This window comes from Cryptomeria japonica, chromosome 8 (genome assembly GCF_030272615.1).
Source record: "Cryptomeria japonica chromosome 8, Sugi_1.0, whole genome shotgun sequence".
Lineage (NCBI taxonomy): Eukaryota > Viridiplantae > Streptophyta > Pinopsida > Cupressales > Cupressaceae > Cryptomeria > Cryptomeria japonica.
The window spans coordinates 671,538,059-671,610,147 of NC_081412.1; positions in this window are offsets into that span (position 1 = coordinate 671,538,059).

The following is a 72,089-nucleotide window of genomic DNA, read 5'->3' on the forward strand; positions in this document are numbered from 1 at the left end:
TATTTGCAAGGAACAACAGAATATGGCTTATGGTATTCTAGACATGATAACTTCACTTTATGTGCATATATAGATTTGGATTGGGTAGGAGATACTGATGACAGGAAGAGCACTTTTGGCGGAGCTTTCTTTCTTGGAAAGAAATTGGTTTCATGGATCAGCAAAAAACAATCATGCATTTATTTATCTACTATAGAAGTTGAATATGTTGCAACAACTAATTGTATACAAGTCTTGTGGATGAAGCAAATGTTGAAGGATATCAAGGTAATTTGTAGTGAACGGTAGTTATCTACTGTGATAACTCTGTAGCTATTGACATGTCTAGGAATCTAGTATTTCACTCTAAGACTAAGCACATATCAATAAAATATAATTTTTTGAAGGACAAGGTGGAAGAAAAGGAAGTCAAATTGGTTTATGTGAACACTAAAGAACAGATTGCAGAAATATTCACTAAATCATTGTCTCAGGAATCATTTGATTATTTGAGAGATAGGTTAGGGGTATCTACCCCGCCGGTAGAAACTTAACTAATGGAGCAGTGCATCAGTTTGGTATGCATCATCAACATTATCCTTTGCTCTAGATTGATGTAGTGGTGCTACTACTCAGGGGGAGTAGTTAGCTTTGAGATTCACAAAATTTTGATATCTATGTCATATCTTTGGCATTGATGTCAAATGGGGAGAGTTATATGTGAAAAATAATAATGTTTATGGGAGACCTTCAGATCAAATTTAGATTGGACTGCACTCCTTAGGGGGATTTGCTAGTATTTTTCAGTTTTTCATTGTTATATCTTCTATGAGAAATGTTTGGCATTTCTTGGCACTTAGATGTTTTCTTTTTCACATCTAGTGTTGCCATCAATGCCAAATGGGGAGATTGTTGGCAATATGAAGGAATTGATTGTGTTGCATTGATGTCAACACTAGTTGTTATGATTGGTTTCCGGCATACAGGTTTTGGTTACGGGCAGAAGATCTAGTGTTACTGGCAGAAGGGACTCTCTGTTGGACACTACCGACATGTTTGGATCAATGGAATATGTTTGGTGTGATGTGTTACATGTTTCTGGAGCATGTTTTGGTCACTTTGTATTTACTTGGTGATCAGATGCTATCATACACTCTAGTAAGCCTATACAGATAAGGTTTTAAGGTTTTACTGACAGAGATTTTATTGAGAATCTTTGACAGGATGCATAAGTGGTGTTGGTGCGACTTCTAGATGGAATTTAGGATGCTGAAGAAGATCTTTATCTGTGCCTCGACTAATTGGAGACATCTCTTTGGCATTGTTAACCCATATTAGGTCTTATACCTATCTAGGTCATGGACCGGTATCATGTAACGTGTTCTCTATACATTACTGGGATGATTTATGGATTGGTTAATGTTCTTTTGGTCTAAAGATAACATGGCTTATCATTGTAATGTGGAAATATGTAATCTTATGAGGTAGCCAACCAAATTGGTTTAGGCCTTAGGGTTTGTATAAATTGATGTAAGATCTCATTGTAGATCATGGGAATGGTCAAGGAATAAAATGTGTGAATAATGTAAAGATCATATGCGAAGGAGATTTGGTTGATCACATGTGATCAAATTGGATTTATGTAAGAGGTTAAAGGCCTCTAGTATTGAGATTAACCGAGACTGTAATCAGGCATGGTAGATGCTATCTCTGGCAGTTCATTCTTCTACATTGTTGTCCAATTATATTGAGGTGGTTATAACCTCTTTGTAGTTAGTGAGACTCCTTTGTAATGAGCAGTACACTCTAGGCAGTGTCCCTTCCTACAAGTTCAGGCCCCTCATTGCATCACATACTTTCTACAGAAGTATTATCTGACTATGGGTAGGCTTCCCACCATGGTTTTTCCCTTTTCTAGATTTTCCACGTATAAATAATGGTGTTATGTGGTATGGTTGCATTGTGTTAATTATCTATTTCATTCTTAAATTTTATTGCTTACCAGTATCTATTTTTGCTATTCTAGTATTCAATGTTTATATGCTCCTTTAAAGGTTATAAAGTGGTTTGGTTAATATAATCTATTGACAACTGATTCACTCCCCCTCCTCTCAGTTGTCCATCGGTTATTTTAACAGTTCCAACTTATTATCCATATGTTTACTTCGAGATGGTCGATGGAAAAATCGCCAATTCTTATAGATAACACTATTTTCCTTGATAGGATATTTCTGTCAAACTTAATGCAACTTTCTATATTGCTGCAAAACTAACTACTTCAACTACTAATTGTTATCTACAAAAAATGTCTACATCTATTTCCTAGCAACTTGGAAGTGTTGAAGGTCCGCCACCCCTTGATCACACATATGTTTTATTGCGATTTTCCTTAACATGTTCTCATGAGCTAGAAAGAAAATTTACATCTACACTAACCCAACTATGGCTAACAAGTTGAAGGGAAGAGAATCCATATTACCCAAAGTAAGTAATAGAACATATACATTAATAATTTATTTTCTACAGTGAATGAAATATTTAAGGGCCATGATTATGTTGTGAAAAAGTCATCACCATTGAAAAGAGAGGCTATTTCCTAAGGTACACATCATTCCAATGATGCAAGGAGAATATAAAGAGAGGAAGGCTTGGATAAAAGGGAACACAAAGAATACTCTAAAAATCAAATTGTCATCATTATAAAAATTCAGAGTAAATCAATGTCTATGTTTGCATTTGTTGTTTCAAATTGATTCCAAATTTCAAAGCTTCAACAACACCTTTCAGGGATATCAATTCGTGACTTGACATTCTAATATTGCTTGATTGCAAATGTGATTTTAGGGTAAGACAGATGAAGGGAAATTACACATGTTAATGATGGAGAAATCTAAAGCTAATAATCATATTGTAAAACACACTTATTATCATCTGACTTAGTTAGCTATTCCTGATAAAATGCTCATAACACTTGGAAATGATTGTATTTGTTATGTCATTTTATTTTCTACTGCTATTGAAATCACTTTCATGATACTTCAACAATCCAAAAATAGTTTCCTCATACAAATCTATTAAACCCTATAATTTGAATTCAACAAACCCTAAAAACCTTATATATCTATCAAAAAAAATAAAAGCAATTATGTCAATTTCATACATACCAACTTCCTACTCCCCCTTGGGTCTCATACTGCTCCATAGAAGTCATGTTACGCAATATTTTTTCCAATTCATCGTGTTGCCTCTCCTGCTATTTCCTCACACCGCATTTACCCACCTTGCAAACAAAATTACATCCACAAATGTCAATTTTAACTTGATATATACTTAAAAAACTTACTAAAATCTGCAGTACTTCCCTCTTAAGCACTTGAAACCTACAAATCTAATAAACCATATGTAACTTGTAAACCACCAAAATAAATGCCAATTATCTCCAATTCATACACACCTACTTTTTTGGCCGCCTTTTCTATTTCCTACTCTATTTCAATAAACTGCAACATCTGCCTTTCCTATTCCCCTTGGGTCTTGTCCCGTTATTTCATGTTAACATGATGTGGTCGTTAGTTGACCACTACTTTACAGATATTGTATTATGCACTATTCCCATGCATCATGTTCTCTCTTGTATTGTTTTTTTAACTGCCTTGAACCACCCTGAAAAAAAAAAAAATTTCCATCCTCAAATCTGTCAATTTTAACCCCATATATATATATATATATAAACCCTATGTAACTTTCAAACCACCAGTGAAATGCTAACGATCTTAGTTCCATACACACTTGGTTGTTTGTCCGCCTTTTGTATCTCCTCCTCTGTTAGTTTTGGTCTGTTTCAGCTTACTGCGACCTCTGCCCTTGCTATAGCATACTTTAGTCTCCTCCTAGTAACACGTCGTTTTTCTTCTCTGAAGCGTCGTGTTATGCAATGTATGTATTTGGAGTTCGCTCTCTCCTCGCCTCTTATTTTCTCCCTTATTTTCCCACATTAGTGAAGGAAGAGGATTAAAACAGAAAAACAAAATAATTTTATTGATTGATTAAAAAACCGATTACATTGCATTCCTTTTATAAGGCATTTAATAGCACGAAGGCTAAACTCAAACTATTACAAAACTACAGTTGCATAGAGCGGATCTATCCACCGCTTTATTATCAAAAACTTAACTGCCTGCTAAACTTTAGAAAATCTGAAATATAAGCAACAGTTTAAACTTCTAAGACCAGTTTACTGCGCATGCGGTGGAGCTAACGTAGGATCAATCTAATTGCAAATCTCTTGATTGCTTGCATGGAGGATCTGATATTTGAATGCTTGCATGGAGGATCTAACTATTTGCATGGAGGATCTGATTGTGGAGATACGGTCGCAGACGGAGTTAAGCGTAGTTGGGATTACAATCTCCAACAATTAGTAAGCCTTCGCGCTCATGACACTCCCTTTTCGTCCAACAACTCCATCCGTATGCCATCTCCAGTATGTCAACCGCATGCAATTACCAATTTGCTGTCGACTTCACACAGTTACCAATTTGTTGTCGACTTCATGCTGTTAGTTCTCCAACTATTCCTGTCAACGTCCATGAGGCCACTTTTCCCTTTTTTGGCGACTTAACGCATGCATGTATGTTGAATGATGGTATGGCACTTTTCTACGATTCTATGTATTTAGGGAGTACGGGGCGCAATTTTTTGGCTAGATAGCCAGCTCCTATCAGATGAGCGGGCTACACTTTGATCATCCAACCGTGAAATAATTTTACATGATTGGTATTATCCAACGGTGAAATAATTGCTCAAGCTCTACAAGCACATTAAAATCTTGCCTTCCCCAGAAGAAACACAACTTCATGCATGCTCTGTTAATGGTGAGTGGGAAAATTCAAGCCGAAAATAAAAAGACTGAAATATCTGACAGCGTGCACACTCCAATCGTCTTTCATTGTATTCATTTAATCGTTGATGATCAAAGTGAGCCACTCATCTCATATAAATAATACGTTCGTGTAATAATGAGAGGCTTGTATTTAAATGAAGTGCAATGATTACATTGATAGTAATTTATATCATATTTATCAAAGCGATTTCCATCTATATTATCTTTTTGAAGAAAATATATATCTAGTTTGTATTATTTATATTTCCAGTCTTGTTTAATTCAAATTCAAATCTCTAAACAACTATATTGCCAGAAACAAGAAACCAAAAACAAAACGAAATATATTTATATATCATAATGTTTGCAATTACATAATAAAAATATCAAAATATATCATCAAAAGTTAGAATATTTCTAAAATAACTTACACTATATATAAAAATTATTTTATAATAATTCAGAAAAATAAAAAAATAGTAAACTTCTAAATTCCTTTCTAAATTAATTTAGAAAAAACGAAAAAATAATATAACAAATTTCTAAACTAAAATAATTTGCAGAGAATTTTTTTTCATAATCTATCATGTTAATTTAAAAAATATAAAAATCAAACTTCCACAGCTCACTCCCGTGAATATTAGAAACATCATCCTATAGAGTAACATTTAGAAAATTTTAAACAAATCTATTTAAAAAAAAGTTAAAAAATCATTCCAAATGCTGGCACCAGAAACCCATTTCTCTAGCGTTGAAACCAGTTTCCTTAGTTGAAAGGGAAACGGCAGGGTCCCGACTCCCGTCCCCTTTCATATTCATTGTTGTGAGCAGAAATTTAAAAGAATTTTAGAAAACACAATATAATAAATTCCCCCCTTTAGGAATATTGTTTCTAGTTTTGAGTCTGACAACTATATATAGATAAAGCAAGAATCTAATTAACCCCTCTGGACTTGTTTTATGTTTCAATGAATAAATGAAGGATTTGGATAATGTTGAGCAAGGGCTCTTAAATAGTAAGTCTGTTAATATTACAATTGCATTTACAACATCAGCAGTAGCTAGTATACATTCTATATTAATAAAATATTTTTTTCAGACAAATTGTTGTCAAACTGATAATTAATATCAATTTGACAAATATTGTTCTTAATTTTTTCTATATTATATGATTTGATATAGTTTGATTTGTTATTGTTTCAAGAATTTTTATCTTAGATTAGTTACAATTTTTAAAATAATGTTTCACTTGATATTTATATTGTTCTTATAAAATTTATATCAAGGGAGAACTGTGTGCTTATAAAATTAAAAAAAATAAACTCTAAAATAAATCATGAAGAACTAGTTCTAGTAAATTAAATTTGGGCATGATCTTTCAAAATTACAAAATAATTTGAATAAATATTTTCTCAAACTATTAGCTTTTAATCTTTTCCATTATATACTTTTGTCCAATAATATTTAATTTTTTAAATAAAAATTATAATCTTTTATAAAATTACTTTATTTTTTAATATTGCAATTAAATTAAATTAATCTTAGGAATTAATCTTTTTGAATTAGAACTATGGTTATTATTATTATATTAGGGTTATTATTAGGGTTAGGTTATATTTTATATATTTTTTTTAATATTAAATATCAAGAGACCAAAATAAGGTGAGTTTATACAAAAACGAGCATGGGAGGCAGAGCCTCAACCATCAACTAGAGGGATTGTCCGACTCAACAAAGACAACCTCCTGCCAACAAAAAGAGTTTCGAGAGATAGTATATACAGTGATCCATATACATCAACTAAAGAGCTACTAGACACCTATTGTAGAATCTCATCCTGGTTTTCCAACCATGTTGTCCATCCTTGTGGGCCTTCCATCCACACCACCTTCTTCTACTCCAGGACTTGGGTAAACGTTTCGAGCTTATCAAAGTAGGGACCTCTGTTGTTCCTGATTTCCTTGATCATTTTGTTTAGAGCCTCATCGAATTCAATCTGGTTCTCTGCAATTCTAGCCCATTCAAAGCCACCCTTCATCTCATATATGAACATGGTTGCCCGACCATCCCTAAGGAAATGCAGCAGCTTCTCCCTCTCAACATTCATCAAAAAGCATACCTACACAACAATTTTATAACGTGTGATTTTCTTAAAAAACCCAGTAAGAGTCCTATCAGTACCTTGAAATTTTTCCTCATTTTTAAGCTTCCAAATAAACCAAAGTATGAAAGAAGAAAGAATTTGCCAGAACAGGTTAGCATCCTTTTTGAGGCCATGAATGAATCCAGTAATAATATCAAGAGTACAAACATGTTCAGTAATGGAGATTCCAAACATCAACCAGACCTCTCTAGCAAAAATGCACTAAAAAAAAATATGCCGCATAGTCTCAGGCTTCCTACATATAGAGCATAGGTCGATGGCAACAATGTTATTCCTAATAGGCAGTCTATCCAACATTAGTTGGCACCTAAAGCATTTGATTTTAGGGGGGATGGGGACTTCCATAGTTTCTCAAATTTTTTCTACCAAGCAGATGTATTAAGGTCAACATACCAGAGGGAGTTAATATGATCTATCACCATGGTATCATGAGTGAGTAGTTTGTAAATAGACTTGGCTTTGACCTTGGAGAGGAGGGAGCCATCCTTCCATCGGAACGAGATGAATATGTGAGCATCTACATCAGTGTTCCTAGGGAGATCTAGGCAAGCATAGGTGTTTTTAATCATATTGTAGGTTCTTTTATGTGAGGCAAGGAGGCCAAACTTATTGCTAAGGTCCTCCTTGTTGATGAGATTATCATGTTCCAAGATGTCCATGAGGTATTTAATGCCCTTATTATACCAATACCTAGCAGAGCAGCCTTGGGTTAAAGCAAGGGGTTTAGAGTTATGGTAGAGATTCCACCATATTGACCTTTCCCCATGCAAAGTGTTATTATAGTCAATATTAGAGTTGGCAATAAGTTTACGCACATACTCCCAGGCTTTCTAGATGGATTTAAACACCCAAGTGCCTTGGATAGACACAAAGAATCCACCTACTACTAGATCACTAAAGGGGAGGGCTTTCTAAGATTTGGTAGACTTGGGGATGCCATTTTGTATGTTATTTCTAACAAGAATCTTCCAGGGTTCTTGTCCTTCCAAGGCATGAAATATCCACTTGGCAGCCAGGGAAACTCCTTGCATTCTGAGATCCTTAAGTCCTAGCACACTAGGTTTATTATCTATGTGGCACCAGACCCATTTGACCGCATGAACCTTTCTTTTACCCTTACCATCAGACCAAAGGAAGCGCCTGATAGATTTTTGGATCTCATAAATTTGGTAGTTACTGAACATCCAGACCGAGGATTAGTATAAACTATAGGAGGAGAGGATTTTCTGGCAGACTTGTATCCTACTAGCCAGGGATAGAACCCTATTTTCCCATTTGTTAAGTTTTTTATCAATCTTTTCTTTGATCGAAATCCACATGTCTTTGAGAGAGGGAAAGATAGAGAAAGGGATACCAAGGTATCTGACTATTTTATTGGGTCCTCCCCATGAGTATCCAAACTGCTGAAGCTAGTCTAAGGGTTCCTCATTCCACCCAAGCAAGATAGATTTGGAATTGGAGATACAAGCACCAGAGGCTCTACCAAAGATTGCAAGTTTTTGGTTGAGAGAATCAATGTTATGCCTAGAGAGCTCCATGAAGAGTGCGGTGTCATCAACAAATTGTATGTTGAGCAATTTAGAGTCATCTGGTATCTTAATGCCATAAACTTTAGGGGATAGGGTATCATCTCTTAGGAGGTAAAAGAGGGTGTCTGAGGCAATGAAAAATAGAGAAGGGGCAAGGGGGAAGCCTTGTCTAATGGATCTAGAAAGAGGAATAGACTGGGAAAGTGATCCATTAACTTCAACTAGGGCAGAGGCATCTTTGAGGAGAATTTGGACATATTTGCAGAACTCGCTAGGGAAACCAAAGGCTTTGAGCATCATGAGGATGAAGTCCCATTCCACTCTGTCATAGGCTTTCTCAAAGTCCACAAGGAACATAGTAGTATCTTGATTTGAAGTTTTGGCCCATTTCATAGATTCTTAGCTAGTGACAAGGTTCTCCAAGATATACCTACCTTTAATGAATCTTGTTTGGGTAGAGTAGATGAACTTGGGAAGGATTTTCTCAAGGCGAGAAGCTAGGGCTTTGGCCGAGATTTTATAGGAAACGTTAAGGAGGGTAATTGGCCTCCAATTTTTTATGAGGGCTTTGTCACCACCTTTTGGGATAAGTTTAACAATGCCCCTATTGATGGACTCCCCAAGGGTGCCATTATCAAATGCTTCAGTGTATATGTCATAAAGGTCTTTGGTGACCCACTCAATATTGGTTTTATAAAACTCAACAGGAATTCCATCAGGGCCTGGGGCCTTATTATCCTTGAGGGCTTTAATGGAATCACCAATTTCTATCATAGAGATTTTGGTCTTGAGAGGGAGAGCTTCAGTTTCAGAGATTCTTTTTGGGATAATGTTACTGCACCTATTTCTAGCATCTTTTGAGGCTTCACTATCCTCCGAGGTAAAGAGGGTTTTATAAAACATTTCAAAAGCATCTTTGATCTCATTGATGTTCAGGAGTTCCTTATCCTCAAATATTCTTCTGTCAATTTTTTCTATATTTTGTTTTTATTTAAGGAGATTAAAGAAGACTTTAGAGCCTTTGTCTCTAAATTTGAGCCAATGATTACATGCTCTGATGAAGGCACCCCTGATTTTGACCTGTTAATGTTTCCTAAGAATGTCTCTAGCCTGGGCTACCCATTCTACGAGGACAGAGGAGGAAGGATGTAATTGAATTTCATGCTCCAAGGAGTGGAACCGGTTAGTGAGAGTTTTTTCCACAAACCTGAAATCCTTGGCTTTCTTCTGTCCTAAAGTTTGGAATATTTTCTGCCAAGAGGAGACGTTTCTATTCCATCTGAGGGTGTGGGATTGGGGATGTTGAGAGTGCATGTTAAAGAGTAACTATTTTAATGGCAATTAGGGCATCCTTGTCGTTTAGCAGGGAGGTATTAATGATAAAAATTTTATTGAAAGGATTGTTGTTAGGGATGGAGTTCCTAGCATTGATGACAACAATGATAGGGAAATGGTCAGATAAGGTCACTGGCAAAATAGCCACCGAGTTCCCCAAGTGGTTAGGGGAGAAGGAAAAGAATTTTTTATTAACATAGAACCTGTCTAATCTGGAGTAGACATGGTTGGGGCCTTGCTGAAAGTTGCACCAAGTGTACCATAGGGTAGAGGATTTAGATTTGCTACCCTCAAGGGGGTCAAATAACTGCATGTGTTGTTTAAATCTATCACAGTGAGGTTTCTCTTAGCACTTTCATTCGAATGGGATACCCCCGGCCTTATCATCTTGGTTTTCAATCATGTTAAAGTCTCCAGCCATGACCCAGGGGATACTCTGAAGGGCTGCCAGCCAATTCCAGAGGGACACTCTTTCCCTATGATCATTAGGTGCATATATAGAGCATACCCCAAAATAGGAGCCTCTGATATCCAAGGAGGCTCAAGCTACTCTATTACATGGGGAGACACCCCTATCCCTAATGTGATTTGCCCACTTAGGGTTAATGAGGAGACCAACTCCATCCTTTCCCTTAGGATGATTGGTGCATATTTTGACCGCATCTCTCCAAATAAAATCAAGTGCAGTGTCAAGGGAGAATTCAATGGATTTAAGCTCTTGAAGCATCAAAAAGTCTAGATGTTTATGATAATTCAGAAGCCTTTTAATAACAAACTTTCTATCAGGCGACTCCAAGGCTCTAATAGTCCATGAGATGTATTTCATGAGAAGAGGGGATTAAGAGGGACTGTTTGGGAGACCATTTTGATCTCCAGACTTTTCCTTATTCTTGGAGCCAACAAGCCTACCTTTCTTTTTAGCCATGGAGGAGCCTTTCATGAGGTCATCATCTTCCTCACTAAGCTCAGTTAGCTCATTTTTACCATTTGCAGTTTCTACAATGTTCGACCAAGTACTTGGGAGCTTGGAAAGCGAAGGAGTATTGAGCTAGACCTAATGTCTTCTAGACCCTTATTAGCATAGATAAATTCAATAATATGGTAGTCCTCTATTTTGTTTAGTAGAGATGCAGTCATAGGGTTGGAGGTGTTAACATCAGGGCTAGCCTCTACAACTAATGTGAATTCAGATCGTTTGGGGGTCCCAAACCTGAGCATCATTTTCGTAGGGTTATCACTCATGCTAGCATCACCAGCACTGCGATCAGACTTCTTTAAAATTTTAACCATATTTTTAACCAAGGAGGTGGTCGGAGTTTGTGAAGCATTTATTATGTCATCATTCATCATGATGGGGTATTTGCTATTGGTTGTCAACTGATTAGCAGTTTGATCACCAGCTCAGATTTAATTCAAGGTGAGTTGCTGGGCATTCTTTCGTCTCCTCTTTCTTGATGTGACTGTTTGAAAATAGTCAGAAGGCAAATCCTCATAAATTTTGGAGGGAACGGAAGTAGGTTTGAGGGGTTCAGTAGTGGTGTCAACATTCATTGAATTTAGTTCACCACGGACGAGGCCAGGAGTCGAGCTTAAGGTGGGATCATCTCTAGGGTTAGTATTGTTTCCTGCAGGTAGAATGAAGGTTTCTTGGGTTAGGCATCGAATCCTTATCAGAGCTATGGTTTTCAGATGTTCTTGCTAGGTTAGTGTTATTCTTTTGCTTCCTACAATTGATGATTGGGCAGGTTTTTTGAAGATGCCTGGCATTTAGTCCTCCAAGTATTTCAACAGGGCAAACAAATGTTTCATCACCGATGTTAAGGTTTAGCAGAGGAGGGATGTTGACCCCAGGTTTAATGCAGATAAGTATTCTTGCATCAAGGTTAGGGACTAAATGCATTGTTTCATCAACCCAAATTATTCTCCCAAATGTTTCCAATACCTAGGGAAGAAATGTAAAGATGTAAATCGAGCTAACTTCAATAATGAGCCGAAATACTCTTTATTCTTAAATAAACTCATAAATTAGTTGATAAGTCTATTTCATTCCATTTTTTTCCATTCATAGCTTCAATTGATCATTCCATATAGATTGTAAATAACACAAAATTTCTATAATAGATAACAATTCCTTATTCAATAAATCGATATAAGTAGTTTTTCAATCATACGATACTTACGCATTTCAAGTTGTCGTAAGTTCAATAACAAAATAATACAAAGTAAAGGGTGAGATGCATCCGTTGATCTGCAACCCAAGTTGTTGCGAATGCAATCTTAAGCATGAGGATGAGAACAAGATTCAGGCGCTTTTTCTGCCCAACCTTGAAGCTTACGCTTGCCCGGAATTATTGGTCAATCAAGAATACCCGACCCTGCACGAATTGCTTAGCAAAAGCATTTGAAAGGCAAGAAGGAATCTGGTGCGTGCCTAGATGATACATGCATTTTCAATTTTCTACTTCTATTAAGAAACAAGCATTCACTATCAATCTAGGATATGGTAGAGAGGATAAAATAAAAGAATTCCATTATTTCAATGGTTAATTCAATTTGATTACTCGGTCGAGTATAATGCCATGCACAACAAAAATAGATAGTTGGAAAAGCAACTATACTCTCTATAATCCACATTCGGCACTTGTCCTGGAAGGTAACTTTCCACAAACACAAGCCTATCTAGCTTTGTTCACATAAATTCATACAGAAGACAATCTTTCACCTTTTATTTCTAGCTTCCTATTTCTTGCAAGATAAAAATACTATGCTAAGAAGACAATCTTTTGTTTGAATAGAAATTGATAAAATAAATCTTCAATTAAAACCAATCCTATCTGACAGGAAACAATCTTTTATGGATAATCAAATATACATCTAAAAGAAGACAATCTTTCCCTTCTATCTTTCAAGCAATTTAAAGACAAGATTAAAAATATTAAGAAGGTGTAACACATGTATGTATCTTACATATAAATTGAATAAAATGAGTACACATTCTTTTATTCAATTATTAAAACATTTAAATAGCATAATCATTAACATGCATTCCATTCTTATGGTTTAGAATTATAAGTTTATCTCATCTAAACTCTCTCTCCATCTTTCCAAGTGTCGTGGTTCATTTACCTCTTTTCTCAAAACATCATATTTAGTTTAAATAATAATATGTGACTTTTCATGATTTAAAACTTAACACACCGACTTCACTACTTTACCATAATGACAATCTAATATGATACAAGTTCATAAAACACCTATCTATAAGGCTTTTCAAATGAGACACTTGATAACCATCATTATTTTTCTTTGCAAAATTTGAAAGTCTAAGTCTTTTCTTGTGATATCAAAATAACTTCATTATTTAATAAATCGTTATCCTATTATTTCATCTTCTTCGTGGTTCAATCTCAAAGTTTCTCTCTCTATCCTCTTACTTAATTTCTAGAAGATTGGATAATCTCATTTATGAGAGTTTTACTAAGTTTATCTACAACTTTTGAGAAATTATTTCACTATTGTATCTCTATTTACATGAACGGAATTTTTGAACAATTAACAATGATTCCTTTTTTTACTCTAACTCTTCCATTAGTATATTGCATAGGTCTAAAACTAGATCATCCTTTAGAGAATATGTAAAGCAACCTATAATGCAATTCCTAATACTCTTTAACATCTTCCATGCATGTTCTTAGTTATTTTATAATATATACCTCATAATACATTTCTCTATAAGACTATTCAAAAACGAGTTCAAACAATTTTGTTCTAATCATGGCCTGACTCAATCAAACTTCATTCTAATAAACATTATATAACTTCATGACTCACTCACTATCCTTGCATGATGACTAAAGAATTAAGGTAGATCCTACCTCCTTATGCTCTTGTTACTGGCTTGAGGTGATGGATTTGCTTCCCTCTTCACATTTGCCTTCTTTCTTTCAAGATGGTACACAACCTCTTTGACACTCTCCATCTGTCGATTCCTCCATTAACTCTATCCTTCCCTCTTCACATTTTCCTTCTTTCTTTCAAGATGGTACACAACCTCTTGGAACTTAGAGTGGATTGTAAGCTTTTGGCCTTGTCGTTCTTCATCAAATGATTCCAGGCCTTGATCGCATGTCTCTCTTTCCCTCCAACTATTCTTATCTCTATCCAACTATCTCTCTATCGCTCAATCTCCACGATATTTTCCAACTACATCCAACTATACTTCCTCTATCTCAAACTATTCTTCCTCTCTATCAAACTATTCTTCCTTTCTATCAAACTATTCTACCTCTCTATAAAACTATTCTTCCTTTCTATCAAACTATTCTACCTCTCTATCGAACTATTCTTACTCTCCCTTCAAGAAATTATCGCTCTTCTAATCTCATGTGAGAAAGAATGAATGAATGAGTGTGTGCATACGTCTATTTATTCTAATCTTGGATATGTTTGTTGCTATCCTCTAGGTCTTATTTATTGTTTCATTATTTCTATAGTCATGTGGTTGTAACTTTAATCTCCACTACTAATAGGCTCGATGATGGTGGATATTGGTGGGTTTTTCATGGGCTGGTAAACCACGTCTCTAATAATTCATGCCACATTAAATGGAAGTATCAACGCGGATGTATTTAATAGCAAGGAGTGGTTGTTAATATTCTTTAAATTCTGCAAACCATTTTCTAACTGCACGTGGAGTATCTTTTAATAGGAGTGGTCGTGGTTTGCAATATATTTAAAAGGGAGGAGGTGGTCATCGATGTGTATCCTTTAAAACAACTCACATTAACTTACCTCCCACCGCATTTGGCCTACAACGTGGAGTTTGTTTTACCATTGGCGAGGAGGGTTCTTTGCAATGTGCTGTTTGGTTTATAAATAGGAAGGAGGGTTGGTCGGTGGTAATACCGACCACTCCCTTTTATTAAGGGGGGTGGTTGATAGTAATATCGACCACCCTCTTTATTATTATATTTTTTTTTAATAACCCGCCACCATGTTATTATTTGTTATTATTTTTTTTAATTTTTTAAAAAGTTTTTAATTTATTTATATTTATATATATAATTAATGACTTTTCATTAATATATATTAAACATTAAACTTGTTAATCAAATTCTTTAATAAACTTTTTCGATAATTAAATTCATATATTAATATATATTTCGGATTTTCATAAAATAGTTTAATTCCACAAATATATTTGCATATTCGATAATTAAATATGCATTTACCATAACAAGATCAAATTATTTAAGAATTCATATATACATATATATTATATAATGCGCATATATTTTTAATCTCAAATGATTACTAATATGTATAAACAAAATTCCTGATGAAGTCAAACTTCACTATAATTGGATATTGATATATGTATATGATTGAATAAATCTCTCATATATATAATACTATTATTCAATTTACAAAAGTAAACGCATAAGTACAATTTTCATACATTTATACATATCTAAAAAGAACATTAAACCTAGGGTCGATATTCATTTTTGAGTCGTTTATACGTTTCATCTCTTTTAACAATAAAGCATAATATTTCACCATTACTCATGTAACTTAAATTCAATTCAATCGCCACTCACATCATGCAATCAATGCACATCTATAATTATTTAAATCAATCTACAACTCATACTAAATTTATCATTTCAATTTGAACAAACACTCAAATAAGGTCATTTAAATCATCCATATTTTCAAGATGCAAATTATAAATCCTAATGTGGTGTGTGAGAGATTCCATCTATCCTAACAAAATACAAGAGCTAAGACAACTCTACCTGAACCATGTTCTCGCCTTCATCATTGTTCACCTGTTCCTGCATTCACTTTGCACTCAATCGCTCATTAGCAATGATGATCCCAATTTACAATAAAAACTATTACTGACCATTCAATTGTACATAATTCATATCAGTATATTCGATATCCTTTCTTATTTCATTATCAGTTCTATTTTCATTTCACATTATTTTGCTAATTAAATAATTATGGAAAAATAGGGTTCGTGACAAGAAAACGCCAGAGGAAGGGAGGGACATCCTTAAGGATGACCCATCTAGGGCTTGATAGTGCAAGAACTTCCTCATTGACGGCCTCTAAAGACCAGGCTAGGGAATGAAAGGAGGTGTTCCTGACACTCCAATATTGTCATTTAACGATTTCAACCTAGGATTCATGATTATTAAAAAAGATAACATAAAGACCTTTCTGGACTTGCCTACAGAATGAAATCTTAAGCTCTAACTTCAAATTCTAGAGATTATGAAACCAATCATCTAGGGATTTCCTTGCCGGGCATTTCTCAATATTAACACAAGCAAAGAAAATGGTAGTATCACTTAACCTAGGTTTTTTGGAAATAATTTCTTTCAATATCTCATCGTTGAGCGAAATGCAGAAGGAATTTGAGGGCATGGTAGGGCTCTTACTTTCCTCATCAGGTCGTTCACCTCCAGGAGTCTTAAAAAATCTTGCACTAGGGTGGACTCCATGGATAGATGGAGCAACGGTCTCTGCAAACGTTTTCTTTTGGCTTGAGTGAGCCTGCTCAGTGGGTTTAGCGGTCTCGGCAAATGTTTTCGTTTGGCTTGAATGAGCCTGGTCAGTAGGGTTAGGAGAATTAATGGCACCACCATCAGACTCAGGCTCCATTGGGAGCCATAGAGGATTCACATGAGCGACCAGGGAGGTGTGATTAATGGTTAGGTTAAAGTGTAGAGAGAATACATCAAGCACCAAGTAAAGAGTAAATGCAAAACAGTAAATGAGAGCATGGAGAGAAGAGAGAAAACCACATGGAGGAGATTAACTCCTCCACATCCTCGTAGAGGTGGCCATGTCAGACAACGCCGACGATTTGCATCTGCAGTTGCCTTTGGTCCCAGTCCAAAAAACGCTCAATCGGAAAGTTCCATATTTTATATTTTGCCTTTTATATATTAAATTATATCTTGTTGTAGTTTAATATTACAATATATCTTACTATTTCTAATACTCAATTTTCATTTCTTAAAATCAAAATTAAAATCTTAGATATTTTTCTTATTACATTTAATACTAAAGTACTAGCCACTACGTGGCACTTGTTTATTTTACAATGATTTATATTAAAAAAATATTTGAATATTAGAATAAAAAGATTCTTATTTATTTCACAATGATTTACAAATTTTTAAATTGACATCTTTATAAAAGAAATTTCAAATACTTAGATAAATACTACAAACATTTAACTTAATTATTGACTATCAAAATAATAGTTCATTATATAGACAAATAAAAATACCAATCTTTATATTCAAATGTATATATAAACATAAAAAAACATTCACATAAAAATAATTAAAACAAATAAAATATTCATATGTTAATAAATACATATAATTTATTTTCTTCATCAAAATTAAATTGCATTCTATTCTTGAAATAAAATATAGTATCCTAATTTCCCAATCATATAAATATATCATATAGAAAACCAAACATTGATGTAAATTTGAAGTGTTTTTTTTAGGAAAATCCACACTAATTTATAATAGCCCTAAAACAGTACTATAAGCTGACAAAAATTCCAGTTTTTGGCAGATTCTTCCCAACCTTGAAAAAATAATGGTGTTTAGCTTTCCTCTCGGGTCCTCTTGTGAATGTTAAAATCGAACAAGAAATGGCAGTGGAAAGAATAGATAAATGCACATTAATAGACCTAACATCATTCGGAAAAAATACGGAAAACATTAGGTTGGATTAGTAGAAACGATTTTATGTGGAGCCCTTAAACATCTAGTCTTCCTCGAGCAGATTGTGCGTGAAAACAAAGTGTATAGAATTCCACCAACACGAAAATAAAGTATACAAAATTTAATAAGGAATTCCGGCAAGGCAGAAAAAAACTGATAATTTCCTGCGTGAGACAAATTTCCGTCGTGGGGTTCCCCACAGGGGATAGCCTATCGGCTAACTATCCGCTAAATATCTAATATTAAATGATAATAATATATTTTAATGTTTAATTTTTTAATTTAATTTTTAAAAATATTATATTTTAATATTTTATAATTTAAGATATTTTAATATTTAATATGAAAATCGTTGAGGATGGCAGAACGGGCTGTCAAGGAAAAATATCATATCGTGGGTTGAAGATAAGTGGGGCGATCGGATTGTCAACAAATTTATTCCGAAAGGATTCTTTGTAGTGCTTTTGAAAAATGATCAGAAAGAGATCGTATCCTTAACCAGGAGAATTGGTTTGCAGATAAGCACATGATGTATTTGCAACCCTAGACACTGAATTTTGATCCCATCCCATTGGCAGTCTATTCACGCTCGATTTGGATATGCCTTTACAATTTGCCGATTGAATACTGGGGAGAGGTCTTCTTGGAGAAGATTGGCATAATGCTTGGGACAGTGTTAGAGATAGATGTTGATGATGAGGAGGATTTGTGTAAGTATGTAAGATTGAGGATGACAGTAGTTAGGCATATCCCAGAGCATATTACATTATATACGTCGAAAGGTGTGTGGAGGTAGCAGATAGAAGTTGAAAAAGAAATTCGTCATTGCCCCAGATGCGGTAGTAAATTTCATGGTGTAGAGGATTGTAGAATGTACGTTAGAAAGGCTAGGACTCCTTTCAGGAGACCACTACAAAATTGGAGGCTAAAGTTGGAACAACCGTCGAAAACAGTTTTGGTTTCTGTAGAAAAGATTCAAAAGACAAAATCTCCTCCACGGCAACAAAAGAAGGATTCATCGTTATAGTTAAAAGTCGGGGATGATCTTAATTCAAAGATTAGGGATGCAGCTGGCAATAGGTGTCTTGATGATGGAGGGGAAACTCCTAGGCAGGAAGTATTTGAAACCAAGGAGGGGGGTGAAGATCCTTCAACCCCCAAAATCAATAATTCAGGTAAAGGGTTATTTGATATAGTATTTGAATTTGATAAGGACTTTGAGGAGGAAATATTTCAAGAGGATGCTTTGGAGAATGTAGATCCGAGATGTATCAATTAGTTGGCTAACATTTTACTTGGTAAAGCCAAAGGATTCAAAGGCAGGCGGAGCAACCCTCAAAAGAGGGAAGACAGTGCAAAAGAGAAGGGAATTTTTAGTGTATTCGATTTTATGAGGAAAGCTAAGGGAGAAGGTCTCTCCCTTGGCAAGAGATGAAGATTACTACGTGGAATGTCAGGGGTCTCTCGGCCCCTAACAAAAGACGCTTGGTGAAATGAGCATTTTGTAGATGTAGTTGTGATATCATTGCCATCCAGGAAACAAAGCTTAGTTCAGAGAATGCGAATTGTTTCATTAAGTCTTGTAAAGTTTGGGAGGGTGTTTTTCAAGAAGCCAATGGAGCCGCTGGTGGACTTGGCATTATATGGAATCCTTCTTTGGTCAAAGTCACGTTAGTAGAGAAAGTTGAGCATTGGATGATTTGTATTGTCTATAATTTGAAGGAGAATTTGGAATTTCCATTAATAAATGTTTATGGGCCTACAAAACTTTAGATAAGTCCCATATTTGGTATGTTCTTTCAAAAAAAAATTATGATCTGAGGAGTGATAGGGTAGTTGTGGTAGGTGATTTTAATGCATTGCCTGATTTAGATGAGAAGAAGGGAGGATTGAGAATGTCAAATAAGGTCATGGAAGATTTTCGTGATTTTGTTGCACAGAATCATTTGATGGATGTTGTCCCGAAGAACGGTCTATTCACATGGACTAACCGAAGGGCCAACTTTGTACACATTTTAGAAAGATTGGACAGACATCTCATTGGAGAATTCTGGATGGAGTCATCTTTTTCAGGTAGAGGCATCCATTCTTCCAATATCTTTATCAGATCATTTTCCTGTGGAGCTTAAGTTGAGTGAGGCTCCATCTTAAGGAAGTAGCAGCTTCAAAATTTTTGAGCATGTGGTGGAGAGATGGTGAATTCATTTCACATCTCAAGCAATGATGGAAAGAGAGTAATATATTTAGGGGAACCTTGAGTTATAGCTTTGTGAAAAGACTGAAATTCTTAAAGGAGAAGATTAAAGTTTGGAACAAAGACACTTTTAAAAACATATTTGCAGAAAGAGATCTAGTTGAGGAAGAACAGTCTCTATTAAATTTTGTCACTATCACTTCCAGGATGTCTAACAATGCGTATCACAAAGAAATATCTCTCAAAATGGAATTGGCAGAGATTCTTCTCAGAGAAGAAATATATTGGCGCGACAAATCCATAGAAGTATGGATTAAAGAAGGCGATGCGAACACTAGATTCTTCCATGCCTCGGTAAAGATGAAAAGGAGTAGGAACATAATAGACTCGATCTTGGATCAGGAAGGCAAGTGACATTCTTCTCGTCAAGCTATTGAGGAGGTAGCGGTGAAATTTTTCAAGGATTTACTTGGCGATGCTAATGGGTGCACTGCACCTCAACCTTATCTGATGATGGATATTATCTACAAGGAGATTTCAGATGAAGACAACAAATTATTGTGTTATCCATTCATCATAGAGGAAGTTAAAAAGGTTGTTTTTGAATTGCATCCAAACAAAGCTCCTGGCCTAGACAGGGTCACCATGGATTTTTTTCAAAAATGTTGGGGGTTTTTCGGTAATGACATTCTTAGAATCATGGAAGATTTTAGAAAATAGGGGAGATTTGTGAAGGAAATTAATCACACCAACATTTCTCTAATTCCTAAGAAGCAGGATTGTTCATCTATTGTGGATTTTAGGCCCATTTCTTTATGTAACTCTATTTACAAAATTCTATCCAAGGCTATGGTGAACAGGTTAAAACCTATTCTGATGAAGATCATTTTGCCTGAACAACATGGATTCACCCCGGGCCATGAAATCATGGATAGCATAATGATGGTAGCAAAAACTATTCATTCTATGCATACTTCAGAATTCCAAGGTATGATTATTAAACTAGATGTGTCCAAGGCTTATGATCGGGTTACATGGAGCTTTCCTATTGAGGTAGTTAATAAATTTGGTTTTGATAAAAGATGGCTGAAATGTATTGAACATTGTATTTCATCTGTAAATTTTTCCATTATTGTTAATGGTTCTTTGAGTGGTTTTTTCCAAGCTACTAACGAGCTTCGGCAAGGAGACCCTCTGTCATGCTTTTTGTTTGTACTTATGGTAGAAGTGCTTGGTAGGCACATAAAAAGCAAGGTTGGATGAGGCTATTGGAAATGTTTTTCAATTCATGAAAGTTTGCATCCGATTTCTAATTCACATTTCGCGGACAATACTATTCTGTTTGGTGAAGCTACGGAGAGAGAAGATTGCATTAGTAAGCACGTGTTAGAAGATTATGAAAAGGATTCTGGCAACTGCATGAACAAGAAAAAATCGAGGATATACTTCCTCAACACTAATAAGAGGTTGCAGTCGAAGATAGTGGGATTATTGCAATTTGGTCAAGGCAGTTTTCCTATTAAATATCTTGGGGTTCCTTGTTTGTAGGAAAATTGGACAACAAAATCTAGGAAGAGGTTGTCAATAAGTGCAAAGCCAAATCTACGTCATGGAAAAAAAAATGGCTTTCGCAGGCAAAGCAGATACAAATGATCAAATTTGTTTTATTTGCAGTTCCTGTCTATTACATGTCTTGCTATAGTTTGTCTTGAAAGGCTTCACCGACATTAGATGGAATGCTCAAAAATTTTATTTGGGAAGGTTTGAAAGAGGAAAAAAAGATCCCTTTAATCAATTGGGAAATTGCGTTCATGCTTAAGGAGGAAGGTGGGGCAGGTCTTAGGAAAATGAATTTCCAGAATCTAGCATTTGGTGCCAAACTTGCTTGGCAAATGTATAGTTTACCCCATAAAGGCTAGTGCAAGTTGATGGCTACCAAATATCTGGACTCGAATGAGCCAGAGAGAATATTGAAAGTGGCCAACTCGGTTGGAGGGTCACCGATATGGAAATTCATTCGGGAAAGCAGGAACAAATCATCTTACATGGAGGATTGGTAATGGGCGCAAAGCAAAATTTTGGAGGGATTCATGGAATGGAGAGGTAGCATTGGTAGATGTGTTTGAGGATCAAGATTGGATCAATCAAATTGAGGCAGTAATGGGAGTTTATGTTGATGTGAATTGTTCTGCAAATTTCCCTATCTCGTGGAAGCGGGTTGGAGATTGGCAGAGCGATAACAGTTTGAAGTTGGTTGATATACTTAATAGCAGGAAGACTTTCATTTTGAATGAAAATGATTCTCTTGTTTGGAATGCTGCCAAATAAGGTAAATATAAGGTGAGTTTGGGATATGAACTGCAAAGAAAGAGGCAGAAGGATTGCAAATGGCTTGCCATTCTATGTTGGGACAAAAGGGTGTTCCCTAAAATTGGTGCCTTCCTATGGATTGTATTGCATGGAAGGATTCTTACGGGAGACAGACTTAAAACAATAGGTATAGTGGGGCCCAACAAATGTTGCCTCTATAAACAAGAGGAAGAATCCGCAGAACATTTATTTTATGGTTGTATTTATACAAAGCAGTGTTGGGATTGGCTTTTGTTGAAGCTTCAGAACCAGATGGTGCATGATGCTCTACAAAAAGGATTAAAAATTCCGTTTGATGGCAACACACACAAGAGCACAAGAAACAAACGTTAGTGTTAGCAACAAAAGATTATCCTAAACATGCATATCAAGAGAGATATTAAGAATGAAATAGAAAGCATACAAACATAGAATAGATAAATTATACTCCTCCAAATGCTAATCAAGATGCTCATAGTTTCTCCTCCCTTGTTCCTCTCCTCTCCAAGTTCCACATTAGTGTAACTCTCAGCTTTTAACACTAGACATGGATGCCATATTTAGATTCAAGATAGTTGAATATGATAAGCAAATGCTATGCAAGTGTAGCTAGTGATGCTATGAAAAATCTCTATGCTAATACAAGTATAACAATAATAATCTAATGCTTCCTCCTTTGCTTGAGTTGAAGGGTTCTATTTATAGAATAAATGAGGAAATGAATGGTTAAGATTGAGCAATCTTAACAAAGGTTAGGATTCAAAGATATTTAATCCATGTGAAACTTTCAACCCAATCCTATGTTGACAATTGTCACCATGAGGAGGATTGAGAGGAGAGATAAGGAGAATTAAATGCTTGAGGGGACATGATTGTTACCCTAGGGGGTTGCGTTAGGGTTAGGTTAGTGGATATTCCTTTTATCCAAGGGATAAATGAATGTGCAAGGGTTAAATGATTACCTTAGACAAAGAAATAAATGCTTTGAAGAGACCCATGAGTCAAAAGGATGGTTAAGTTAGAGGAAAGTCTCTAACCAAAGGTAAAAGGTGAGTTAACCGTAAATGGTTATGTAAGAGTCTTTACTGGTTTGGAAGACTTTAGAGGTTAACCATTTGAAGACATAAAGCCTTTAATGGTTATTGAAGACTTTGGAGGTTTTTGAGAAGTGACTTCCTTTTATTTAAGAATGTGACAATGATTAGGATAGGATTAGGCTAATTAGAAGGAGTAAGAAGAATCTAGAAGGGGTTTAGGCATGCAAGTCGATTTTGTAGGAGAATGCAAGTGGGAGGAATTTTGGGATTTTTAATTAAAATAAAATTATTTATTTCAATTAAATGGTGTAATTTTCATTTGGATAGATATTTAAATAAATATTAATTTATTTAAATGTGAATTTTGAATTTTGAATTTTATTCATATAAATCTTAATTTATTTACATGAGAAAAAGGAAGATAAAGCATTAAATGCTTGAAGACTTTGAGGGAAACCATTAAAGGCTTAAGAAGACTCTAGAAAGAAGCCATTAAGTTTGAAGATTTTAAGGGAAACCATTAAAGACTTAAGAAGACTCTAGAAGGAAGCCATTGAGTTTGAAGACTTTAAGGGAAACCATTAAAGGCTTGAGAAGACTCTAGAAGGAAGCCATTAAGTCTGAAGACTTTAAGGGAAGCCATTAAAGGTTTCAAGTGGGTGAGGATAAATAGGATTTTAAATAAATAATTTATTTATTTAAAATAGTTGTGCAACTTGCATTTGTAGGAAAATACAAGTGGGTGGAGGATAAAGGTGATTTAAATAAATGTAAATGTTAATTTATTTAAATGTGAGAGATGGGTTATGGGGGATTTAAATAAATATTAATTTATTTAAATGTGAGAGAAGATTTAATTCAACAAATATGATTTATTTATTTAATTAATGGTTTGAATTTGGTTAAGTGAATTAAATAAAATAAATTGAATAATTTATTTAATTAATAGGAGAAGAGGGTTAAGATGAATTAATTTAATTAATTATTGATTGATGGTTAAATAATCAAATAAATACTAAATATTCATTTAATTAAGTGGACAAATTTATTTGACTACATTTGCCCCTCTTTGAGACGGTATGGTTTTATCGCGTTGTTTCAAAGAAAGAAAAATAGGTGAGAAGAAATATGCCCAATAAATGTTAATTTAATGGGTGGTATGCCCCCTCGAGAAATGGGTCAAAAATTTTGAAAAATCGAGCGATCTCTTGAAAAAGAATGAGAAGTGGAGGGGAGGTAGAATAGAAGAAATTAGCAATAACAGTGAAAGAATGGAAGAAAACAAAGTGAATATGGAGAAATTGCAAGCCAGTGAGTACCCGTAGGTTATGCAGGAGATATGGTGCAAATGTTGTGTTGTACTTTTGATTGATTCTATATAATTGATCAAAATGGTTGGACAATCTGGTGCAATTGATTAAACTGCCCCGGTTGAGTCAAAGCGTGACAGTTGATGTCAGTTGTTCATTTGGACAGGATAAAGTCTGGGTAAGTGAATTAAAGTGATCTGATGTGACTTAGACAATTGATGTAATTGCCTGATGAAGTCAAGGTATTTGAAGAAAAATACTCATTGAGACTTAGACAATTGATGTAATTGTCCATTGGATTGTGTTTGAATAGTTGATCAATTGATAGTGTGTGATGTTGGCATTACAATAAGTTTGTTGGTATGAGGATATTGAGAAGGTTGTTGGAGATTGATGATATAATTGATAAAGGATGATTACTGTCTTAATAATATTATTTTGTCATTGATGTCAAGCAATTGATTTTCCGATTCAGTATGATGTTGCCATATCTTAAAGAGTATGTTTTGATGAGTATAAAGATGTTGGTAAGTGACACAAAAAGAATGTGCAAAATGAAGAGGAGTAATAAGTTATTCAATGGGCAACTATTATCGAGTTAGATAGTGATGAGATTATGTTATTTTGATTGTTTTGATATCCTATATATGTGTGTTCAAAGACTAAATAAGAAGGAGAAAACATTTCATGCAATAGAATGAGCAAAGGTTTGATACTATTCTATTTTATCAAGCAAGGAGCTAGTCAGTAAACTCCAAGGTTATCATTGTCAGTTAAAGAGGAAAGAAGCTACTGAGATAGTAACCGAGATGAATACATAATTTCTAGTGAGTAATGTTCAAAATTAACCGAGTATCAACCAAGCAGTAATAGAATGCATTGGATGAATAAATACATTATTAAATAAAGGATGCCAATGAGTTGGAGATTTATAGAGTATTGGAATGTCATGAAACAAGTTTGTTAAGGATCAACGGTAACGAAAATTTAAGAGTTAGATCTACAGCATAGATTGAACAACCGAGCACAAGTACCAAGGAAGGAATACAAGTTCCAAGGCAAGATAAAATGTTTTTCAGTTCGAAGGATTCAATGAACCTAGTCAAGTTTGAAGATCTTATGGCTAAGATTAATCATGGGAAATGTGATTAAGGAGATTAAGTGGTTAGGAATTGCTTATAAATAAGGTAAAAATGATGAACAAGAATGCGGGCAAAGAGAAGAACAATGATGTTGCTGAAGTGATTACCGAGTATAGAAGATTGAAGATCTGATTGAAGAACATATTGAGAAGCCCAGCAAGGAGGAAGACAAGTCTTATGACAAGATTATTTTGAGCACATAGAGTCCGCTTTAACATTTTAGATGTGAAGTTGCAGATATATTTTATTACTGTTATTTATTTTTGTAAGTGACAGGAAATCTCTTAACCAAGTGGACCTAACAGTCTTATTTGTAAATCCTCTAGCAAGGTAACATTCTGAATGAGTGTTTGAAATCCTTTGAAAAGGTCACTTCTAACAAAGTACAAGATTCTGATAGATCTGAGGGAAATCCCTTGACCAGGTCACATCTAGCAATGTGCTTATGGGTCCGAAATCCCACAATGGTTTTTCCCTATTTGGGTTTCCACGTTAAATCTGGTGTTAAATGTGTTTTGATGTTTGAAGTTTATCAGTTTATAAGTTTGAATGATTTACAGTCATAGTTGCATATCAAGTAAGTTCTACCGAGGTTGAATCTGGAAAATATATTGTATGGTGAGTTTATCTGATTCACCCCCTCTCTCATTAAACTAACAATTAGTATCAGACCTTGAACTCCAAAAGAAAAGTTTAAAGGAACTTGAGGCAAGATCCAAAGATGTATAAATGGGATGCACCAAAGTTGAACAAGTCAAGTTTCTCCACATGGCAGAAAGGGATGAAGCTGCACTTATTAGGAATTGGAGAATATGCAACATATTATCTGGAGAATGATTACACTGCACCTAGCACCTACCCTATGACAATGGAAGAAATAAAGGCAAAGCAAGAACACATTCAAGCAATGATTGAAATAACATCAGCATTGACCGACTCAGAGTTTAATGATCTAGAAGGTTGTAATGATGCCAAAGCTATGTGGAATAAGCTTATATCTGTGTATGGTGGTGATGAACATGTTCAAAGAGAAAAAGTAGACAGTCTAAGAGGACCACTTGAATCCATGAGAATGAATGAAGGTGAGAACATAATCCAATACAGTACAAGGTTAAAGGAAACTGTTAATCAAATCAAAGGAGCCAGAGGAACTATTGAAGAAAAGGATGTAACAAGTAAGTTGTTGAGAACACTTCTACTTACTTATGCCATTCAAGTCTCTGCAATTAATGAATTAAGGTCTGTACCAAACATGCCAGTCTCTTTGGATGCTACTATCGGTAAGCTACATGCTTTTGAGTTAAGTAATTTTGATAACAGTGGGTCTTCAGTAAACAAAGTTGAATCTCATTAAGTTCTTTTCATCTTGGTGAATCTAATGATTACAATGATAGAATGTATAAGTATGCTGAAGGAAATCACAGTGAAGCAAGTGAGAGATTTCACAAAAACATGGAAGAAGTACACAAACTATATGAGGAAATCAGAAAGCAAGAAGAGTTTAAAGCACTATTGGCCAGAAGGTTATTGAGAGGCAAAGGTAAGTATAAAGGAAAGCTACCTTTAAAATGTTTTAACTATGATAAAATTGGACACATGGCTTCTAATTGTCCTGACAAAGAATCTAGTGAAAAGAGAGAACACCGAGATGACAGACATAAAGACAACCAATACAGAGGACACTGAGACTTTAGAAGGCGAGATAGAAAGACATGCCTAATAGCTGATGAGGAATCCAATGATGATAAATCTGACGGGACTAAGATAGAGGAATTTGTATATGTGGCTATCAAAGATGGATCAGATGAAGAAAGGTATGAAGAAAAAGCCTTAATATCACATATAAATAATAATGATTCTTGGATGATAGATAGTGGATGCTCATATCACATGACAGGTGATAAATACAAGTTTTTTAAATTAGAAGATTATGATGGAGGTTATGTAACATTTGGTAATGATGCACCATGTCCAATGAAAGGTAAAGGATCTATCACACTTCTTAACAATGCTAAATGTGATGATGTATATTGGGTTGAAGGTCTGAAATACAATTTATTGAGTGTAGCATAGCTAAACAATACAGGATACTGAATAGAATTTCAGAAATGAATTGTCCAAGTTCATGACAAACATGGAAAGTTCGCTACTACCGGGACTCAAACAAGAGGTAATACATTTCATCTTGACTCAACTCTAAACAATTGTCTATATGCAAAAATAGAAGATACCTGGTTATGGCATAAAAGGTTTTGTCATGTAAATTCTGATAATCTGATTAAAATAAGTAAGAAGCACCGAGTAAGAGGTCTACCGAGCTTGGAAAAACCTGAGAATGCAATATGCCGAGGATGCCAGATGGGTAAGATGACAAAATCAAGCTTTACAAGTAAGTCTTACACTTCTAAAGGAATTTTAGATCTTGTAAACACTGATCTTTGTGGTCTTATGAAAGTTCAAAGTTATTATGGTGATAAATACTTCATATTATATGTGGATGATTACTCAAGGATGATGCCAGTTATGTTTTTAAAAGAGAAATCAGAAGCCTTTCAAATGTTCAAATGGTATAAGGCAAGAGTTGAAAATGAAACAAGAAGACACTTGAAATGTCTAAGATCTGATAGAGGAGGTGAGTTCATTTCAAATGACTTTAACTTATTTTGCAATGATCATGGTATAAAGAGACAAGTGTCTACACCAAGAACACCACAACAAAACGGGATAGCTGAAAGAAGCAACATATCAATTGTAGATTGTGCTAGAACATTGATGATAGAAAAGAGAGTACCTCAAACATTTTGGAGAGAAGCAATAAGCACTGCAGTTTATACCCTAAACCGAGTACAACTGAAGAAAGGAACTATGAAGACACCATATGAAATCTAGTATGATAAGAAACCAAATGTAAGTTATTTTAAAATATTTGGAAGTAGATGTTATGTTCACAAGGATGACAGAAATGGAAAATTTGATCAGAAAAGTGAGGAAGGAACATTTCTTGGTTATTCCTCTAAGAGTAAAGCATTTAAATGTTTGATCAAATCATCTAACAAAATAGTGGAAAGTGCAAATGTGAAAATTGATGAATTTGCAGAAAGGAATGATGAAGGAAATTCCAAAGAACCAAATGATTATGAAGAATTTGTATATGTACAACTGAGAAGTCTTACCAAGAAAGCCGATGAAGAAGATGAAGAAAATACTCAATTACCGAGTGATGAAGAAGACCATACAGAGCCTACCGAGCCTATATTAGCAAAATATGTCAGAAGAAATCATGGATCAAGTCAGATTATAGGAGATATGGATGCTCCAGTGATGACAAGGAACAAACTGAGATAGAACACATGTATGATATCCAAGTTTGAACCAAGGATAGTAAAAGAGGCATTAAGCAATAAAGATTGGGTGAATGCTATGACAAAAGAGATTGAACAAATCAAGAAAAATGAAACATGGACACTGGTCCCAAGACCAAAAGAGAAAAATGTGATTGGTACAAAGTGGATTTTAAGAAATAAGCTAAATGAAAAAGGTGAGGTCATTCAGAATAAAGCAAGGCTAGTTTGCAAAGGTTATGCTCAAGAAGAATGAATAGACTATGGTGAGATTTTTGCACCTATGGCAAGACTTGAGGGAGTGAGAACATTGTTGGCATATGCTACTTACAAAAATTTCAAGGTATATCAAATGGATGTTAAATCTGCATTTTTGAATGGTATCCTAGAAGAAGAAGTCTATATTGAACAGCCTGAAGGATTTATTGAAGAGAAGAATAAAGATCAGGTATGTAAGTTGAACAAAGCGTTATATGGCCTAAAGCAAGCACCTAGAGCATGGTATGAAAGATTACACTCTTACTTAATGAAGATTGTATTTATGAGGACTAGTGAAAACAACAACATGTATATGAAGAATGATGAGGAGAATGGAATACTGATTTGAGCTAATATTATTTTTTATGGAAATGATTCTCTATGTAAGAAATTTAGAAATGAAATATGCAAAGAATTTGAGATGTCATTAATTGGTGAAATTAAGTATTTTATAGGTTTACAAATACTGCAAATAGAAAATGGGATTTTCATTACTCAATCCAAGTATATAAAGGAAATCTTGAAGAAATTTGGAATGGAGGATTCTAAACCTATAAGTACTCCTATGACTACTAATTGTAAACTATCAAAGAATGATGAATCTGTATCTGTTGATGAGACACTTTACTGATCTATGATTGGAAAGTTGTAATATGTAGTTCACAGTAGGCTTGATATAGCACATGTAGTAGGTATAGCTACAAGATTCTCTGCAGATCCCAAAGAAACCCATATGACAGCAATCAAGAGAATTTTTCAGATACTTGAGAGGCACTAAAGATTATGGTTTACTATATAAAAAGAGGAATGATTTTTGACTTAAAAGTCTATACTGATGTTGATTGGGTAGGAAATATTGATGACAGGAAAAGCACAAGCGGTGGAGCTTTCTTTTTAGGAGAAAGACTAGTGAAATGGCTTAGCAAGAAACAAGGATGCATTTCACAGTCAACAGCTGAAGTTGAATATGTCGCTGTAGCATTGAATTGTACCAATATAACATGGATCAAACAACTGTTGGAAGGTATGAATGAGACAGCTACCGAGCTAGTAACTATATTTTGTGATAATAATAGTGTTATTAATATTTCAAAGAATCCAGTAATGCATTCTAAGACAAAGCATATCTCTATAAAGTATCATTATCTAAGAGAAGAAGTTCAAGAAAAGAAAGTTGTGCTGGAATATGTTAGCACAAAGGAACAAATAGTAGACATCTTCACAAAGCCATTGCCAAGGGACACTTTTGAGTATCTCAGAAGTAAGTTAGGGGTCCTACCCCTATCTAGTACTCACTGATAGAGTTCGGTGAAAGAATCAATTCTATGACTCTATAGAATACTATTTGTGAGTTGATGTTGATTTACACACTTTAGAAGGTTTCCTAAAGTTGTGCAGGAAATAGTGAATGAAGACAAGATGCTCTAACCGAGACTAAGATGATACATTTGTATATGTTTTAACAGCAAGGAAATTACTTCACAGGGAAAGTAATCATGGATTAGTTTTACTTTTGGCATTGTTGTCAAAGGGGGAGAAGACTAATGATAGGGGGAGAAAATTATAGGAGAAGTTTACAGCTCAAGGATAACAAGAGAAGAATTACAACAATTTGAATCAATTGGAATAAATCAAAGTTGGTATTGCCATCAATGCCAAAGAGGGAGATTGTTGGCATTACAATAAGTTTGTTGGTATGAGGATATTGAGAAGGTTGTTGGAGATTGATGATATAATTGATAAAGGATGATTACTGTCTTAATAATATTATTTTGTCATTGATGTCAAGCAATTGATTTTCTGATTCAGTATGATGTTGCCATATATTAAAGAGTATGTTTTGATGAGTGGGTAAATGCACAAAGTTGGGTCCCAATCCCGCAGAAGTCCGCGGGTTGGAAAATGAACCCGCTAGAAACAGGTGCCCAATTTTTTAAAATTGGGCACCCATTTAGCTTTGGGTGCCCGAGCCATAAAGAAACAGCCACCCGTTTAGCAATGGGTGCCTGACGCTAAACGAGAGCCCGTTTATTTCAAATCGGGCGCTCAATTTGAAAAAAATGGGCGCCCATTTTTTAAATGTATATTTTTTTTTAAAACCATTTTCTATACTTTTACTATTAGAAAAATGGGTAGGCATTTTTGAGGAGCACGGGTACCCATTTTTTTCACCCCAGCTGACCCCCTAGACCATTTTTACCTCCTTCCAAGTATTTAGTTTTATTTTTTATATTCTATTTTACTTATTTTTATTGTTTTTCATAAAAAAATGTTAATGTATTGTTATTTTTTAATTTTTATGTTTTAAAGTTCGAAAATCATCTTTTATTTTGTTTTATTGCATGTTTAAAATAGTTTTTAGTTTTCAAATATTGCAAAAAACATGAATAGTAAAAACCGTAGGAAAAAAACAAAAAACAAAAACGTAAATGAACAATAAACATTAGACACAAAAAACAGACAATAAACCCTGAATAGAAAAACGAACACTAAACCCTAAATAGAAAAAGACGAACAAGTCCCAGGAGAAATTTGACTATCTTGGTTGATTAACCCTAAACCCTAAACCCTAAATTATAATCTTTAATTATAATCTTTAATTAAAACCCTAAACATTTATGTTATTAACCACCTTAAGCATTCATAATGGTGGCTATATTTAGTGTCAGAAATTTTAACATTTTCATGTCCTAAGCAATTGAGTTGGACACCATGGATTAATGTTCCTTTTATAATTGCTTCACATCAAAAAACCCATCCTTATCCTTCTGCCCCACACCTAGATTGGTCACCCAATCAACCTCTATTGTTGGCCTACCATGCCACCTTAAATTCAGCCAAGCATCCACCCAAGCCATCTCTTCCTTTTTACTTCCTAATCATCTTAATATGAATGCTACCAAGTTCGACCAAAGAGACCTCTCCACTACATCCCATATTGTACTAACTACTCTTTCCTTATCCTTGAAAACTTGCATGTTCCTTTGTAGCTAGATACGCCAAATGATGATGATAGGAGTTTAATTCCAAATGAACCACAAGATAGGACTAGACATATTAAATTTCAAATAGTCCAAAATACTAGGGAGATTGTGTGGCATCGTCCATTCAATCCCCCATCTTTGCAAAAATGAATTCCATATTATTTTTGCAAATTCACATTGCACAAAAGGATGATCATAATCTCACTAATTTCCTTACATAAAACAAACTTGAAAGAACCCCAATGCCCCATAAGTTTTTGTAAGTATTATTGGCCATTACATTTAATTTTCAAACTAAAAATTGTGAGATATGCATTATAAGTGTTGTAGACAAGGTTGACATGGAAATATCCATAACTAAAATGGTTTTATTATTTTCATTAATAACAAAAGGAAAAATATGCCGAGCTAGATGCATACCAAACTATTTAAGTGAATTGGATTTTCAAATTTTGAAGTGATTAATTTGTCCTATCAACCCTATTAGATTTGATATGTTTGAGTAAATTCAAATCGCAATACCTAATTATAGGCTTGTCAATTACCCTCATCACTCAGTAGTTTTCTTTTATATCTAATTAGATTCTTGGAAAAGAATTAGTTTTAATCATTTAAGTATGCATTCATTAGTTTTAATTATTATTAATTTATTATATATAAAACAACATTAATAATATACATAATAATAATATATTTCTAATAATAATACTAATTAAATATTTACAAATTATATTATATAGTATTTTTTATTAATGATCTAATATTTAGATTAATAATTGCGACCAAATAATCAATAGAGAGACCATTTTACAAAAGAATAATAGTTATCCCAAATAATCTAATTTAGATGAGTTATGTATTCTAATATATGACAAATTTTCTTGGATAGGTTTCATTATAAACCCCACTAAATTACTTAAAAATCTACACGTCTATATAAATTTATTTTGCCAGGTATATATTAAATTAAAAAATTGATTATATATTTATATGTGTATGTATCATTTTACATTTAGAATGAATTGATTCTAATTTTTTTATGATAATTGCTTGTATTTCATTACCAAATGTTTATTCTAATTGATATAATTGATGTACATAATTAAAATATATTTTGAAAATGATTTAATATGTAAATAAAAGTTGATCTTAAGTGAATAAATTATTTAATATGATATAATAAATTTCCTCTTAAGTATCACCATTGAAGGGTATGTGATCTTCATCTACAAAGGGAATGAAACAATCTACAATAGGATCCTCTAGGAATGGAGAGATATGAGGGTCTCCATGGATCTCCTAAAGTTTATTCCAAAGTGTGTGGGGGAAATCAATATCCAATGCAATACACATAGAATCATGATCTTGATAAGTTAGATCAAATCACTCCTACATGGTCAATGATGTTACACCAAGATTATATAATTTCTAGTGTTTCTAGTTTAGGTATGACTCCATACATAAAAGGAAAATGATTACACCACCTTAAAACTTATCATGATACCATTTTACAAAATAATCATATTTATCCCTTTCTAATTTTACCACAAAAGGATGAATAGAGAAACCTATGATACCTCCTCAAATAAAACCTTAAAAGATCAATAAAATCAATACATATAAAACATATCAGAAAAATTCATCTCGTGTAAGATGGTCATTTTCAAGTGCCAAGATGTCCGAGTAAATGACTAGAATGTGAAATCACAAAAAATGGTCATTTATTCAAGCTTCAACTTAGTGTAGTACTACTAGTTGCGATCACTAAATCATCCTATGATTCTAGAAAAGAACACAACAAAGTAGTACATGTATTGAAAAGTTCATAGATATAACTTATGACCTTAACTTATGATTGTTTTTATGATTTTGATGGAACTTATAAGTTAATTCATCTTTAGATGTTAAAAATTATTGTTTGAGTTGCATGGGCATTATGATGTTTTATTTTGTAGAATTATTCTTATACTTTGATTTAAGTGGATAATATTTCTTAAATGATGCTTATTATTACCCACCTATTAATAATATTATAGATCTATATGTGAGTTTCCTTTTTTTATATTTAACTTGCTAAATTGTATTTAATTATAAGTTTTTTTTGGAAGGTGAAATGTAAATTAAATAGTTTGTAATTGTAAATTTTCATGTTTGTATATATATGTAGATTATTTTCACATGATGGATGAGTTTGAGATAGATGAGCTATTAGGTCTAGTACCACCTCCACCTCCACCCGATCAGTTGAGACAAACAATTAAGACAAATATTGATGCTTTGATTAGAGATATTCATACTATTAAGTGCGAGCCTCATCCACCTCCTCAGTTGTTACACCTTGTAGATAGTATGCAAGGCATTATACAGTCTGTGCAGGCATTAGATAGCGAGCTAGATAGCTATCGTAGTTGGCGTGAGGGATTGCGTGCATTTTACGCTGATGGCCTCACATATAAACAAGTTAATGGCTTAAAAATAACAAAAATAGATTTGAACAAATATTTTGTGAACCCTAAGATGGGTGAAGAGATAGATCCGAAGAAGCCACAGATCTCTATTCGATGGTGTAGGCACCCGGGCATTGCTAGCCACTTTTGGGAGCAGTGCACTCCAATCATGAGGTCCCGATGTATTTTTTGAAGAAATTATGAGCCGTATTTGAATTGGGCAAAAAGCCCAATTACTTTGATATTAGATCGTTTCAAGGGGTTGGGAGAGGCATGCCCCAGGATAGGCTAGAAGCAAAATTGAGCGATAGGGTTAGAAACTGTGTGCGCAATGATCCATTGGTTCCTCTTCCATCACCAGTTGTTCCAGAACCTACCCATCATCGAGTAGTGGATTTTGCTCTAGGTTCATTGAGTGTCCTATTGGGCAATTTGGTATAGTAGTTGCGGGAGGTGAGGGCTACCCCCTGCTTAGTACATGTTTGCACAAGCTGTGGGGATGTATGTAGGGGTCCATAGAGTGAGACTGCCCCTGGAGGAGATGGTGATTTTGATGATGCTGATGCTGCCCATGGTGGTTATGATGATGCCAAGGAGGCTACACATGCTAATGTCATCTCTTCATATGTTGATCTCCTATGGGCAGATGATGATCAGCCTACAGAGGTACAAATTTATTTGTATAATTTACAGTACAATATTAAATTCCTTATATATACACATATGAACCATAACATGAGTCAATTTTTTCTGAACAGAGGATGGATCATACCACATCATTGAGGAACCGATAGCATGTTACCTCAATACCTAGAGATGTTGATGCCCCATTTACGATATGCACTTTCATCTAGATACATTGTATTGATATGTACATTTAAAATAAACAATATATTTTTTAATGTAATGATTTACATATGATATGTTTTTTCAATTTTGTAGGGTGCTTCATGTAGTACTGAGGTGGGTAGTTCTTCACGTGACCCGTGGACCACTAAGGCTCAACCTCATATACCACTAGTATGTTTTTCATCCATTAATTTGAAGTGTTTACATGCTTACTAATTTATGTACAACTTTGATTCATGTTCGTTATTTTTTGCAATTGTAGGCTTCTGGATTGTTTGATGGCACATCACATGTATGCCTTCGACCATCAATTACTTTGCCTACATCACATGTATGCTTTTATGTGCTAATCTTGTAGTCTATATATATATACTTTATAATTTATGTATATATACAAGTTTGATTCATGCTTTATATATGTTGTTCAGGTCCACACAACTACCAATATTGGTACGGCTATGGGATTGAGCCAGATGCAACCATTGACATTATCATTTGAGGCATGATGATTACAAAAATAATTTCTAATTTGTTTATACTATGTACCTAGCTTTTATAGGGATTATCAAAATTGATGTACAATGTTTTTTTTGCAGGACTTGACTACGACCACTTTTCTTGTTCATGATAGTGGACCTCCACATACCAGTGAGGGCATTGTAGAGCATAGTCGTATGGTAATTTGTTTTAAATTTTATAGTATTTAATTACTTTATAAGTGAATTATGCAAGTAACTTCTTCTCATGTTAAATCTTCTTCTCGTGTAAAATCTTTTAATAATGTACAGGAGGGTGTAGACACTGATACTGTACAGGAGGGTGGAGTCACTAATACTACATAGGAGGGTGGAGACACTGATATTGCACAGACACAGGATGGTGCATCTCAAGACCATGTGCAGTAGGATGATTCATCTCAGCCACCTTCATGTGGAGTGAAGAGGACTGCAGATGAGATGCACACGAGGTCTTAGATTGTATATTTTAGATCATGTCATGTTATTGTATTGTGGACTTTTTATGATGACACTTGTTATGTTATCCTAGGACTTGTTATTATGTGATTATATATAGGACTTGTTGTTATGTGTTATGTGATTATATATAGGACTTTTTATTATATCATTTCCTTGCTATTATGATATCAGGTCGTGTTATGTGAGTTGGTACACTCTAGTGATTATATATGTGATACATTGTTTTGTTATTATGTTATTTGGACTTGTTTTAATGTCATTTCCTTATTAAATTATTATTTCAAGACTTGTTATTATGTCATCGGGAATTGTTATGTGATTGTATATAGGACTTTTTATTTATGACTTGTTATGTGATCTATTTATGACTTTATATATTAACATTGTGATTGATCATCTTATAGCGCAACCATTTATAATTCAATGTGCACAAAATAACATTAAGAATAAGATAACTAATACAATGTTGTTTATGAAACCAAAATTGTATCAAATGTAGACAAATACAATGTTAAAGGGACAAAGAAAAACAATTATCATGATTAAATATTTAAAAGAGTTCACACAAGTAACACAAACTTACATGCATATAAATTTGATGCATGAAAATTATAAAAGGATTATTAATTATAAATAAATCTCATAGAGGAATCCAATAGATTGATGGAACTAAGGCTAACCAAATTATTAGGAAGCTACAAACATAGTATCAACTTTCCTCTTAAGTTGACCACACTACTTTACTAGAGTATTGATGATTTATTAGTGTAGATAGTAGTGGTATGAAAAGCATGGACTTCATGGTACTAAAATAAAAAAGCACACTATAAATATAGATTTGTCATACAATGATAAATATAGAGTCAGGTCATATTTAAGACATAATTCTATCTTTGAACTTACAATTAATCTATGAAGAGATTACGATAAAATAAATATATCATAAAAAATTAGAATTCAATTGTAACACAATTACAATGTGCACAAAATAACATTAAGAAGAAGATAACTAATACAATGTTGTTTATGAAACCAAAATTGTATCAAATGTTGACAAATACAATGTTAAAGGGACAAAGAAAAACAATTATCATGATTAAATATAAAAGAGTTCACACAAGTAACACAAACTTACATGCATATAAATTTGATTCAACCTAATGTACCATCTGCATCCTCTCTCTTCTGCAATGCATCTATGATTGCCTCATTCTCTTCTACTGAAAGTGTCCACAATACCTTATTAGCAGGTCTACATCTGTATCTTTCTAATTTGATGTTTGTTGCCACCACCAAATGAGAATAGTGTATAATCTTCTTTTCTGATTGGTAGTCTTCATAAGCTGGTAATCCATTCCTTCTTGTTAAGTATTTGGATAGCCATGTACCAACTACCACAATAGACCCAACTGGATACTGAAAACCATCATCATCTACTTGATCACATATCAACTTTTTCTTAGGTTCTACACATCTAGCTAGCCAATACTCAACCTGCTCATAATTATCCTCAGGCGCAACAACAGCATACACATGTCCTAGAAAACAAATTTAAGTACAATGTGTAGAAATAAAATTTGTTAGAATTTATAATTAAAATATGTAATCATAAATTATATGACAATACATAAAAATATATAATTTAAAGTTATAAACAATAAATTAAATTAAATTACTAGGTTGTATGAGGTCTGAAACATGATCATAATCTTCTGATGCAAATGCATGATCGGGGTCTTCATATCTTCTAATATCTTCATATTGTGTCTCAGTAGGTGTTAAGGATTTGTGTTGCCATTCTTCAACCCATTCCGTATTCTTGTATTCTTCCCATTCACCTGCAACACAAAATTGACAAAAATATGCAAGCTCTCTAGTCCATATAGTCCAAGTGTTAGAATTAGAACTCCTAAATGAATGCCATCTAGCTGACCCATTTATTGTATCACAACCATATCTTGGAAGGATATTCTCCTCTTTAACTAGCCAGAAGAAATGTCTAATTGTAGATTTCTGACTTGATCCTGTGGATAAATTTGCACTACACCAATCCACAATTGCACTTGCATTTTTAAATTTAGCCTTTTCCTCGAATTTGAGTTGCTCTCTGCAGAGGGCTCTCTTAACACATGCACCAGCACCGTCATGTTCTCCTTTCCTATGTCTAGCCTCAAAAAAACTCCAAATGTGTTCGATATTAGTTTTCTTATGAATCCTACTCAACCAATAAAACATTTTAGCATTCTTGAATTGCCCTGTGTAATTATCAGACCATATTAGATGTTGTGTCATCTAAATTTCTCTCCCTCAAATTCTGAAAAAAGGTCTTGAAGTAAAATTGGACAAACTCAGATGAGTGTAATTTATTATCACTCATATAGAAATGGTACTCTCTCAAAATTTTGCGATCCTCTTGTGTACTATCTGGTGCATGCCTATAGACAAGATGGACAAAAATTGATACCTGCACTGAATTGTAGTATTGTGATTATACCTCATCTTATGGTGCAAGTGTGTAGTTCTCTACAAAGTCAACAACCGAAAGTATACTACCAATAGGAAATGTATCCTTACATATTCAAAGCTAACCATTGAGCCATCTAGAATTTTGAGTGTGTTTAACATATTTAGGTATGATGTTACTCTTGAATTCATTCATAAATGCATGAACACTAACTTTTTTAGTGATTAGATCACATCGATTTCCACAATGCAAGATTGCCACATATATCACATACACCAGAAACACGTGCATTGAAAAGAAAATTTTGTTCTTTTAGTGGGTTGCAAAACAAACTTGAAATAAACTCCTTTATAGTTTCAGGTGGTATATTTATACCACATTCTTGGAACATTCCATTACTATGCATGGTAACACGTATATATCAAAATACATCATAATGGTAGCGAAATTGAACATGAGTTTTGCAACAACGTGTGACTCTTTCCTTGTTAATTAGAACATACCAAGGTTTACACTTTTCAAAAGACCTTTGACAAATGCTAATAGTCAACACCTTATCATCCAAAAAAATTTTATACAATTCAGTTTGAGTCATGTCCAATAGGTGTTTTGGATGTGGATAACGAATTTTTGACCCAACTCTTAATTTAAGAACATCTCTAACATTAGGTGATACTCTTGTATTATCGTGCTAATATTTTGATCAAATTTTTGACTTCACTAGTAAGTTTCATATCAGACCTTGGTAGTCTACCACTAAAAGTCCACAATTTGTTTGCCGAATCACTTTCAAAATTAACTCTTCTTTTTACAGCTCTTGACAAAGTTTTGCGATGAATATTAAGATATCCACTTATGTTACTCATCATTCTTTTATTAGAAGTTGTTTGGCTTACTAAAGCTATTGTTATTGCCCATCGTGCCGCATTTTTATCTTTAGAATGACTTTTCTTTCCAATTGTATCAAAGGCGCTAGCAACAGTCAATACAACTTGTTTTAAAGAGTCCTCCTTCTTCTTGGGTTTGACATAAAAGCCTAACTTCTTCATCACTTTTTGCATTTTAGTCATTTTAATTAGTTGTACTATTAATTGACATTGAAACCCAAATTTCTTATTATAAAAAAAATGTCTAAACAATCTATTTGCATGTGTCCTAATCTGTCTCCATGAAACCAAACCAGGAAAGTTGTCTAGTACATCACTTTTAATTTCAAAATTTTCATTCATTTGATTATCATTCAAACATGTTTCATTTTCAATTGGCGTTTCCATGTCTACATACACATTATTGGTTTTAGTTGCAAGTGGATTTTCAATTTCATTTGGAGTTTCAAATTTGGTTTCAATTTCAGTTTCAAGTTGAGATCTAGTTTCATTTGGTGTTTCAATTTGGATTTCAATTTCACTTTCAACTTGACTTCTAATTTCATTTGGGGTTTGATTTTAAATTAAAATTTCATTTAATAAGTAACCTGCTTCTACTAAATCACCAATTTCTTCATGAGTAAAAACATAGGGTTGTGAAGACATACATGTATTAAATGGTTCTATTATGTTTCCTTCGTCAGCATTTATGGTCTCATTGATGTTCTCCTCTTCTAAAATGATTGTGGAACTTGAAGCTCCTTGTCTCATTCTTGATCTTCTCTCTCGTTGATGCATTGCCTCCTTCTCCCTATTTACTGTAGTCTCCTCAGTTGTCAGAACCTTCCTTTGCCTCTTCCTGCATTGATTTGATCCCATGGCTACACCAAAATTTGAATTCGAATCAATCTCCTTACCAAATCGACAATAAGACAAACAAAGAGAATGATTAATCAAAACATTCTCTTTGCAAATAGTATCGGTTAGCCAATGATTGAAAAATCATTCAATCATTGGGATTTGTGCTTGTGGGCCAGATTCTGGCCCAACGGATCTTTTCAGAAATGGGCGCCCGTTATTGAATAAAACGGGTTCCCATTTCGCTTTTAACGGTACAAAGTGAAACGTGCACCCATTTTTAAAAATTAGTGGCGGGAAACAACCCTTAGATTTTTTTTTGCTTCGGGATAGTCTTGGTCTCACCAAGCCTATGCTTGGACCTCCAAAAAAATGACTAAGGTAAAACGACATCAGATTTCTACCTTGGCCTAAATTTTTGTGGGCCTTTCTGATTGAATTTTTTGACGAAATGAAAACCCATTAGAGTTTTCAGTATCCTGATTTCTGAAATGTAAATTTCATAGTGATAAGATTACTTTTACTATTTTTGTATTATTTATTAATCAAAAGTGGAACCTAAACCTAAAATACCAAGGTTCACTAAAACTTTAATAACTTTTTGGTTTTTAGGATTTTAGAAAAATAAATTATGACATCAATCTACATACAATTCTTTTGAATATTAAAAAAAATTAAATTGCAAAATATGAAAATTTCATCAAATTATGGTGGTCGTACATTCGATGTTTTGAAAATATACTTTATTGTCAGTTAAAAATTAATAAAAAAATATATATTCAATAAAAAAATAAGCAAAAATATTCTCATCAATATTTGGTGTCTTAGATATCATTTCCCAGAAGTATTTGCAAAAATTCATTTATTTGCATCAAAAAGGGGTGGTCGTACACATGCATGGTATGGTCCTAAAATAAGCATTTTGAAAAACTGGTTTTTAAACATGCCTACTAAAAAAGGATTTCTACCATGTGGGTATTAAAATAAATTACATATTTGAAAAGTAGACTCTGAGCACTACATTTTCTATTACTGAAGTTTTTTGAGATTCAATCTCTAACTGCATCAAATTTTGACATCAATCGATAGAAAATTTGAAAAATAGAGAAAACACTTCCACTTTTTGCCCAAAAGTGGGACTCAACTTCTTGTAGCCACCCGAGTATAAAGATGTCAGTAAGTGACATAGAAAGAATGTGAAAATGAAGAGGAGTAATAAGTTATTCAATGGGCAACTATTACCGAGTTAGACAGTGATAAGATTATGTTATTTTGATTGTTTTGATATCCTATATATGTGTGTTCGAAGACTAAACAAGAAGGAGAAAAGATTTCATGCAATAGAATGAGTAAAGGTTTGATACTATTCTATTTTACCGAGCAAGGAGCTAGTCGGTAAACTCCAAGGTTATCATTGTCGGTTAAAGAGGAAAGAAGCTACCGAGACAGTAACCGAGTCGAATACAGAATGTCTACCAAGTAAAGTTTTGAATTAACTGAATATCAACAGAGTAGTAACAGAATGCATTGGATGAATAAATACATTATTAAATGAAAGATGCCAATGAGCTAGAGATTTTTAGAAGATTGGAATGTCATGAAAGAAGTTTGTTAATGATCAACGACAATGAAAATTCAAGAGTTAGATCTATAGCAGAGATTGAATGGTCATAACCGAGCACAAGTACCAAGGAAGGAATACAAGTTCCAAGGCAAGATAAAACGTTTTTTAGTTCAAAGGATTCAATGAACCTAGTCAATTTTGAAGATCTAATGGCTAAGATTAATCATGGGAAATGTTATTAAGGAGATTAAGTGGTTAGGAATTGCTTATAAATAAGGTAAAAATGATGAACAAGAATGCAGGCAAATAGAAGAACAGTGATGTTGTTGAAGTGATTACCGAGTACAGAAGATTGAAGAACAGATTGAGAAGCAACAGATTGAGAAGCCCAGCAAGGAGGAAGATAAGTCTTATGAAAAGATTATTTTGAGCACATAGAGTCTTCTTTAACATTTTAGATGTGAAGTTGCACATATATTTTATTACTGTTATTTATTTTTGTAAGTGACAGGAAATCTCTAAAGCGAGTGGACCTAACAGTCTTATTTGTAAATCCTCTAGCAAGGTAACATTCTGAATGAGTGTTTGAAATCCTTTGACAAGGTCACTTCTAACAAAGTGCAAGATTCTGATAGATCTGAGGGAAATCCCCTGACCGGGTCACATCTAGCAATGTGTTTATGTAATCTTTAACACAATTGGCTTTTAACCGAGCATACTCTAGAAGAGTATATTTTCTTTGTGGGTCCGAAATCCCACAGTGGTTTTTTCCTATTTGGGTTTCCACGTTAAATCTGGTGTTAAATGTGTTTTGATGTTTCAAGTTTATCAGTTTATAAGTTTGAATGATTTATAGTCTTAGTTGCATATCAAGTAAGTTCTACCGAGGTTGAATCTGGAGAATATATAGTATTGTGAGTTTATCTGATTCACCCCCCCCCTCTCTCATTAAACTAACATGTGCATGTGATCGATGGTTGTGGTTAATCATAGCAGCCTAGTTGAGACTAGTTCATTATGATAAATGCCTGATTTAGTCTAGGATTATCATGATCGATTACTTGTTGAGACCCAAAGATACTTGATCAGAGTATCTCTTCATAGTCTAGGTGTGTGGGAGTTGATGTACCTATGCAGATAGAGTAACTTGCTTGATTTATAGGATGACTTACGATGGGAAACGCAGTCCCTCCTATTTAGAGATGGATGGTGATGAACATGGCTTGATTGGATTGATTGGGACACGATGTAGGGTATGTGATGGTGATTATCGAGATGGGGAGGGTGGGGGGGTGTAGCGTCATAAAATTGTGACACTTGGAATTTTGACTCCATTTGGGTCTTCACGATGACGGCGCAACATTGAACCTGAATGGAGACCCCGAAACCTATTTGCGACATCAAAAACTGCATCTTTCTACACCTTGGCCTGATCCTCCTTGCACCCTGCTGTCCCAGGAGGTGGGACCATGGCACCTAGTGCCCTGGTCCTTTAGGACCATGGCGCCTAGTGCCCTGGTCCCTTAGGACCATGGCGCCCAGCGCCCTGGTCCCTGGCCCTATTTTGGGCCCGGTCTCTTGTTGGGCATCGGGTCTTCAAGTTTGCAATTTGGAAAATAATGTTCCTAGGTCGTCCTAAGGTCGGAAAAATCAGTCTCCTAACCCTAATTGACAAGTATATAAATTACATTTCCTCTCCCATTTTGAGGAGGAAAATAACATATGTGCGCAAGAGGCGGAAGCGATAGACAAACATTCAAACATTCAAGCATTCAAGCATTCCTTCAAGCAATTGAGCATTCTAGGTCTCCATTCAAGGCTAGGTGTTGCATTCAAGACAAGGATTCAACCATTGAAGAGGAGATCACTTACAACATACAACCTATGACATACAACATCATTACACCTTCGCATGTAAGAATACAAACATTCTTACAACAAGGTATCAATATTTGATTACATTACAAACATTTACATTTACAACATTCTCATTTCTTGGTTAATTCCAAAACTAGGGTTTGACCTGAAGGCAAACCCCTAATCACTAACCCCCCAATTGTCCTCTCTTTTCTATGTGTAGGTTGCAGGTACGCGGCTGTAATTGAAGATCTGGAATCCTTGTGTAGAGATGAACAAATCCCCCTTCGTTTTGCGGATTTTTCGGAGGACCGTGTGCACTCCAGGTGCCATCGTCCCATCAACTTTTGCTCATACTTGCAAGACAGCATCATCTCGACATTTTACTACTAATTTCAGGTCCACAGCTTCATCCCGTGTCTCTATCTCCGTCTACAAGCGAATCTTTCCTACTTTTACATACACTCCTAGTTCAATCCTTCTATCTACATTCTTTACAAAAGAGGGTATCCTTGCTGTCTCAACCCTTGAAACTCATTTAGAATTCAATCTTGCATTGTGTGGGATTGGATCTTGTGAGTTTCAACCCCTCTTTTGAATGTAAAGTCTCTCCTAAGTGAAAACCGTCAATCCTAGTGACCTTTCTCTCTCCTTGGAGTGGGGGGAACACCTAGGGTTCGATTTTCCGCTTTACATTTTGGTGAACCCAACGTGAATCATCCTAATTCTGATTATTCATGGTTAGATCTGAAAAAAATTTTGCTTCCTTAATTACATTTCCATGTTTGATCTTTTGCAAATTTTAGAGGTTAATTGCATAAAAACCCTAAATTTTCTTTTTAGTAATTGAGCTTGTGAAATGTTTAATTGTTAATGCTTGTTTCAGATCTACCCTTCTATTGCAAATTGTCAATTCATATTTGTGCTTTAATTCTAAAAATTAGGTGGTTAAGTGTCAAAACCCTCTTGATTCAACCTTTGACCGATGATTTCACTGATCAGAACACCTCCAAATCGGCTGTAACTTTGGATTTCGCAACAAAATCATAATATCTCTCATCCCTGAAAATTTTGAAAAAAGTTGCGAGGACCGTGTGCACCCCGAGCACCATTGTCCCCGACATTTTTTCCGAAATTTCAGGAGCTAGATCTTACTATATTTTTTTGCTAGAATCCGGAATCTTGGCTGATTTCATCAATTCTAACACTTTCAAAATTAAAGTCAAAGTTGGTCTAGTGATTGCTTGGATTAAGGCTTCTAGTCATTCAAAAATTGTTGAAATTGAAATTTTGTGTCAAAATTGTGTTTCTTACTGTCCTAAATCTGAAAAGTGTGTTGGCATTCATTCAAAGTTTTAGTGCTTTATTCAAATTTTTGCAATTTGTGACTTTTGAAATTAAATGTTTAATTGCAACAAATTTGATTTCCACTTTCAAAATTGAATTTTGCATGAAATTGAGCCAACTTTTGAATTTCAAAGCTTGCATTGCTTTTAGTATTCCCTCTAAAATCATAAAATTCAAAATTTCAGTTTCCCTCTCTTTTTCAAAATTCAAATTTTGCATTTTTAAACAATCTTGGTAGGATTCAATTTTGAGATTGCAACTTTAATTTGGCCTATCTACAGATCGTAAAATCACTCGATTTTTTCAGATTAGCTTTAAAATCATCATAACTTTCATCCCTGAAAATTTTGAAAAAAGTTGCGAGGACCGTGTGCACTCCGTTCACCACGGTCCCTGACATTTTTTCCGAAATTTTGGGAGATTGTCATGATTGAATTTAACAGCTTAAATCTAGGAGATTGGTTGATTTTATTGAAATTTGCTACCTCTAAATTCGAAAATAAATTCAAAATTTAAGATTTGAATTTTCAAGATAACAATTAAAATTAAGAGCTACCCCCCTTGGCCCTAATTTTCAATTGTGCCTACCTTTCTTGGAAGTTGTGTTTCCCTCTTCTTTCACAAAGTTCAAATTGGATGATCATTATCTCATTGTTCAATTTTGCCAACTTTATTTTCAAAATTCAAAATCTTCTCTCTCTCTCTAGTGCATGAGTTTTACAACAATAAGCCCTACTTACACTATTCTTGTTAGACAAAGCCTTAGAATTAAGTCTTTCCAAGGTTTAAGTATCGAGGAGATGGAACCTAATTTGAATGGCCTTTTTAACGAGGACATGGGTAATTCCTCTAATCCTCTTAATGATGAAGAAGCTCTCCATGAGGTTTTTGTAGAACAACTTTTGAAATTGGATAACCAATTTGATGATTTTCAGCAATGGATGTCTCAAGAATACCCCGATAGTCAAGCTCTTTCATTAATTGAGGGTCTAAAACGTATGGTTCAAAGTGATAAGAATGGAATTGATATTTTGCATAGTATTGCACACATCGTGGATTCGAATGTGATGCCTATGAAGAGTTGTGCCAAAACTTTAGGTTATACACAACCTCCTACTCAAGTCAATCATTTTATTCCTTTGACAACTTCTATTGCTAGTATACCTACTTTTACATCAAACATAATGACTACTTCAATAAAAAACATTCCACCTATGATCACCAGTCATGGGGGCAATCCTTCTTCTTCAATCAACCCTCTTCCTTCATTTAATCTGACTTCTTCATTCATTCCTTCAATGAGTGTCCCTATTACATCTCCACAAATGAACATGACGCAAGGGTGCAATTCATTCAACCATTCCATTCCTCCTTGTAGTGTTCCTTCTTTCCAATCATCTCCTATGACTAACCATCATAGTGTCCTGCCACCTTACTCTCAATCAATACCTTCTTTCAATAACATAATACCTCCATCACAATCTAACATGTCTAATATGAACTCTTCGACTGAAGTGACCATTAACAATCTTGCACAAACTGTTTCTTCTTTACAGCAACAAATTGCCTCTATGAATCAGTCTAAGTTTAGTGTGCCCACATTTGATGTTGCGAGCCCACTTTCTCTTGACATTGTTTGAGCTATCCCCCCTAAGCATGTTGAAATCCCACAGTTGGAGCTTTATAATGGTAAAGGTGATCCTCTAACACATGTTAAGACCTTTCAAACAATATGTACTGATTTTGCTCATGACCAAAGGTTGCTTGCAAAACTGTTTACTAGAACATTAAGAGATAAGGCTCTACAATGGTATTGTTCATTGCCTTCCTATTCTATTACTTCTTTCCAACAACTTGCAAATGCTTTTATTCAACAATTTCAAAACAATATAAGTCCTAAAGTTACTTTGATTGATTTAATGCATTGTAAACAAGGTGTTAAAGAAAAAGTGACTGATTTCATTGGTAGATATAAGCATTTGTGTGCTCAAATTTCTTTTCCAGTACCTGACAATGATATTCAAAGAATCTTTATTTCTAATTTACAAAAAGATATTAGAGAAAAGCTTCTATTTTCTGAGTTTACTTCTTTCCAACAGTTGTGTGCAACTCTTCACAATTATCAACTGACTGTGAGTCAAATGGAACAAGCAAATCCTATGGCTCCGAGTGATAAGGGTGATAGTAGTCAACAACCATTTGGGAAGTTTAAACCGAATAGAGGGTTCGTTAAGTTCAATGAAAACATCACCGACAACAATGTGAATACAGCATTAGGTGTGCCTCCTATTTCTAAGTTTTTCAAGAAAGAAAGAGAGTTTACTCCTTTGAATGAATCATTGCATAGTATTATGAATAAGTTATTGGAACAAAATGTGCTTACTCTCCCTCCTATAAAGCAAATAGATCCTGCAAAGATTAATTCACCCTATTTTGATAACAAATCTTTTTATCAATTTCATCGTCAACCTGGGCATGATACTAAAAAATGTTTTGCTTTAAAGGGTAAAATTCAAGATTTGATTGATAATAATACTATCTCTGTTTCAGGTGTGAATGATAAAGGCAACACATTTGTAGCTCTTCCTAACCAAAATCTTAAGATTTTTACTGATCCATTACCTTCTCATACCTCTAATGTGATTGAGACTAATGATTCCTCTTTCTCACCTAATGGTCTTATGTCTATGACTCCGAATGTGATTAACTTTGTAGAGCAGCAGAAAATCCCTAAAGAACCTTCCATCACATTTGATTCCAGTGAAACTATCAGGGCACCTGATGGTCCTTTATATATAGTTGCAAAAGTCAAGAATACACCTTGTCGTTGAGTGCTTATTGATCCTTCTTGCATGGTTAATGTTATTACTGAAGAATTTCTTTTTACTTTGCAATTGAATCAAGTGATCTATGACAAAACAAATGTGGTTGTGAAATTATTTCATGCATTTTCTTCTCCTGCAACTGGTTCTATTACATTACCTATTGAGGTCCATAACAAATCCCTTGATGTGAGCTTTGCTATTATTCCATCGTCCGAACAATTTCGTGTGAAGCTAGGCTATCCTTGGCTATCTTCCATGAAAGCTATTGCTTCTCCTATTCACAAGTTTTTGAAATTTCCCCATAATGGTGAAATTGTTACTGTCAATCATAGTCTCTTTAAACCAGCTGAAAGAACTTCTAACATTCCTATTGATTATTTTTGGCCTAAACAATTCCAATCTCTTCCACCGTGAAGTGATCATCTTTTCAAATCTTATCAAAAGTGGAAAAAAGATATGATCCTATCTCTAAGTGAACCTCGAACACCCAAACTTGATATTCCTATCGTTCTTGAGAAGGAAGTTCTTCCTTTGAAAGATAAAACTAATGTCTTTCCTCAAGAAGATTCCCAACCCATTCCTATGGATGTGACTATGTCTATGTCTAATAAACTTTCTAAAAGTAGACCTATACCTCCTCGTCATGATGGACTTGGTCTCCTTCCTAAACCAAATATTCCTCCTTTATATGGAGCAGTTCCTCCTCCTTCCTCTTATAAAGAGAAGAGACCTTCCTCTTCTCCTATTATCCAACCTAAGAGACCACAACCTAAACACCCAAGTGATAAGGATGAGAACATTCCTCCTCCTCAATCTTCTCAACTTCCTACTAAGACTAGATGAAATCGTTTTGTGCATGAACGCTAATGAAAGCATCATCTAAGAGCTCGTGCAGCTGCTTCTCAAACATTGCAATCCCCGAACAGACCTTCAGCTCGTATTATTCCATTTTCTCCTCAGCCGAAAATTGAGCCAAAATCTCCTAATCATAAGATGCATGATGGTTTTGATCCTGTGCGAGTTAAAGATCCTATTTTTATAAATCTTGATGATGATATAGATGAAAATGTTACTCCTCTTTCTTCTGATAGTGAATATGAACATGTTGATATTAGTAACCATTTATCTAACGAATTTTCTAAAGCACTTATCCTAGCTCCTAGACAAGAACAATGTGGCTTGGAACATGAACATAGCCCTTGTTTGGATCTTGTGATAGCTCCATCTGCTGTGTTGGATGTTCCTCCTCTAGCATGTTTCCTGCCTTCTCGAAATATTGATCAGCAAGATCGGGCAGTGGATGGTGTGCTAGACTAGTTCACTAGCATAGCAGACTCTCTCCTCCTCTCTTGATATCTTTTGTTACTTCCTCTATGTGTTATTCTCATTCTTCTATTTGTTGTCCTTAGTGTTGTCTACTTGAGGATGATGCAAAGCATTGAGATCTCTTTTGGTCTCTCTCATGTTGACTCAAAAGACACATGTGTTCCCTTCTTCTAGGTGACCTTCCTTGATTGGGGAATGAAGAACAATTATGCATACATACATATGATATACATGAATTATCATACAGCATACTGACCCCAAGGAAACCGAAGTCACCTTGTGATTTATGTTTTGTGTCTATCATCCTTGGGTTTATCTCACACTTGGGGGCTAAATCTTTGTGATAACATGCTCCTTTCCCTTCTCATTTCTTATGTGTATCACTACCTTAAAGAAATCACCCCCGATGAGGCGTGTGTGATCACTTTAATGTAGGGAGCATACACTTCATCCATATCTCTTCAAGATTCTTGAAAATTTCTTGGTGAACTTAGCTTTGCCTTGAAAATTTTTGGTATTTTTCTTGCATGACTCATAGTGAGGGAACCTTACTATTGATAGTCATGGTTCTCCCTCATGATCTTCCCTTTTACTTTGTCAATCGAAGTCATAAGATCCTTAGTCCACTGGGGGCTTGGTGTATCTTGCCTCCTTGACGTGGTGAAAGTCTTTCAATGTTCTTTTCTTGTACTTTACCAGAAGTATGGGCGTACGCTTATACTCCCGCTAAAGTGGGGGCTAAATGTAGCATCATAAAATTGCGACACTTGCAATTTTGACTGCATTTAGGTCTTCACGATGGCGATGCAACATTGAACCTGAATGGAGACCCCGAAACCTGTTTGCAACATCAAAAACTGCATCTTTCTGCACCTTGGCCTGATCCTCCTTGCACCCTGCTGTCCGAGGAGGTGGGACCATGGCGCCTAGCACCCTGGTCCCTCAGGACCATGGTGCCCAGTGCCCTGGTCCCTGGCCCTATTTTGGGCCCGGTCTCTTGTTGGGCATAGGGTCTTCAAGTTTGCAATTTGGAAAATAATGTTCCTAGGTCAGCCTAAGGTTGGAAAAATCAGTCTCCTAACCCTAATTGACAAGTATATAAATTACATTTCCTCTCCCATTTTGAGGAGGAAAAAAACATATGTGCGCAAGAGGCGGAAGCGATAGACAAACATTCAAACATTCAAGCATTCAAGCATTCCTTCAAGCAATTAAGCATTCTAGGTCTCCATTCAAGGCTACGTGTTGCATTCAAGACAAGGATTCAACCATTGTAGAGGAGATCACTTACAACATACAACATCATTACACCTTCGCATGTAAGAATAGCGTGAACTCACAAAGATGGTTCCCACTTTTTGGTACATCCTGATTTTTGCTGAAATCATACATTTTTTGGAAAATATAATTTTTTAAGCTTTAAGAGGTCCCATTTGAAGTAATTAATTGAAGAGAGTTAGATCAAAGGCTCTTAGATCAAAATTTCTTGGATAGAACCTCTCTACTTCTAAATCATACTTGCAATGGAGTCTCCTTTGCATCTATCAAATGCTGATAAAAAACCAATTTTACATTAGCTTTTGAGGGGTCAAACGAATTCATTTATAAGTTTTGTTTTCTTGAGGATTTAGTCCTTATTATAAGCTTTCCAGATAGTATAATTTTTAATATATTTAAGTTTATTAATATATTTTTATTTTATTTTTTATGAATGTAGGTTTTTCACCAAACATGAACTTCTTTGTTCAATGCGTTGGGAAAAATAGCAAACTAATTCAAAAAAATTCTGAAAAATATATATGCCCTAGGTATTGATGTCTTCTTTCTAACAAAAAAAATAAAACTTAATTTTGATATATATAGAGCAAGTTATGTGTTCAAACGTACACCTATATCTAAATTATAATTAGTCGGACTTCAAAACTTAATAAAATAAAAAATATTCAACATATCACTATCAAACCAACTGCATGCCCTGGGTATTGATGTTACAAACCAAAATTTAAAAGAGATAATTTTTTATCATTTATAGAAAAAATATTATACATTTCGGGAAACACGTCACTCTTAAAAAATGTTGTTTCCTGTAAAAAACTACTTTTGAGGGAGATGGAAAAATCAATAAAATTTTATTCAAAAAAATTTGAAAAAAATATATTTAGAATCTACAAAAAGGATGTTACAAATCACTAGTTTACATCATCTTCAAATTCTTAACGATTTAAAAGTTATAGGTGTCGGAAAGTGAAGGTTTTTTGCAAAATGTTCATCTAAGTGTCAAAGTTGGTCAAAAAGTGGGAACCAGTATTGTGAGTTCACCCAAATTTACAAACATTCTTACAACAAGGTATCAGTATCTGATTACATTACAAACATTTACATTTACAGCATTCTCATTTCTTGGTTAATTCCAAAACCGGGGTTTGACCTGAACGCAAACCCCTAATCCCTAACCCCCCAATCATCCTCTCTTTTCTGTGTGTAGGTTGCAGGTACGCGGCTGTAATTGAAGATCTGGAATACTTGTGCAGAGACGAACAGATCCCCCTTTGTTTCGCGGATTTTTCGGAGGACCGTGTGCACTCCGGGCACCATCGTCCCATCAACTTTCGCTCAAACTTGCAGGACAGCATCATCTCGACATTTTACTGCTAATTTCAGGTCCGTATCTTCATCCCGTGTCTCTGTCTCCGTCTACAAGCGAATCTTTCCTACTTTTACATACACTCCTAGTTCAATCCTTCTATCTACATTCTTTACAAAAGAGGGTATCCTTGCTATCTCAACCCTTGAAACTCATTTAGAATTCAATCTTGCATTGTGTGGAATTGGATCTTGTGAGTTTCAACCCCTCTTTTGAATGTAAAGTCTCTCCTAAGTGAAAACCGTCAATCCTAGTGACCTCCTTTCTCTCTCCTAGGAGTGGGAGGAACACCTAGGGTTCGATTTTCCGCTTTATAGGGGGTTTCAATGTTAGATAGAAGAAATGGAGGACCTATGACTCATTCCTATGGAAGAAGAGGAAAATAGAGTATGCACCCATTGTCATTACTATGTATAAATGATATGCAGCTATTTAGGAATGTATGGATTGATGGAATACAATGGAATGCAATATATACAGATGAGGTGAAATGATGATCCAATGTGCTTTTATTTTTCATCATTTAGCATGGTAGTATCAAGCTTGGATGAGGTAGTAGGAACCAAGGATGGAGCATTGTATCTACAAAACAAGCAGCATAAATAAAGAATAAAGAATATGGACCCTCCATAATGGTTCATGCTCATATGGTCGAGGTATACGTTGTAGTCAGCAAGCCATAGTGATCCATGACTATATTTTGCATAAGATCACATAGCTTAGTGAACTTCCCACATAGACACCATTAGTACATGCCCCAGAACTTCATTGGAATAATTTGTAGAAGACATACAAACAATGCTTAGGAACCATCTCGGCCACTCTAATCACTTGTGGATATCCCGGAGTAGCGTAGGAACCTGATATAAATGAATAAATAACCTAGAAATCAACCAAGTACTTGATAGCTTAAAAAAAATTTTCTTGTCAAAGAAAATGTCATCTTGTCTTTGTTTTGGTAAGGAAGGATGCATCCTTGTTAAGACAGTTGGCGTGTCGATGTTGATTATTTGGTTGATATGATAAGTGCTCATCATTTTAGTATTTCAAAATGTTTGTTTGATATCTGTTTGGATGCATATGTACAAGGTGTTTCCATGTTTTTGGATTTTGTGAGTGTTTTCTGAATGTTTTTGGAATTTTGTGAGACATTTTTTAATATTTTTGGATTTTTGTGAGATAGTTTTCCAAATGAAGAACTCAATGAATCATAATTAATTCAGAATCCACTTCCATCAAATAGGTTAAGGGAATTGCCCCCAGTTTAGACATGACTATGAAAAAATGGGATGCAAGACGCATGAAGTACTATTCTCGATTGCAGATCAATAACAAGCCATGGTTTGGACGGATGGATGTGTGCATGTAATGAATGTGATCACAACAAGTCTGAAAAATAAGGGAGCAATAGCCTTTATGAGTGGTGCCTGTTTGCTAGGTTTTCACCATCGCACTTACCCAAGGTGCCACCGGAGTGGTTGTTCACTGTTTGGATGCATGATTTTTCTTTACTATTTTGATATTTTTGTATTTTCTTCAGGACATTTTTCTGAATGTTTTTGGTGTTTTTCTGGTATGTATGGGAGCCTAATGCTCTGCATAGCTTATGTATAAAACTATTTGAGGTGCATGTTGTTGATTGGATCTACTAGCGGTTCTCTTTCTGAGGTAGCCAACTAATATGCCTCGGATCCAAATATAGCAGTGATAACGTATGGACCCAGCTAGTTTGATTCAAACTTTCCCTGATGTTCTCTATTTGGTTGGTTACAAGGATTCTCACGAAGAACAAGATCACCTACCTCAAATGTATGAGGTTTAACTCGGTGATTATAGCTTCTACTCATGCGCTGTTGATAGGCTTTGAGGTGATTGTATGTAGCTTGTCGTTTCTCATCAAGTAGTTCCAAGTCTTGAAGATGTGATACTTTGTATGCTTCATCATCTATGATATTATGCAAGGAGACCCATACAGATGGTATCTCAACCTCAATAGGTAAGATAGCTTCTGCTCCATAGACTAGTGAGTAGGGAGTTGTGCCTGTAAAGGTTCGAATGCTAGTTTGATATGCCCATAGTGTTGGATTTCATTGCCAATCACGACCGAAATCATTGACTATCTTCTTTAGAATTCTCAATATGTTTTTGTTTGATGCTTCAGCCTGACCATTTCCCTATGGGTAATAGGGAGTGGAAAAGCGGTGTTCGATGTGAAACTTCTCACAAAGCTCATGGACATCCTGATTTTTGAAAGGAAGACTGTTATCAGTGATGATGGATATGGGTACACCATACCGACAGATGATGTAATTAAGAATGAATGAGGTGATCTGCTTGTTGGTGACTTGGGTGAGTGGAACAACTTTGATCCATTTTGTGATGTATTTCGTAGCAATAATGATAAAATTATGGCCGTTGGATGAAGATGGATGGATTTTACCCACAAGGTCAAGTACCCATTGACAAAAAGGCCATGGTGTTGTGATTGGTTGAATTTCTTGTGTTGATGGATGTATCAGGTCTCCATGAATTTGACATTTCTTGTATTTTTTGACAAAATAATATGAGTCTTTTTCCATGGACGACCAATAGTATCCAGCGTGTATGATCTTCTTTGCTAGGGAAGGACCACTTGAGTGGGTCCCAAAAATTCCTTCATGTACCTCTTCCAAGGCCTTTGTTATCTCATCCTGTTCTAGACATTAAAGGAGAATACCATGAAGATTGTCTTGGTATAGTGTTTCAGCAATAATGATATATCGAGCAGTTTGGCGAATTAAGGTTTTATGTTGGTTATTCGATTGGTTAGGAGGAAGTGTGTGATTGTAGAGGTAGGTGTAGAACTCACCATACCATGGGGATTCCAAACCAACAAGGCAATATATCATCTCAAATTCAGGGATATCATAAGCGAGAATCCAAAGTTGTTCGACCAAGAACTCATAGCGTGTTGAATTATGTGGAAGATCTAGGAGAGATGGAATGGTAGCCATAGCATCAGCAGCTCGATTCTGATCTCTGGGTATCTAGTCAAAGGTGATAGTAGTAAATGGAGTCTTTAAAGTATCCACCATTTGCTTGTATGGGATGAGTTTATCATCCTTGGCCTAATATTCATCAGTTACTTGTCGGCTAACTAGTTGAGAGTCACCATATATCTATAACTTTCAATTTCCATTGTATAGCTAGTCCGAGTCCTGTGATCAAGGCCTCATATTCTGATATGTTGTTTGTGTATGGAAATGTGAACCTGTAAGACTTCGGGATGCTATCACCTTGAGGTGTGATAAATAGGATACCAACCCCCAAGCCATGCCTAGTGTATGAACAATCAAAGTATAATTTCCATGGTTGTGCTTCTGTGATCATGAATATCTCTTCATTTGGAAAGTTGGAAACAAGAGGATGATCACCTATGAGGGGTGCATCGGCCAACTGATCTGCAATAACTTGACCCTTGATAGCCTTATGGTCCACATACTTGATGTCAAATTCACATAGAATCATCACCCATTTGGCCAAGCCACCAATCAAAGCTGCTTTGCTGAGTAAGTACTTGAGTGGATCTATCTTTGCAATGAGCTATACTTTGTGTGTTAACAGATAGTGCCTCAGTTTGGTACCTACCAATATTACTACTAGGCAAGCTTGCTCAATAGGTGTGTAATTGAGTTCATAGCCAACCAATGTGCGAGAGATGTAGTAAACAACACACTCTTTCCCTTCTGCATTATGTTGAGCTAGTAGCACTCCCAATGCTATATTAGTTGCTGAAATATAGAGCAATATAGGTCTACTTGGATCTGGTGGGATCAGCAATGGTGTATTCATGAGATAGTCTTTAAGCATCCAGAATGCTTGTTGTCATCTGATATCCCATTGAAAGCGGATGTTCTTGTGTAGCAAGTGTGTAAAGGGGTGACACTTATCTGCCAGTTGTGCAATGAATCTTCAGATGGATTGTAGCTGTCCTTGTAATGTCCTTAGTTGACTGATGTTCTTCGGAGGTGGCATGTCCATGTTTGCTTTGACTTTTGCAAGATCGACCTCAATACCTTTGCTTGAGACAATGTATCCTAGAAGCTTCCCTGAGGTTACTCCAAAGACACATTTCTTTGGGTTGATTCGAACATGATATTGTTCTAGTCTATCAAAGATCTTTTCTAATATGTCCAGATGACCTTCTCTTTTTAATGATTTTGTGCATAAGTCATGAACATAATCTTCCATTATGGTATGCATCATATCGTGAAAGATGGTTGTCATTGCTCTTTGATAGGTTGCTCCTGCATTCTTTAGACCGAAAGGCATTACATTCCAGCAGTAGGTTCCCCAGGGACATGTTAATGATGTTTGATGTTGATCCTCTAGTGTGATCTTTATCTAGTTGTACCCTCAAAAACCATCCATGGGTGAAAGCATGGCATGTCCTATTGTTAGGTCTACTATTATGTCGATGTTTGGTAGGGGGAAGTCATCTTTAGGACATGCCTTGTTCATATCTCTAAAGTCAGTACAGATACGAATGCCCCCATTGGGTTTGCCGATAGGAACAATGTTCGATATCCAACCTGCATAATCAATCGGTCTAATAAAACCAACATCCAAGAGTTTCTTAAGTTCTACTTTGACTAGTACCACAAGCTGGGGATGCATCTTGCGAATTTTCTTCTTGACAAGCTTGGCTCCTTCTGCGACAGTGAGGTGATGCATGACTAAATTGGGATCAAGACCACGCATAGTTGCATATGACCATGCAAAGTTGATCTGACGCTTTTTGAAGAATTCGACAAATTTAGGCTATTCCTTTGGAGTTAAAAGACATGCTAGATATATGTGGTGAGGAGTTTCAAGTGTGCCCACGTTGTATTCTTTTGTGTCCTCAATAAGGATTGTTGATCGTTCATGCTATGTACTAGAGGGGAGAATGTCAAACCTTTCATCCTCAGGTGCCTCAGAGAGGTTTTCACCATTGGATATGCTCTTTCTTTTTACTTTTATGGGATCAAATAGTGCCACATTGTTGTTTTCACTGGAAGATCCATGTTTTATTGTTATATTTTTGCAGCTGAAAGTTTTGGCATCCACGCCAAAGTATGCTACACTATTAAGTTCAATGGCGAATCTAGCTTTGTGATCCTTGCTTGCTATGTTATCCCGCAGTTCCAAAAAGTCAATGATCACCTCATCATTTTGGAAATGGTCAAGGCATGGGGGATTAAGTTGGTTCCATTCGATGAGTTCAGGATGGATAATGGGCATTACCTCATCGATCAGGTTTAGTTCAAAAGATGTTTCAATGAGGGTTAAGACATTGTGGTGAAGGTTGTTGATGGTACTCTCCCTATCAGAATCGAGCATAGGATGTGATGTAGGGTCTGTGGAAGATGTTTCTAGTTCAGGAACCCAAGAGGTTTTAATATGTGCTTCTCAATAAATAGGGATTTCTTTGTGAGGTGGAGGGGGTGATGCGTCTTCCTCATCTGAAGTATTGAGATGTACTGAATCAAATTCCCACTCATGTGAGTCAATTTTTGAGTCGCTTTCTAGTATTCGATTGCTATACCATACCGGAATATCCTTTGAGTTAAACACTGCAGGTGTGATTGGCTAATGTACTTGGATAGAAGGAATGATTGGTGTTCCAGGTAGGATTATTGGGATCAGTGAATCCAATACGGGGAGTATGGTGTTGTTGACTCTGCTACTTCTACTAGATATGCCAGTGTTGTTAATACTGCTGAGCATTTTGATATAGTTTTTGCTGCTAATGGTGCTATTGATGTTATGGTTGCTGCTGATGGGGTTGTTGGTTTGATGGGTGGGATGATTGGTGTTGTGGATGGTTTTGCTGGGATTTTTAGCCTCAATGGTGCAGTTGCTATGGTGTGCGGTGTTGTTGATATAATCAAAGGTGACCTCTTTATGGTTGTAGTGGGCTGATATAAAGGTTTGTTGGGTTTCCCTTTGAATCTAAGCTTAGGCAGGATCTCCTTTTGAAAGCCTAATCCTATGTTATCTTTGGGCTTTACATCTGGCTATATCGGCTCATGTCTTCCTTGCTTGTAAGTGCCCAAAGCACTTTGACCATCATAACCCATTCTTTGCATAATGAGAAGGCCTTTTCCATACTGATCTGTGGGAAGCTTAGATTGTGGGATGTTTGTGATGATAGGATCTTTATAGATCCATTCTTTTAAGTCTTCATCTCTGGTTTCTTCTTCTTGACTCTTTCCAAGGATGAAAGGTGTCAAAGTGCATGTTGGCTTGACCAGTGGCATTTGAAGTAACCATTGAGGTTTAACATGAGTTTTAGGAGAAGTGGGTAGTTGCCCAACACAAAAGAGTTGGCTGAGATTCTACTCCCCAGGTCCTTCCTCTGCCATTTTCATTTTTAGCTTCTCTTGCTTGGGTATAGTGGTGTTTGAACTAGAAAGAGAGGCTGGACTTACATATGATGTGGATGGGATGGCTTCTCTGTTGTTGGGAATGGTAATCTCTGGTTGATGATTTATATTATGACAATATGCAAAGGGATTTGCATCTCCCAGGATTGTAATTTCTACACCATTATGAGGGAAATTGATACACTAATGGTAGGTGGATGGAACAGCTTGCATGGCGTGTATCCAAGGTCTTCCTAACAATAAATTGTATGGCAGAGGGAGGTCCAGAACTTGACATATGATATGCTTCACTATGGGGCCCACTCGAATCGGTAACACAAGTGCTTCTTTGGATGAACGCTTTGCATCATCATAGGCTTTGATTGTTATCTTCTTACAGGGATTCACTGATTCAATTTCCTATCCCAATGTTATGACCAATTGTAGTGTATAGATATTCAGGCCTGCTCCATTGTCGATCAAGACTCGCATGATCCTATGTTGGTTGATAAACCCTTCAATATGGAGTGAGGCATTATGAGGTTGCTGAAAGGATGTGTTGCCACTTTCAGAGAAAGTGAGACAAGGTGATGACCTTAGATTTCCAACCATGGCTTGGAACTGATCTTTATTTAGGTTTGCAAGAATTGACACCTCTTGGAGAGCTTTATCCAAGATTGTTTTATGAGATGGAGATAGGCGCAATAGCTCTAAGATAGATATCAGTGCAGGTGTTTTATCTAATTGGTCCAAAAGGTTATACTACTTTGGGATAGATGTGGTGCCTTGTGGAGTTGCTTTCATGGTAATCTTGTCGCGACGTGTAATAACATTGCAAGTGGAGCTAGGATTTTTTATGGTAATAGTTGCAATTTGTTCACTAGCATCGTATAGGTGATTGACAGTGTAATTATATGTGCCTCATGTATAATGGGATTGTGGGGGATTTAAATAAATATTAATTTATTTAAATGTGAGAGAAGATTTAATTAAACAAATATGATTTATTTGTTTAATTAATGGTCTGAATTTGGTTAAGTGAATTAAATCAAATAAATTGAATAATTTATTTAATTAATAGGAGAAGAGGGTTAAGATGAATTAATTAAATTAATTATTGATTGATGGTTAAATAATCAAATAAATACTAAATATTCATTTAATTAAGTGGATAGATTTATGTGACTACAGTGCACAATAGTACTTTCAAAGACTTTATTTTTGCTTGGTCGACCGGGGGCAAGACCTCAAAATGGGGGAGTCTATGGATTGTTGGCCCATCTTTGGTCGTCTGGCACATGTGGAAATAGAGTAACAGAAGGATTTTCAGGGAGGAAGAGTTTGAGTTTCCTCTTCTTATTAACAGAATCCAAGCGGCAATAGAAGAAACTATTAATGACAAGATACATAGGAGAAGATATAAATATTATACTAAATGGGATATGGAGATGGATTAGGTATGGAATTTGAAACAGAGAAGTAGTCACTATCAAGGCGCTAAATCAGTTAAACGGAAGAAATTCAAGTGGAAACTGAATTTCGCTAGAGCTAGTCAAGGTAATCTTGGAATATCTGGGTTTGGTGTGGTAGTTAGAGATGAGCAAGGTAGCCTAGTAGGGGAAATATGTGGGCCTATGGGAATTGCTACTAATAACGTAGCAAAAATCACTGCTTTAGAGGAAGGTTCAAAATGGGTCTCATCTAATGGAGTTTCGAAGATGATGATAAAGGGTGATTCTCAAATCATTTTAAGCGGGATTATAAAAAAAGGATTTACAAATTGGCAGTTGAATGCATGGATCCCGAGGATAAATTGCCTGCTTCAAAAGTTGACGGATTACCTCTTTCAACACATTTTTCACGTGGGCAATCAAGTGGTGGCTTTTCTTTCCAACCAAGGCATTGCTAAGACTTTGCCAACAGTCATGTCGATGGCAAATGCAGGGAACAGAAATTTTCAGAAAATCTTGAACAATGACAAAGATCATATAGCAAGGACAGGTATAGGGTGAAGTATTTCCATAAAATATGTTTTTCGGGATAAGAGAAGTACTCTGTTATGAATTTTCATCTATGCGGGCTGGATAGCTGTTATTACGAATTCTTTAAATTGGATTGCGCCTGGTGTTAAAGGACATGGTGGGAAGTAGAGAAGGCGGGAATGAAATGCTAGAAGGATGATTCTAGATGTTTTTTTGCCTATTTAAACAAGGTTCAGATTGGACTAAGCAAGCTTCTCTCAGAAGATAAAATGGTGTATCTATTTGGCCTTAGTTGTCTTTTCTGTGAGGAGATTTTGGAAGATCAGTGTGAACAACTCTTTAATATTGATATAGAAGGCCAAATTGCCATCCAAGGTTTGCTAGATGTTGTGTTCAGCGAGGACTGGCATTGGTGTGATGGGTACATTTATGAAACCATTCTTTGCTTAATGGTTGATGTTCTGCCGTCGAAGGACGCATGTGATCAGAAATTGGTAGGATTTGTGAGGGAAGAAGTGGCGAAGGCCATGGGTGGTGTGGTTTTGGAGGTGGAAGAGGAGTGGGCCAGTATACTGGGTCCCTATATCAACCCCATTGTTTCCCTGTCAGATGTGGATTGTTCGGATGTAGAGGACGAATCCCAGTCAATCGTGGTTGCTCTCAGGAATAGGAAGGAGGAGTTTATGGTAGAAGCTTGGGAAGTCTTCCAGGTTGGGGTCTCAAATGCAGACATGGGGTTGTTTAGGAGGATGATGCAAAACGATGATGGTTGGCTTTCAGAAGCCAGCCTTGATAAGGTGGTGACTATTGGAGTGCGGGTGTCCACCATTTTGAGGTGTTTATAATTTAATAGTGCTTTGTTTTGTTTGATATCATCGAGTTGGTTGTCAGATTGAACCAGTCGAATATATTTTGTAATTTTTTGTTTTGATTAAAATAGGGCGCTATCCCCACCTTGATAGCACTTGTTTTAAAAAAAAAAAAGCATATTTTAATATTTAAATAATATTATATTATATTATTAGTATTTATTGATTTAAAATTACTTCAATTTTATTATAATACAAAATAAATTGAAAAAATTAAAATATAAATTCAAATAAAATATAATATAATTTAAATTGTATAAATTTTATCATAATATAAAATATGTTAACATTTAGCAAAATTATTGTATTTTAATTTATATTAATTTTAAATAAACTATTAATAATAATGCCTAAACCTTTTAATTCACTAATCACATCATTATAATTTTAAATTAAAACTCTCCAAATTATTAAAATAAAAAAATAAACATTAAACTTTTAAAAAAATCACACACAATTCATTTATTTAAATTAGGCAAAATGTGTGCCTATTTAATTTTCCTTCCCCAATAATAATATTGCTTTGGCTTTATTTTTTAATATTTTTTTATATATTATAAATCGAGAGACCAAAAAAGATGTTTATATAGATGAGTTCAGGAGAGGCGGGGCCTCAATAGTGAATCCAAAAATAACTAGATGAGTGTCATATACAATGCACTAAAAGAAAGCTCCAAAATATAGTTGTGCTTGCTCCCATAAGGAACTAGAGGAGGATCTCATCCTGGTCTTCTAGCCATGTGGTCCACCCCTGTGGTCCTTCCATCAAGACCACCTTCTTCCTTTCCATGATTTGTATGCACATGTCAACCTTGTTGAAGGGGGGAGCTCTAGTATCTTGGAGTTCTTTAATCAGTTTCTTAACTGTACTCTTGAAGGCAGTTTGATTTTTTGTGATCCTTGCCCATTCATAACCATCTTGCATCTCGTATATAAACATGGTAGCTTGGCCTTCTTTGAGGAACTGTAGGAGTTTGTTTCATTCAACATTCATCAGGAAGCAAACCTGTACAACAATTTTATAATGTGTGAGTTTTTTAAAAAACTAGTAAGTTCCCTAGCATTACCTTGGAACTTCTCCTCATTTCTGAGTTTCCAAATAAACCAAAGGATAAAAGAAGACAAAATTTGCCAAATTAAGTTAGCATCCTTTTTAAGATTATGGACGAAACCAGTAACTATATCATAAGTGAAGACATGCTCAGTAATGGATATTCCAAACATTAACTAGATCTCCCTAGCAAAAGGGTAGTCAAGGAAGATGTGCCAAGTGGACTCAGGTTTATTGCAAACAGAACAGAGATCATATGTAGCTAGATTATTCCTAATAGGCAATCTATCCAATAAGAGTTGCCATCTGAAACACTTGATCTTAGGGGGAATGGCAGATTTCCAAAGGTTCTCAAAGGTTTTATACCAAGTGGTTGGGCTGTGGTGGACATTCCATAGGGTGTTGACATGGTCAATCATAGAGGTGTCCTGGTTAAGCAGGTTGTAGATAACTTTGGATTTAATTTTTGGGAGGGGGGAGCCATCCTTCCAAAGGAATGAGAGGTACCTGTGGGTGTCAACATGAGTGTTCTTAGGAGATTGAGGGTGTTACAGGCATTCCTAATCATATTGTAGGTCCGCTTATGCGAAGCAGGGAGATTAAATTTACTACTAAGTTCCTCCCAGGTGATGAGGTTGTCATTTTCTAGGATATCCATAAGATACTTGATCCCCTTGTTATGCCAGAATCTAGCAGAATAGCCTTGGGTTAAGGCCAGTGGCTTAGAGTTGTGGTGGAGGTTCCACCATATTGACCTTTCACCATGTATAGTGTTGTCACAGTCAATGCTAGAGTTGCAGATAAGTCTACGCACATGCTCCCAGGCTTTCCAGATGGACTTAAAGACCCAGGTGCCTTGGACAAACATCAAGAAACTTCCAGCAAGTAGATCACTGAGTGGGAGGAGTTTCCATGATTTGGCAACCTTGGGGAATCCATTTTGAATGTTGCTTCTGATAAGAATCTTCCAAGGTTCTTGCCCATCTAGTGCATGAAATATTCATTTGGTGGCAAGGGAGATTCCTTGTAGCTTAAGATCCTTAAGGCCCAAACCTCCAAGTTTTTTGTCTAAGTGGCACCAGGCTCATTTTACCGCATGGGCCTTTCTTTTGCCCTTACCATCAGACCAGAGAAAGCATCTGATAGCCTTTTGAATTTCATAAATTTGATAATTGTTGAACATCCAAACCAAAGAGTAGTAGATACTATATGAGGAGAGGATTTTTTGACATACTTGAACCCTACTTACTAGGGAGAGGATCCTATTATCCCAATTGTTGAGCTTCTTATCAATTTTCCCATTAACCCAGGTCCACATGTCCTGAAGAGAGGGGGAAATAGAGAAGGGGATACCGAGATACTTGACAATCATATTGGGTCCTCCCCATGAGTACCCATCTTGTTGTAGCCAATCTAGAGGTTCATCCTTCCAGCCAAGCAAAATAGATTTGGAGTTGGAGATCTTGGCTCCAGAGGCTTTACTAAAGGTGTCAATTTTTAGGTTGAGGGAATCGATGTTTTGCCTAGAGAGCTCCAAGAAAAGAGAGGTATCATTAGCAATTCAGAGTCATCTGGCAGCACAATTCCATGGACTCTAGGAGATAGAGTATCATCTCTAAGGAGATAAAAGAGGGCATCTGAGGCAATAACAAACAGAGCAGGGGCAAGAGGGCAGGCCTGCCTTATGGATCTAGAGAGAGGAATAGACTAGGATAGGGTTCCATTAACTTCAATCATGGCAGAAGCATCTTTGAGGAGAATTCGGACATAGTCACAGAACTCGTTAGGGGAGCCAAAGGCTCAGAGCATCATGAGGATGAAATCCCACTCGACTCTATCATAGGCTTTTTCAAAGTCCACAAGGAACATGGTAGCATCCTGGTTAGAGGTTTTGGCCCATTCCATGGATTCCCAGCTAGTGACAAGGTTTTCCAATATGTACTTGCCTTTAATGAATCTAGTTTGGGTAGAGCAAATGAATTTTGGAAGAATCTTTTCAAGGTGGGTAGCTAAGGCTTTGGCAAGGATTTTTATAGGAGATGTTGAGGAGGGTGATTGGCCTCCAATTCTTAATGAGCGCTTTGTCTCCTTATTTAGAGATGAGTTTAACAATACCTTTATTTATGAATTCCCCTAGAGTGCCATTGTCAAGAGCTTCATTGTACATGTCATAGAGGTCATGCGTGACCCATTCAAGATTGGCTTTGCAGAACTCCGCAGGGAGACCATCGGGGCCTGGGGCCTTATTATCCTTGAGGGCTTTATTGGCATTGGCAATTTCTTGTATACAGATCCTAGCTTTGAGGAGGAAAGCATCATCTTCAAAGATCCTTTTAGGGATGATGGTACTACATTTGTGTCGAGCCTCTTTCGAGGCCTCATTATCTTCTGAGGTAAAGAGAGTTCTATAGAACATTTCGAAGGCCTCTTTGATATCATTGAGATCCAAGAGTTCCTTGTTGTCTACAATTATTCTATCAATTTTTTCTCTGTTTTGTTTCTGCTTAAGGAGGTTAAAGAAGATTTTGGAGCCTTTATCTCCAAATTGGAGCCAGTGGTTGTGAGCTCTAACGAAGGCTCCCCTGATTTTGACCTTCTTATGCTTTCTGAGGATGTCTCTGGCTTTAGAGACATGCTTGGCCAAGGTGGGGGAGGAGGGGTTAGTCTGAATATCCTACTCTAGGGAATGGAGGTGATGGGTGAGAGTTTTTTCAATGGCTCTAGAGTCCTTGGCTCTCTTTTGGCCAATGGTTTGGAGTACTTTCTACCAAGAGGAGACATTCCTTGTCCACCTGAGAGTGCAGGATTGGGAGGACTGAGGCTGAAGGTTGAAGAGCCTGACCACCTTAAGGGAACCTAGAATATCTTGGTCTTTGAGGAGGGAGGTGTTGAGAATAAATTTCTTGCTATAGGGGCTGCTGAAGGGGATAACATTTCTAGTATTAATGATCGCAAGGATAGGGAAATGGTCAGAAAGGGTAACTGGTAGGATAGCAACTACACTCCCTAAGTGGTTAGGGGAGAAGGAGAAGAAGTTGTTGTTAACATAAAATTTGTCCAGTCTGGAGTAAATACAATTGGAGCCTTGTTGAAAGTTGCACCAAGTGTACCATAGGTTAGAAGCAACAGTTTTAGTGGCCTGGAGGGGGTCAAATAACTAGAGTTTTTGTTTAAGTTTATCCCAGTGAGGTTTTTCTTCTTTTTTCCATTCAAAAGGAAGTCCCCCAGCCTTGTCATCTTGATGCTCAGTCATATTGAAGTCACCAGCCACTATCCAGGGGATACTTGGGAGGGAAGTCAGCCAGATCCAAAGGGACACTCTTTCCTTGTAGTCATTAGGTGCATAGATAGAGCAAACACGAAAGCTGGAGCCCCTAATATCTAGGGTAGCCCAGACTGCTCTGTTGCAAGGGGAGATCCCTTTATCCCTAATGTTGCTTGCCCACTTAGGGGAGATAAGAAGGCCAACTCCTCCCTTTCCTTTCAGGTGGTTGGTGAAAATTTTGATTGCATCTCTCCAGATAAAGTCGAGTGAGCTGTCAAGATGGAATCCCACGGATTTAAGTTCTTGTACCATCAAGAAATCTATGTTCTTGTGGTGGCTCAGAGAGCTTTTGATGACAAACTTTCTATCAGGCGACTCAAGGCCTCTAATATTCCAAGAGATGTATTTCATTAGAGAGGAGGGTTAAGAGGTTCAACTAGGGAGACCGCAAGGATCTCCAACCTTCTTTTTATTCTTGGAGCCCATAGGCCTACCATTTTTTTTAGTCAAGGAGGATCCTTTTATAAGGTCGTCCTCATCTTCACTAACTTCAGATGGTTCATTCCTAGTAGCTACAATTCTTCCTATGTCGGACCCAGACATCTGGGAGTCTGGAAAGCCAAGGAGCATTATGCTAGACCTAATTTCTTCAAGACCCTTATTGGCATAGATTACTTCAATAACATGATTATCTTATAACTCTTTGAGCATAGAGGTTGTCGAAGGGTTGGTGATGTTAACTTCACGGGTAAGCCCTGCAGGTGATGAGGAGTCTGAATTCTTGGGGGTTTCAAATCTGATCATCACACTTGCAAGGTTATCACTGGAGTTAGCAACATCAGCACTTCAGCTAGGGTTCTCTGAAAGTTTCTTAACCATTTTTTTTACCATAGAGTTTGTCGAGGTTAGAGCGGGAGCAGGTGAGCTATTATTTGTAGGGAGGGGGTAATCGCAGATGCCCGTTACTTGGTTGATAGTTGGGATAGTAGGATTGCTTTGGTTTGGGGCATTTAGGTTGCTAGTTTTCCTCCTACGCTTTCTAGAAGTGACCAACTGAAAATAGTCAGAGGGCGATTCTGGAGGACCAATTGATGGGTCAGAGGCCGGACCGAGGTGATCAAAGACAAGGGGTGAGTGATCAATGTGCATGGGTTTTAATTATGAATAATTGGTGGTGGGAGTAGCGACTTCTTCGTTAACAGGGGGTGGGGTGGATGAGTGTTGAGAAATCTTGGTTCTAGGGTTCGTGGAGGCATCAGTTGAGTTGTTGTTGGGTTTATGATTTCTGCGATTAATGATTGGGCAATTTTTTTGAAGATGCCCTTCTTTTTTGCAGAGAAAGTATGCATTTAGTCCTCCAAGCATTTCAATAGGGCAAACAAAGGTTTCTTCATTGACGTTTAGGGATAAAGATGGTGGGATATCAATCCCTGGCTTAATCGATATAAGCAATCTGGCATCCAAGTTGGGGAGAAGGCGGGTCGTTTCATCAATACGGATTGTTTTTCCAAAAGGTTCCATTAACTGTGGAAGAACATGCCAAAGGAAGGGGGGGACATCCTTGAGGATGACCCACCTAGGGGAGGATAGTCCGAGAACCTCATCATAGTCCACCTCTAGAGACCAAGCTAGGGCATAGAAGGAAGTATTTCCAACTGTCCAGTATTGATGCTTTAGTGCGTCCCTTTGAGCCTCGTGAGATTTAAAGAAAATAAGGTAGAGACCCTTTTGAATTTGTCTGCAAAATGATATTTTAAGTCCTAATTTTAAATTCTAGAGGTTATGAAACCAGTCGTCTAAAAATTTCCTAGGTGGGTATTTCTCGACATCAACACATGCAAAGAAAATAACCGTATTACTTAACCTAGTCTTTTTTGAGGCAATTTCATTCAACATTTCCAGATTGGGCGAAATGTAGAAGGAACCCGAGATAGTGCTAGGGCACTTACCTTCCTGACTGGATATTTCTTTGCCAGGAGCCTTAGAAAATCGTGTGTTAGGGTTGACTCCATTTGCAGGCAGGGAGATCGTTTCAGCAAAAGATTTCTTTGGCAGAGATTTAGATTGATTTGCAGATTTAGGGTTGTCAATGGCACTGCCATCCGATTCTGACTCCATAGGAAGCCAAAGGTTAAGCCACATGAGTGACCACGTAGGTGTGGGGAGTTGCAAATTAAATGAAGTGCAATATTAAATTTGCAAACAGAAGGAAAGAAAAGAACGTAAAAAAATAGCAATGGAGAGGAGTTTCAAACCATCTGGAGGAGAATTAACCCCTCCACAAAGATGCTGAGGTGTCCACATCACCACACTTGTCTCGAACAGCTCGTAGACAACTAGACTTAGTGCTCGTAGGCCCCGAGGTTCACAGATGTCAGATTTGCAATCGTTGAGTTTGCAGACCCCATCTTTTTTGCAGACCTCTATTTGGCGTGCAGAGTTTGATGCCAATTTTTTGCCCTAATTTATTACCTACTCCCTATCCATTCTGTATTTTGTTGTGTCCGTCTTATCTAATGGATTTGCTTTGATTGCTTTTCCTTCCGTCTCTTGGTGATTGATGTTTTCTGCCTAATCTCCTTGCAGAGTAGGTTTTCAGTTTTAGGGTTTGTGATGTTATCGACAGGGGTGATCTTGTTCATGTTGCTGAATTGCACAAGCCCTTGACCTTCTGCTCAAAAGATAGTCACAAATTGAAGCTCTTTTTAATTATTTTAATATATAATTCAAATTTTGTTTATTATTAACTTAATTATTTCTTTTATTAAATTTTAAAATTATCTCATTTTATTTCTATTTCTATATTTATTTTATCCTCTCCTCCCTCTTTACATCTCCATCTTTATTATTATATTTTAATATTTTATAATTTAACATATTTTTCATATTTAATTAATATTATATTATATTTTTGATATTTTTAAACTTATCAATTATAACAAATTTAATATAATTTTATATTAATTTTTTTGATATTATTGAATTATCAAAATATCAAAAAATATTTCTTTAACATTATTGAGAAATATTTTCAATATTTAATTAATATTATATTATATTTTTTGATATTTTTGAATTTATCAACTATATCAAAAAAATACTTCTATGACATTACTCAGAACCTTTCTTGATGTAATAAATTTTAAAATTGTAATTTACAATTTAAAAATGAAGAAAACATCATTGACTATTAAGTTCTATCAACAATGGCCTAGTTTTCACCTATAAATTTTTTTAATTAGATCTTATTTTCATGGTTATCTCTCTCGTGTTGTTTTCTAATAATGCCTTTACGTACCCTAAAAAAAACTACTTACATCCCCAAATCTATCAATTTTAACCAAAAATATACTTAAACAACTCACTAAAATCCTTCCCTCTTTAGTTTTTCTATAATATGATTTTTAAAATATTATATTTTAATATTTTTTTAATCTAATATATTTTTAATATTTAATTAAAAATTAATGTATCTAGTGATGGAGAACTTGTATTCTTTAACAGAAGGCAGAAATTTGAATTCCACAAGGGGCAGGGTGTGTATGCCTTATTGACTTTGGTCTATTATAGATAAAAAAAATAAAAATAAAAATAATTAATATATATTTTATTTTTAAATTTATTAATTTAAAATTATTTCTATTTTATTATAATATAAAATAAATTTAAAAAAAATATATATATAATATAATATAATTTGAATTGTATAAATTTTATCATAATATAAAATATGTTAACTTTTAATTTATATTAATTTTAAATAAACTATTAGTAATAATGCCTAAACCTTTTAATTTGCTAAACACATTAATATAATTTTAAATTCAAATCTACCCAAATTATAAAAATAAAATAATAAGCATTAAACTTAAAAAAAAACCAAATAAGAATTGACTTTGGTCCATTATGGATAAAAAAAAAAAAAAAAAAAATTTAATTAATAATATGTTATATTTTAAAATTTATTAGTCTAAATTTTATTTTATTTTATTATAATATAAAATAAATTTAAAAAAAAATAAAAATATAATATAATATAATTTGAATTGTATAAATTTTATCATAATATAAAATATGTTAAGGTTAGTAGACCTGTTGTATTATAATTTATATTAATTTTAAAATATACTATTCTTAATAATGCCTAAACCTTTTAATTTGCTCAACACATTAATAGTATTTTAAATTCAAATCTACTCAAATTATAAAAATAAAATAATAAGTATTAAACTTTAAAATATATATATATAAGCATTGACTTTGGTCCATTATGGATCAAAAAACAAACAAATAAATTTCATTAATTATATATTATATTTTTAAATTTATTAATTTAAAATTGTTTCTATTTTATTATAATATAAAATAAATTTAAAAAAAATAAAAATTAAATATAATATAATTTTAATTGTATAAATTTTATCTTAATATAAAATATGTTAACGTTTAGTAGATCTGTTGTATTTTAATTTATATTAATTTTAAATAAACTATTAGTAATAATGCTTAAACCTTTTAATTTGCTAAACACATTAATATAATTTTAAATTCAAATCTACTCAAATTATAAAAATAAAATAATAAGTATTCAACTTTTTTTTAAAATCACTGGGTTAGGCAAAATACTTGCACAATTAAGTTTTCTTCCCCCAAAATAATAATGTAATATTAATTACAATATCATAATATCTTAATTATAATATAGTAAGAATAATATAATAATCATAATATGAATAAATAATAATAATAATATTTATAAAATAATACGAATTTCTTATAATATCATCATTAATTTTTTAATACATATAATGTTTGACTTTATTTTTAATTATTTTAATATATAATTCAAATTTTGTTTATTGTTAACAATTTTTTTTTTATAAAATTTTAAAATTATCTCATTTTATCTCTATTTTATCCTCTCCCCTCTCTATCCATCTCCATCTTTATTATTATATTTTACTATTTTATAATTTAACATTTTTTTAATATTTAATTAATATTATATTATATTTTTGATGATGTTGAATTTATCAAAATATCATAAAATACTTATTTGACATCATTGAAAAATATTTTTAATATTTAATTAATATTATATTTTTTATGCTGTTGAATTTATCAAAATATCATAAAATACTTATTTGACATCATTGGAAAATATTTTTAATATTTAATTAATATTATATTATATTTTTTGTATTGTTGAATTTATCAACTATATAAAAAAAACTTCTATGACATTAGTGAAAGCTTTATGTGATGCAATAAATTTTAAAATTATAATTTACAATTTAAAATTGAAAAGTCATCATTTTGACTATCAAACTTTATCAACAATTGCCTAATATTCAGCTAGAAATTTTATTAATTAGATTTATTTCTCATGGATAATTCTTATTTCCTTTGTCTATACATTATAGAAAGCACTGTTGACATTTTTATTAATTTATTAAAAAAAATTAAAAAATCTGAAATAGATTTCTTTTTCCCGGATACTTCCTTCTTTTATCTATACAGTATAGAGAGCACGTTTGACTTTTTATTAATTTATTAAAAATTAAAATATATTTTTTTAAATTTTTAAGTAATTAATAATCACGGTCAAAATTGCACTGCATATATACTTGTTAGCCTTCCATCCCCCACTTCACTGCGGAAACTCTGTTTGTTCTCAAGAAATCGGCTCTGTTAAGCTGTGAAAGATGGAATCGGGACTTTCCAACAGTGCCAGAAATGAATGGGAAAAAGAAGACAATGGTGATGTTATTATAGGTACGCAACTAGTAGTTTTCAATACCTTTAAAAGATCTGTTATCTGACATAGAGAAAAATAGATTAAATTTTCTCATAGCTTCTGATTATAGGTAAATATGTAATATTTTTGTAAAATCTTTATGTTAACTATGCCTTTTTCAATACTCTTTACAAGATCTGTTAACTGTCATAGAGGAGAATTGATTAAATTTTCTCGGAGATTCGGATTATAGGTACATATGTAGTTTTCTGCAAAATCTGTGTGTTGTCTATGTCATTTTCAATACCCTTTTCAAGCTCTGTAAACAGAATTGTTTTCTCAGCTAATGATTAAGGACGAATGTGCTGAAAAAATGGTCAACGGTTAAATTGGTGTGGTTTATTGGTTCCCATATTACTTTAAGGATTGATTTTATACTAAAGAGAAGGGAGGTTGCCAAACGTCCCCAGATCCAGATTCTGTACAAGTTAAATCAATGGGTTTTAGCCATCTA